General features: G+C 36.2%; 7 protein-coding genes across 8 annotated transcripts; all 7 read right to left on the reverse strand.

The window, feature by feature from the left end:
* Positions 1–3132: 3132 nt before the first annotated feature.
* Positions 3133–13289, reverse strand: LOC110859097 (trypsin-1). Its single transcript, XM_022107966.2, has 10 exons — positions 13059–13289; positions 9615–9896; positions 8950–9158; positions 6675–6752; positions 5915–6238; positions 5144–5240; positions 5053–5082; positions 3553–3624; positions 3456–3469; positions 3133–3367 (listed from the first exon to the last, which is right to left on the reverse strand). Exons 1-10 carry the CDS (start codon positions 13168–13170, stop codon positions 3311–3313), a joined length of 1275 nt encoding a protein of 424 aa, XP_021963658.1. The 5' UTR covers positions 13171–13289; the 3' UTR covers positions 3133–3310.
* A 537-nt stretch (positions 13290–13826) lies between these two features.
* Positions 13827–19299, reverse strand: LOC118438648 (prostasin-like). The gene is made up of 5 exons (XM_035859191.1): positions 18958–19299; positions 18799–18893; positions 18227–18362; positions 14910–15212; positions 13827–13985 (listed from the first exon to the last, which is right to left on the reverse strand). Exons 1-5 carry the CDS (start codon positions 19285–19287, stop codon positions 13827–13829), a joined length of 1023 nt encoding a protein of 340 aa, XP_035715084.1. The 5' UTR covers positions 19288–19299.
* A 108-nt stretch (positions 19300–19407) lies between these two features.
* Positions 19408–31593, reverse strand: LOC110859034 (sodium/hydrogen exchanger 10). Its single transcript, XM_035859263.1, has 19 exons — positions 31165–31593; positions 30233–30561; positions 29368–29500; positions 29256–29291; positions 29141–29187; positions 28788–29058; positions 28136–28373; positions 27972–28055; positions 27435–27525; positions 26950–27204; positions 24061–24470; positions 23153–23360; positions 22536–22736; positions 21421–21622; positions 21236–21346; positions 20848–21011; positions 20336–20773; positions 19637–19828; positions 19408–19541 (listed from the first exon to the last, which is right to left on the reverse strand). Exons 1-19 carry the CDS (start codon positions 31400–31402, stop codon positions 19425–19427), a joined length of 3765 nt encoding a protein of 1254 aa, XP_035715156.1. The 5' UTR covers positions 31403–31593; the 3' UTR covers positions 19408–19424.
* Positions 31594–31682: 89 nt separating this feature from the next.
* On the reverse strand, positions 31683–34859 carry LOC110859035 (DNA polymerase eta). Its single transcript, XM_035859201.1, has 5 exons — positions 34612–34859; positions 34214–34545; positions 33856–34008; positions 32970–33768; positions 31683–32396 (listed from the first exon to the last, which is right to left on the reverse strand). Exons 2-5 carry the CDS (start codon positions 34477–34479, stop codon positions 32118–32120), a joined length of 1497 nt encoding a protein of 498 aa, XP_035715094.1. The 5' UTR covers positions 34480–34545; positions 34612–34859; the 3' UTR covers positions 31683–32117.
* A 613-nt stretch (positions 34860–35472) lies between these two features.
* LOC110859147 lies at positions 35473–36365 on the reverse strand. Its single transcript, XM_022108016.2, has 2 exons — positions 36021–36365; positions 35473–35933 (listed from the first exon to the last, which is right to left on the reverse strand). Exons 1-2 carry the CDS (start codon positions 36295–36297, stop codon positions 35833–35835), a joined length of 378 nt encoding a protein of 125 aa, XP_021963708.1. The 5' UTR covers positions 36298–36365; the 3' UTR covers positions 35473–35832.
* A 2359-nt stretch (positions 36366–38724) lies between these two features.
* Positions 38725–42691, reverse strand: LOC118438706 (putative mediator of RNA polymerase II transcription subunit 26). Its single transcript, XM_035859302.1, has 2 exons — positions 42263–42691; positions 38725–41972 (listed from the first exon to the last, which is right to left on the reverse strand). The coding sequence occupies exons 1-2, from the start codon at positions 42676–42678 to the stop codon at positions 39737–39739; spliced, it is 2652 nt and encodes an 883-aa protein (XP_035715195.1). The 5' UTR covers positions 42679–42691; the 3' UTR covers positions 38725–39736.
* A 3438-nt stretch (positions 42692–46129) lies between these two features.
* On the reverse strand, positions 46130–48231 carry LOC118438662. Of its 2 annotated transcripts, XM_035859219.1 has the most exons (5): positions 48066–48231; positions 47489–47527; positions 47241–47295; positions 46978–47112; positions 46130–46597 (listed from the first exon to the last, which is right to left on the reverse strand). In XM_035859219.1, exons 1-5 carry the CDS (start codon positions 48066–48068, stop codon positions 46527–46529), a joined length of 303 nt encoding a protein of 100 aa, XP_035715112.1. In that variant the 5' UTR covers positions 48069–48231; the 3' UTR covers positions 46130–46526. The 2 variants fall into 2 exon arrangements, with proteins under 2 accessions (XP_035715112.1, XP_035715113.1); XM_035859220.1 differs by lacking the exon at positions 47489–47527 and having other exon boundaries at positions 48066–48229.
* Between the last annotated feature and the right edge of the window lie 8406 nt (positions 48232–56637).

Raw genomic sequence — 56637 nt, forward strand, 5'->3', positions numbered from 1 at the left:
TTCTTCTTCTTCTCATTGGCGTGTGATGGTCAAGGAGTGGTTTCACTAATAATATTCTTGTTGTACTTAATATTATGAGGGGGATAAGCAGCTCGTTTTGTGTGCAAAATCCACAACCAGTGGCCGCGGAAGCCGTGGGGACATTAAAATTATAGAATATATAAGGGAGGGAGGGGTTTATGTAAGATGGGGAGATGATGCGGATATCGAACAACCGTGGGGTCATTGTCCCTTTTCTGTCCTCACGCTTCCGCGGCCACTGAAAATCAAACCACAATCACTTCGAAATTATTCTTTTGCTCCCCCTAATTTTATTTTGATGAAAGTAATTCTTCAAATTTGTCAATCGCAAATTGATGAGATTTTGTTTGCGGGGGGATTTTTGCCCCCCAAAAAAAACGGGTCAAAAAGGGTCAAATCAAATCTTTATTATACAACTTTTTGAACAAGAAGATGATGAGAATCATAATGCTTCGTGCGACGAGCAAGTAATTATTGCTTGCATAAAACATGTATTGCGTGACGTAAACCTTCTAATTTCCTACATTTTTTAATCCGCTGTCGTATACTAAAAGGGTTAAAGTTTAGTTTGGGTAACCCTGTTTTTCAAAAAACCGCACCCAATCTATTAACCAAACATGAATTACCAGAGGGTGGATATACATTTACAAAAAAATTTCCCAAATATGCATGTAATATTTATGAAAAAAACGACGAAATATGTATTATTATGTATACACGAAAAAATAAAATAAAAATTTGTATGTCTGAATTTAATCTTTGTGGTCCAATTTTCTTTGAGCAAAAAAATTTCGGCTTATATATTTACAAAATATGTAAAAGATTTCCATATTTCTTAAATAATAGCGAAAATATTTATATGCAGGGTATTCCGACCTGGGTTTTAATGGGTTGGGTTTTATTGGGTTTTATTGGGTTTTAATGGGTTGTAAATGAATAAAACCCACTGGGTTTTACCATGTTAAGTGGGTTTTATTTGGGTTTTAATGGGTTTTATTGGGTTTTAATTGAATTTTACCTTAAAACTACATTCTAAAAGTTAAATACATCTCCCATACATTAGAAGACGTTATCTCAATTCATTCTAAAGCAGTTTATTTCATTACTATTCTAATATATGAAAATTCGGAACAAATCAACAATTGACTCCATCCTTTAGCATCACAGATTTCAAGTGTTATAAAACAAAAATAATTTCCGAATAGATACAAATTCCGAATTATTTTTGTGAAGTTATTACTTAAAACTAATAAAACCCAATAAAACCCATTTAAACCCAATAAAACCCATTAAAACCCTAATAAAACCCAACTAACATGGTAAAACCCATTAAAACCCATTAAAACCCAAATAAAACCCAACTAACATGGTAAAACCCATTAAAACCCATGGGTTTTATAATTTTTTATTAAAACCCTGGGTTTTTCCGAACCCTGTTTATGTGTAAATATGTCTGAAATTTTAGTAATATGTAAAACAAAATATGTGAAAATATTTTGAAATTTTTGTGATCCACAAAAAATTAAGGAACAAACACGAACAAAGTTTGACCGTCGGTCGTCACCAAAATCAAAAAGTTGAAAATAAATACATATCCACCCTCTGATTACACATCACTTAATTCTTCTAAATGACGCAAACCGCACACAAATTTTTGACAAGTTGACAAATTATTTTACTGTGTACACATACACATTTTTTGCGCATATGCTAAGCAGACTAGAAAAAATTACTTTATGATATGATATAATTATGGGATTGATTTGCATGACAAATTCTAGAGCAGCCTCAATTCTTGTAAAAAATTGGTTCATTGAACAAATTATATTATCTTTTTTTTTTTAAAGAAATTCTGTACTTTTTCCAAGTTATCCTCTAAAACAATAAAAATCTAAAAATTCAATGATTTTTTTACCTCTATGTAAAAATTCTAATAAGCAGAAATATGGAATAATATGTAACCTTTTTAGAAAATCGGTCGCATACATATGCACTCCTCCTTTTTCTCAGTTGTCTTTTAAACCAACAAAAATTGTACAATTTTGACGAATCTTTTTACCAGAAGATATATTTATATGATTAGATTGATCCGCATTCGAAGACATATGTTGAAACTGAATTTAATTCTGACAAGCTTTCGGTACCTTCATCAACCAGGTCATACATAAAATGGAGTCAAATCAAAATAAATGACGGATTGTACAAATGTGATTTCTTGAAAAATAATACAGTTAAATGCCGTTTTTGGTACATATGTACTTATAGTGACAAGCTTTCGGTACATAAATATCTACAGATACCTTCATCAGGTCATAAATTGGAGTCAAATCATAAATGACGAAGGTGATTTGTTTAAAAATAATACATGTAGTTTTTGGTACATAATTATAGCGATTGATAAGTTTAAAAAAAAATGAGACGAGTGTGGAACACCAAATAAGATTGACGTTCATTCAGATATACATATGATATTAAAATTATAAATTTATTATAAAAAATTATTAATCATAAAATCATAAAAAATTCAAATTTTAAATTTTATTTGTTCACAGAAATTTTGTGAAGTATTCTGAAAGCATTGATCTCCAACCAATAAAGCTATCGCAACATTTCGAAATTTCAAAATCGGTACTGAATCCCTACATTTTTTAGTAATTTAGTCCACTCACCTATTGACTTGACACGTACAAAAATTTGTAGTACAAATGACACTTGTAATCAAGGTGCTAAGTTAGCACTGCTAACTCGTAAATCTGCACTTTGAGCTAATTTTGCTATTAAAACCAGTGTTAGATTTGTCGAAATTGATCTTGAATTGAATCTAGAACTATGAAATTAGTCTAGATCTAAATCTAACTGATTTTTAATTGGGAAATGATGCACTTTCGCGAAGGTTTTGATTCAGTGGCTGCGGAAGCCGTGGGGACATGTGGGGACATTAAAACTGTAGGATAGGGGAGGCCGGGGTTTGTATAAAATGGGGAGATGATGCGGACATCGAACAACCGTGGGGACATTGCCCCTCTGTCCCCTCAAGCTTCCGCGGTCATTAGATTGATTACATTTACGGGTGTGATTTACGATGTAAATAAAATCAGAACACGTTGTCAATTAGATTTTTATCACTTGTTGTAGGGCGATTAAAAATCTGTTACTTTTTAATGTGGTTCATTTATGGCCGCATATTTAACCTCGAAAAAAATATTTGAATTTGGGACAAATTACACTACCACAAATTTAGTTTTTTAAAAACACAATAACTTATTTATTTCGAATTTTCAGTCAAATTTTACTTATTAATATTGGAAGCAATCCAAGGCAAAAATTCTGTCACTCGTGTGTAAACCTAAAAGCATAGTAAATTAGAATTACTTAAGATTCAATTAAAATTAAAAATAGCTTGTTTTAATTATTTAAATCGGTAATTAACTAACCCCGGGATGCGTTCCTAAATATGTCGAAATTTAAATAAATAACTTTGTTAATTTACATACAGTTTTTAAATGAGATTCATAAAATTGTTTGAATTACCGCAGCCCTTCCCGAAACTGACGATGCCTGTTTGTTCAAAAATTCCGGTATCCGTCTTATGCATTAAGGGACCTTAAAACCAAAAAAATATATAATTAAGGTACAATACCTCAGTCGTCCTTCATAATTTTTTAATGTCTTTAAATGCAAATTTCTACAATAGCGTCATTTTCATGAGTTTTGAGATAAATAGAAACTTTCATATTTTTATTTTTGGTTCTACTACAAAACTATCACTTTGAAACAAAATAGATAATAAGTAAATATTTTCAGAATAAATTTCCTCAAAATTTAATTTTTTCGAATCAATAGTTTTGGAGAAGTAAAACCTACAGTGTGCAGTGTTTATATAGCCCGAGTCAGGGACAGAGTGTCAGAGTCCCTGACTCGGGCAGAGTCCGCTTCTAAATTTTTGTCAAATGACCCGTACCAACTACAATTCGCAATTGCGAACTGCATTTTGATATTTTTGATGTTTAAACGTCAAAAATGTTCCCATGATCCAGCATGCAAAATTTCGGCTTACTTGGCCAATTTCAAAAATCAGTATGGGTCACCCTACTGGGTCCTCCTTGCAAAAAGAATCTTAAAATTTATTAAGCTACTCTAACCCTGCAGGATCATACCAATCGTCTTGTACGATTGTTTTGCAAACCAGTGGGGGTGACCCTACTGGGCCCTTTTGTTCGTTATGACATTACACTTTCACTTTAGTACTCAAATATATCCCGAATACCAGCTACCAACTTTTAAAATAGAAACTTTTAGAAAGCGGTGTGGGTCACCCTTTGGGGTTACTTTTGTTTCACTTTGCTCGGTTTTAACTTCATATACTTTCATAAGAAGCTATTAAGTATCATCGTACCGAATTTCATCTTTTGAAGACAATTTCTAAAATCGGGATGGACCACCCCCTAGGGTCCCTCTACTTAAAATTTTACCAATTTCACTTCATATTCTTCCATTGGGGGCTATTAGCACCTTTTCTACCAAATTTCAGCTTGATTTGAGTAATTTCAAAAATCGGTATGGGTCACCCCCTCGGGTCCCTTCAGACGCAAATTTTTCTAATTTCAATTCATATTCTTCAATTAGACACCATTAGCAACCTCAATGCCAAATTTCAGCTTCCTACAACAATTTTGAAATTTTGGTGCATAATACCCTACCCACCTAGATGACCCCCACCGGTAAACCGCTTGACCGATTTTGCTTATCTTCGAACTTAACTCCTCATTTACCCCATACTATATGTGTACCAAATTTCAAGTCGGTGGGATGACTTTAACCAGAGTTATCGTAAGACGGACGGACGGACGGACGGACATGATGGTTCCATAAGCCCTGACTCGGGCTAAAAATGCATTGTGCAACTTTTTCTACTTTAATGCAAAATTAATTTCTGGCAAATTAGTAATTTTAGAAATTGCTAATTCATTTGCCATTTTTTGCAATTTCCTCTATTTACATATTTCTGCATAAAATGACCAACGCTCTCACCTCCCGAGTCTCCTACGCAGGAATCCAATCCTAAATAATTTCAGTCAGTTAAAGACACGTGTAACAATTTACATATAATTTGCATGCGTACCCTTGTCTCCAGCGCAAATCATGGTTGATAATATCCCACCAGGCGCAATTCCCTTGTAAACTGAGGCACAATTCGAATTCGGCCAAACTCGGACATTCTAACGAAATAAAACAAGTATTAATTTCGACTTACACACAAATTTTACAGTATTTTTCAAAATTGTCTTCAAAATATCGTAAATTTTATCAAAAATTATTTTAAAATGTGTAAAGTCTTAAATTTTATCCATATTTCGACTAGTTTACATGCACGACAAAAATTCAGTTAAAAAAATTAAACCATAAAAATATTTCAGAGCAGCATTGAGTTAAAAAATAATTTGGCAAAAAAAATCATACATTTTGCTCGGAAATATTTCGTACGAATTTTCACAAACAAATATCTAATAACAATTTTATGAACCTTTAAAATTTTGTTATAAAAATTGGATAATAAAAATAATTAACAGCGTCAAACTTTAAAAAAAACATTCAAAAAATACATTCGTTTTGCTAGTAAATATTTCATACAATTTTTCATAAAAACTATAAAGCAAATTATAAAACTCACAACTTTTTGTAAAATTTGCGACTTTGGTAAAAAAAACCTCATATTTGTACATACATTTTGCTCGCAAATATTTCATACAATTTTTCATATATACCTGTGCAAATTACATAACACAACTTGCAAAATTGGTGACTTAGGTCCCAACAAATTCATATTTCCACATTCTGCTCGCAAATATTTCATACATATTCATACACATTTCATGCAAATTCTAAAACTCACCACTTTTTGCAAAATAGGCGACGTCGGCCCTCCATACGAGACCCTCCCCCATCCAGCCACGACCAACTTTTTATTCACGAGATTACTCCTCGTCTCTGGAGGCAGGCAGATGGGTTGGATTCGATTACTGAAGGAGACAGGTCTGTCCAGGCGGAGAAGCGCAATGTCATTCACGAAGGACTGAATGTTAAAGAACTTGTGCTTTATTAATCGCTTCACGCCACGAACTTCATGACTTCCGTCCGTATTCGAACGGATATTGTAGTCTCCGATGAATAAACGGATTTTTGACACGTCCGTCGCCACATAGTTGTGAATGCAGTGCTAAAAAATGTATGGAAATTAATTAGCAGGAAAAAAATGTATATATGTAAATCAGAGGTCGACGTCGACCAATTTTTGGCAACGACGGTGCTAATTTTGGTGATTTTTTTGGCGACGTCGGCATCGGCGTACCGACGTTGAAGGGAAATTTATGATTTTAATTTATTAATTAATCAATTATTTAAATTAAAGTAACTAATTTAAACTTAATTTTTTGCAATTTATCTGCCCGTAAAATTCTACTGCGAGCGTCGACTCTGAAAATTAGTGCAGAAGTCGACGCCGTAGAACGTTTCAGGCGCCGTCGATAAATCCGATTTCATAGTCTTTCAAGATTGCGACGCTTCCGAAAAATCATCCAAAATTGACGCCCTCGTCGCCACAAAATTTGTCGCCATCGACCTCTGAATTCTACATTCGTCAATATTTTCCATACTGCCGCTGTCAAAACCATATTGCTGGAAATCAGGCTGCCTCCACACGTCTGTTTTCCAGATTTTCCGAACATGACGACCTACAAAGAAAAATGTCATTAATATCATCGATACCAATTTAATTCTAATGTCCTGTCCACGTGGTGCAGAATGTGATGTCGACATTGTAGCGACAGTTGCATTCCAAATGTCGACACGAGGACGATGTCACGTTCTGAACATGGGGTGGGCAAAATACTTTGAAAAAATGCAGTATTCGCAAAAAAATCACGTTTCTTCATCCCACTGACCGGATTTCTGGATAAATTAGCTAATAAAGAGGTAAAATTAAAGGGGGTGGGCAAAATACGTTGAAAAAATGTACAGTATTTTGAGCTCCGTTCTTTCCAGGGTTTAGATTTCCGGGGGTGTTACACCCACAAAAAGACGAAAATCTACGTGGAGAGGGCAACAGCCACACGAAAATACGGGTTTTGTCAAAAAAATTAACTTCTTATCACTGTCAAAATAATGTATTTTTTAGAAAATCATGAAAACAATGCATTTTCACAGCATCGGTTTCATTTAAGCGGACATATTTTGCAGAAAAAGTTTTACAAAAAATCGATTTTTAAGCCTCGCTAATCATACTGAAAAAAAGTTGAACATTTCTGAACCATTATTTTTACAGTTCGACACCGAAAAAAAAATTCGAGTGAATCTTACATAATTCTTTAAAATTGGGTAGATAGTAATGTCCTACAAGGAAAATGAGTGTTCAGGCGAAAATTATTCAAACTGACTTTTGCTTGTCGTGTTTTTGTGGGTGTAACACCCTCGGAAATTCAAACTCTGGGAAGAACCGAGCTCAAAATACTGTAAATATTTTGGCAACCTCTGCTTTTTAAAATGTCTTCTATCTTACAATTAGTATTCAATTTATTTAAATGATTTTCTTTCATACTTATCTATCACACTCTTTAATAATTACTATTTTCACCAGAATTTCTTTTTCGGTGTCAAACTCTTTAAAGTTTGGCAATTACATTCTTACAATTTTTCAAAAATTTGACGATCTTACAATTTTACTCATACAATTTTTTAAAATTTGTACGCATGTTAGTTTCTTAATCATTTAGACATTTTCGACCTTTGTCAGCACAATTAAGTAACAAACAAGGTTTATAGCCCCGGAAATCCAAACCCTGGGTAAAATATTTGGTCAAAATGTACCGTATTTTGAGCTCCGTTCTTCCCAGAGGGTGGATTTCTGGGGGTGTTACACCCACAAAAAGACGAAAATCTACGCGAAGAAGACAACAGTAAGACGAAAATACTGTTGTTTTTTTTAAGAAATTAACTTTTTCATGGTCAAAAATTTGACTCAAAATACTTCATTTTTCAAAAACCTCAAGAAAATTGATAAATTTAGAAGATAAAGATTTTGAGAGCGATAAAAAGTATGTTTTTTAAATGTTAAATTTAAAAAACTTGGTTTTGGTTATTATTAAATTTATTTCAATAAATTCATTTGACTCTAAAAAACAACAAACAGACAGAAAACCTAACACCTAATATCACGTTTTAAACAATAAAATTTACCCGGATTAGTTTCCGGTGACTAAATCTTACAATTTTAGAAAACTTGACAATTTTCAAAAGTACACGTTTCGTGAGGAAATTAACTCTTTATTCCTTTCAGAATAAGTACTTTCTTTATAAAAGTTTTAAAAACGATGTATTTTGACACCGATAAAAAGTTGATTTCTTCAGAAAACCTGTATTTTCGTACGACTATTGCCTTGTCCAGGTAGATTTTCGTCGTTTTGTGGGTGTAACACCCCCGGAAATCAAAACCCTAGGAAAAACTCAGCTCAAAATTCTCTACTTTTCCCACTTTGGGTTCAAAATCCAGTATTTTGAGCTCCATTCGTCCCAATGTTTGGATTTCTGGGGCTGTTACACCCACAAAAAAGACGAAAATCTACGTGGAGAAGACAACAGTCAGACGAAAATGTTGTCTGAAGAAATTAACTTTTTATCGCTGTCAAAATGCTTTATTTACAAAAAATTGTGGAAACAATGCATTTTCACAGCGATAGAAAGTTGATTTCTTTTTAAAAAAACAGTATTTTTGACTGATTGTTGCCTTCTCCACGTAGATTTTCGTCTTTTTGTGTGTGTAACACGCCCGGAAATCCAAACCCCCTAGGAAGAATTGGGCTCAAAATACTGTAAATATTTTCACAAAGCATTTTGCCCACCCCTGCATGTTCCCTCGCTAATATTTGTATTTACCATCCATGGAAATTCCCCCGGAATTGTGTTCGTTCCATTAACAATTTTTGTACTAGCGGTTTGACTCCTTCCGCAGGAGGAGGGTGATGACGCCCTAAAAAAGTCACTGCCGTCCTCCACCGGTACGGACATTCCAGGCGTTGTCGGTGGCTTGTGAACCGTGTGGTGCGGGATAGTTGGACAGCAAATGTTTCGATAGTTTGATGTCCCTGGAAAACAAAATATAACGTTATTTGTATTTCTGCTAATCATTTACATATTACCAAAGGGCGGATATGTATTTATTTATTTACATTTGATGACAACCGACGGTCAAACTTTGTCGGGGTATTCCTTAACTTTTACATAAACTTCAAAATATTTTTAAACATTATCACATTTTTCTAGGTTTTCAGACATATTTAAAAATATTTCCGAGAAATATGTAAATCTTTTGCACATTTTTACATATATTTTGTAAATATCTCATTGATTTTATACGAAATTTCCCTCAAAGAAATCATTGGACCACCGAAATCTAGAGTGTAATATTCAGAAATAGGTACAAATTTTGCGAAAATCCTTATTTTTCCATGCATATTAAATACGTATTTTAGCAATTTTTCATAAATACATATCTGTCCTCTGATAATTAGTTGACTAATTAAATTCTAATCAGTTTATACCCGCATGGACCACCGCGGAACAATTCTTGTGCTCCATTCCACGTCGAATCTCCTCATTGAGAGTGTTCCTTTCCGGATCTGAGACGATATGTCGGAGGGGAAAGCATTCCTCGAAGGGGACACATTTCCCCTCCTTCCCGTCCCCCGTGGAACATGTCATTATCGGCGGAGGCAACCCCATTTTTTCCTCCATAAGAATACCCACTCGTACTGGCCAAGATGATTCGTACCCTCCAAATTGGCGTCCTCCTCCTCTCGGCTTCACGGCCACGTTTATCTCAGCTGCAAATAAAGAAAAAGTCGAGAAATCCTGTAATTTTGGGCTTTACTTTGTTGTACAGAAACAATAAAAATATTGGATTTTCCCCAGAAATATTGGGAACTTATTTAGTTATTTTCACTGCTTTTTGGTGTCATCTTGATTCCCACTTTTCTGTCCCCGAATTGAATTTGAGTTTGCGACTTGAAATGGCTTAGTTTTTGTTGCAAACTACCTTGTGAATTTTTCTAAATATTGGGAACTTATAGACTTATATTCCCTGGTTTTCTCTCGCTATGATTCTTAAATTAAAATATTACACAAAGAAATATCATGAGAGTTCTTACGTCACATTCGCACCTGTAGTAAAAGTGTAAATAGCGTAAATTTACGAAATTCGCGAAAATTCAATGCTTACATACAAAGATTCTTAAATAAATAAAATAAGTTTTCTTTCGTAAAAATATTTCGAAGGAATTAAATGTCAGGGTATTTCTAGATCAATTGAGGCATTTCACGCCAACCTTCGTAAACGTCGTAAATAGCGTTAATTTACGATACATGCAAAATTTCCAAGTTCACAAAGCTTCGTAAACGTCTGTTTCTTTAATATTTCGTAGAAATTAAAAATCGTGATATTTCTAAAATAATAATGTCCTCAATTTTCTAACAATAGTCATTTCCGCTTTGGTTTCATGTAACAAAATAAGTACGTAGGAGGATTTTAGAGAAAGACTTATCAAAATTATGTAAATTTTATGTGCATTAAACTTCAAAATTTCAAAATTTGCTAAAGAAAACCACACATCAATCTGACCAAGTTTAGTCAAATATATTTATTTTACATAATTTTGTTCCGACGTTGAAATTTGCAACCTTTTTTAAACTATATGCATACGCGAAATTACGACATTTACGAAATTCTAAACTTACAAAGCCTCGCAAATATAGGCAAGATTTAAGCGTAATTTTTTTGTAAAATATTTCGTAGAAATTAAAAATTACGATATTTCGAAATTAATAATGTACCCAATATTTTAGGTAATAATTAGCTACTTCCGCTTTAGTTTCACGTAATCATCTCGTAGGATTTTAGACTAAAAACTGTGGATCAAAATTATGAAAATTTTAAACTGCATTAAATTTACTACCAAAATTTCAAAATTTTAAAAATTCAAAATTTATTCCCAAAGAAAAAACCATAATCTGATAAAGTTTAATAAAATATATTTATTTTACCTAAATTTGTTCTGACTTTGAAACGTTGCATCTTGTTAAAAACTTTACATTAACAAATTTACGAGAATTCCATCCGTCGTAAATCTAGGCAGGATTTTTGGCGTCGTTTTCTTTCGTAAAAAAAAGTTTCGTAGGAATTTAAAGTCAGGAAATTTCGAAATTAACGCATAGTCTAATAATATTTATTTCCGCTTTAGTTTCATTTAACAAAATAAATGTTTAAGTTTTTGCATTCGAGTAAAGCGCTATCCAAGTTATGTAAATTTTGAGTTGCATTCAATTTACTACCAAAATTTCTAAATTTACTGAAAAAAGGAAAAAACATATCTGACTAAGTTTAATTAAATATACAGGGTGGTTAAAATGTCACGCCACAATGGAAATTTTTTCAATGGAAAAAGTCCCTAAATCTCCATTAGTTACAAGATTTGGGATTGAGATTTTTATAAATTATTATCAAAACTGATGACAAAATTCTTAAAATGTTGCAGTTTAGAGACAAAATTTCGGTAACTAATGGAAATTTATGGATTTTTCCCATCGAAAAATTTTCCATTGTAGCGTGACATTTTAACCACCCTGTATTTATTTCACATATTTTTGTTCCGACTTTGAAATGTTACAGCTTTTTTAACAATTTAATTTTGCATAAATAAATTTACGAAAATTCCATCCTTACAAAGCTTGGTAAATCTAGGCAGGATTTATGCGTCTTTTTCTTTCATAAAAATATTTCGTAGGAATTAAAAATCTTGATATTTCGAAATTAATGTATATTCTAAAATATTTATTTCCGGTTTAGTTTCATTTAACAAAATAAATGTTTAATATTTTGGATTGAAGTAAATCCCTATCCAAGTTATATAAATTTAGAGGTGCATTCAATTTACTACCAAAATTTCAAAAAATTTACCTAAGAAGGAAAAATTATATCTGACCAAGTTTAATCAGATATATTTATTTTACCTAAATTTTGTTACGACTTTGAAATGTTACATATTTAAAAAAATTTTACATAAGCAAATTTACGAAAATTCCATCATTCTTAAATCTTTCCAGGATTGATGTGTAAGTTTCCTAAATTTACGATATTTGCAAAATTTCCAAGCTCACAAAGCTTCGTAAACGTACAACGACTTTTTCTTTCGTAAAATATTTCGTAGGAATTAAAAATCTTGATATTTCGAAATTAATGCGCATTCTAAGAATATTTATTTCCGGTTTAGTTTCATTTAAATAACAAAATAAATGTTTAAGATTTTGAATTGGAGTAAAGCCCTATCCAAATTATACAAATTTTGAGTTGCATTCAATTTACTACCATAATTTCAAAATTTATCGAAAAAAAGAAGACCACATCTGACCAAATTTAATCAAATATATTTATTTCCCATAATTTTGTCCCGGCTTTCAAATGTTACATTTTTTTAAATTTTACATAAGCAAATTTACGAAAATTCCAGGCTTCGTAAATCTATGCGTCGTTTTTTTTCGCAAAAAATTTCTTACAAATTAAAACTCAGGAAATTTCAAGCATCATAATTTCCAATGTTATTGGGTAAACATAATTGGAGAATTTTAAAAAACCTTTACGAGCGTATTATTTACCAAGTTTACGTCTTTTACGTTAACCTTTTGTAAATTATTTTGGTAAATTTTTGAAAATCTTTGTAAATTTTGTAAATCTTCGTAAATTTTCTAAATTGACGAATATTTTTTAAATTTCGAGCATTATAATTTCCAATGCTATTGGATAAACACACTTGGAGAATTTAAAAATAAAACCTTTACGAGCGTATTATTTACGAAGTTTACGTTGTAGTTTTTAAGTTTACGTTTTTAAGTTTACGTTAACCTTTGTAAATTATTTTTATAAATTTTGTAAATTGACGAATTTTCTTTCTTTTACAAATCCACAGCCACGAAAATCGCCCAAACCCACTTACCATCAATTATCACCGCGTCGTCGTCACCCTGACTAAATTTTTGTCCATGAATCCCCACCACCAAAACTCCGACCAGGAGAAAGCTTAGAAAAACACTTTCCCTCAAGAACATTATGTTAATAAATTATTACTCCAAATTTTTTTAACGGTTAAATTTATACTGCATGCAAAACGAGGTATGTAAAATACTTATTCTGTGTCCAACAGGACACTCAGCCGACTGACAACCGGTCTCAATTCTTCGTAAGGAGACGAAGCCAAATCATTATCGCAGTCAAATATACTTAAGTATACGACTTGCCAAAATCTTAAAATTCTTGTAATTATCTAGGTCACGACGTTAAGCCAACAACGCAAAAGTAAAATGTGGGGACGAAGCAAGTATTGATCTCTCATGATACACAAAAATCTAGTTTTTAGCTTCAGCAGGGTTTAATTTATTAAAATATATTAAAGTCGTCTTCTTACTGATGCGTTTCTGTGTGCATAAACTTACATTTGATTTGTCATTAAATTGTGCAAATTCTCAAATTCAATTTCAAATAATAAATACGAAACGGGCAAAAAATGTCAATCTTTGTTATTGCAGAGATAAACTTATAGAATGATTTTTAAATAAATTGCAAATTTGTATAATTTACAAATCTTGCATACTTTGTGATCCCAAAAAATAAATAAATATATGCAAAATTATCAATTATTTGCACAACTTACAAACTTTTCATAATTCGAAATGCAATAATAAATATGTGCAACAATTGTCAATCTTCATCCCCCAATAATTCCATAAATCCAGTCCAAATAGTTCTCCACGAGGGTGTAAATTCCAGGCAGTGTGTGACAACTATTTCCCCACGAAATCACACCGATCTGCTCCCATCTCCCAGAGTAGAGATTATGTATCAATAGTCCGCCCCCCGAATCCCCCTGAAAAATTAGGGAACATTAAGGTTACATATATAGGATGACGATATTTTTAATGTAACTCCACCCCAATTCAAGCAAAATTCGTAGAATGACATCAATTTATTTCATGAATTTTCAGACAAATTCAACTTTTCTTCCTTTCATGTAAAGTTTTGCAAAACTATCGATGTGAAAAAATTAACGAATTTATTACGTTACTATGATTTTGTGTCACAAAATTATGTTAGTTTTCAACGTCGTAATGCAGTTGTTTTTTTAAATGGTTATTTTAAATAATTGTAAAAATGTTTGATTTGTTGTGCAGAAAGACAAGAATCTGGTCTTTTTGAAAGAAGGATCTGATCCTTTTTTTCAAAAATTATGATTTAAAAACCATGTTTTTAAATATTCATAAAAATTAGATTTCAATTATTTTTACTGACGGTTACACATACGATGAAGATTTGATGTAAAGTTATTTTTTATGTATGCACAAAACTAGTGATTCTTAAAAAAACTTCTAATTCATTTCCCTTTTTCCACAATAAATTTCCTAAAAAAACGGACTCGCCATTTTTTTCGCATCGATAGTTTTGTCCTACCAAAAATTAACTTTACATTAAAGCAGTAATCTAAAAACTCGTGAAATTAGTGTCATTTCATAAATTTGCAGTTAAACAGATTGAGCATATTTTTTACGAAAATTATGCAAATACGTATGTATTCAGTTGCCTTTTTCCACAATAAATTTCCTAAAAAAACGGACTCGCCATTTTTTTCGCATCGATAGTTTTGTCCTACCAAATATTAACTTTACATTAAAGCAGTAATCTAAAAACTCGTGAAATTAGTGTCATTTCATAAATTTGCAGTTAAACAGATTGAGCAAATTTTTATGCAAAATATGTTGATGCAAATACATATGTGTATGTATTTCACCCTCACCACGCAGGCGTCTTTTCCATTCCCCCCGGCACACAACATCCCCTCGCCGACGGTGAAAGGGGCATAAAGTTTTTCGCAATATTCGTGATCCACAAGGGGCACATGGGCTGCCAGAGGGACGGAAGATTTCCACGTTTTATTCGGCGATGTCCTCCCCCACCCCACAATCGTCCCGAAGATGTCGTGCTCTTCGTGGTAAAGGTCGTGCAAATCGTTTACGCTCACACTGGGCAGACAAATCGGCTGAATATACGGAGAAAACTGGACGGGCCGCTGTAATTTTATGATGACCAAGTCATGCTCCTGCAATTAAAAAATGAAATAAAATTCAAATTTCTAAAATGGTATGAATTTCATAATTTTCAGATAAATGCAACTTTTCATATTATTATGGAAAGACAGTTAATTTTTGGTAGTATAAAATCTTGACCTTTTAACCAATTACTAAAAAAATTGGTTAAAAGTAATAGTAGTTAATTTATTTAATTAATAATTAATAAAAATAAAAATTATAATTATAATTATTAAAAATTAATTTATTTTTTAATTTATTTTTTAGTAGTTAATTTTTTATTGTCAAAAAAATAATTTGACATTAAAGTATGATAAATAAATTTTAAAAAACAAACTTAGGTGAAGGACGCGCTTAAAATATTAAAACAAGTTGCGTTAAAAAATGTCATAATATCGTTTAATATTTATTAATTTTTACTTCGCCGTGTGCCCAACTATTAAATTTTTAAAGCAATGATAATTAACAATAAATGTAACTAAACCAAAGACTTGATGAAATATTAAGTGCAGCGCTACAGGGGAGTTATTGAAATACGCCGGAACATGAGAAAATTTCCTCTATAAGAGGTGTCGCGATTTATTGAAAGATAACCATTCAAATCTCTTTGATAACTTTGAATCAAATTTAAAGTTTATTAAATACAAAAATTACGTATTTCGTACAATTGTTCCAAATGCTTGAAGGTATATTATTCTACTGTGTTAGTTGGGCCCACGGTGAAGAAAAAATTAATAAATATTAAACGATATTATGACATTTTTTGACGCAACTTGTTTTAATATTTTAAGCGCGTCCTTCACCTAAGTTTGTTTTTTAAAATTTATTTATTTAATTATTTTTAGTGATTTGTGAACTTCAATGCATATAATCATAATTAACAAATCTTAAACGTTGTTAATTGGGTGGATGCGTATCATACCAATTTAATCCCCCAGTTTCAGAATTTTAAGGATTATTCTGTGCAACATTCCTTGACACTTAGCGATCTAATAATAGCGTAATTCGATTGTCTAGCAACATTGGTTATGTTGAGTATTGAATAGCGATGGTAAATAAACTATTAGCATACGTTAGCAACCAGTAATCCAACACGTATATACATACGTAAATAAGTTGCTTAATGGAAATATTTCAAAAAGCTCTAATTCATTGAGTTTTTATCCGATTAAGTCGAACAAAGGCTGAAAATGTGCGTATTATCCAGCAGAATAGTAAAAATGGCAATCCCCCGGTCGGAAACGCTACCTTGATGTCAAGAAATGGATTTGAAATTTTAGGCATCGGACTTTGTACCAGAAGGAAGTAGAATTTTTGAAAAAATCGAAAAAACGTATCTGTAAAACAGAATTCTCTAACTATTTTGTTTCAACATGTTTTTCATGCAACGAACGGTTCGTGCTAAATCTCAGTGGGACCTTTTCCAAGTTGCAGCTGAATGCATACTTAGGCTTCGCCGTAACCATGGTGATCTTTTAACATGATTACTTTATGGTTACTTTTCCTTCACCTAAGAAAAAGTGAAAAATTTGGTGAACTTTGCTGCCGCAGAATAATTTTTAAAATTGTTGAAATGCATTTCATAATTTTTAAAGGTAACTTGGGGCAGCTTCGAAATTGAAAATTTTGTTAACTCTTAATAAGATGACGACTTGATCTGCATAAATATTTAATCTCACTCTATTCAAATTCAATGAAAATTTCTAAAATGGCAGAAATTTATAGAATTTTCATATAAATGCAGCTTTTCATACTTTTATGTAATTTACATCATGCAAAGTTAAGTTTTGCTGCTAAATACAGAAATATCGATTGGAATTTAAAAAAATAGCGAGTTATAAATTTTTCAGAAATTTATCGCGAAAAAATGGCAAATAAAGTGCCAATGTTTTTCAAATCGAAAGTTTTGCAGCGTCAAAAATTAAATTTTTCATAAAGTGAAAGAACTTGACGAAATTTGCTGCCGAATCATAAATTTCCTAAATTATTTCAATATTTTTCACAAGTTTTATAGGTCGAAACTCAAAATGATGATTAGATGTGCATAGTTTTTAATGCAGATACACTCAAAATAAGGTAGTAATGAATCATTACCATGCGGAATGACTATGTGGCTCTACCACGTCGGTTACGATTTGTCGTAGAAATGGTAATAATAAGTTCAGGGAAATTCAAATTCATTAAAAAATATTAAGGAAGTTAATACCATTATATATTAAATTTGAATTTCCCTGAACTTACTATTACCATTTCTACGACAAATCGTAACCGACGTGGTAGAGCCACATAGTCATTCCGCATGGTAATGATTCATTACTACCTTATTTTGAGTGTATGAATACTAATTTTCTTACGATAATGTAAAGTTAATTCTTCGTATTACAAAACTACTCTTAAAAAATGAGCGAATTAATGTTTCGAGGAAATTTATTCTGAAAAAATATCAAATAAACCGTTACAACGCATGTAACCAAGGGGTGAAAGGAGTGTCATACGTCAATGTGAATATCAAATTGTTCGAAAATTTGTTAAGATTGACACTTCTGACGTGTTTTCGACTTTTGTGTCTTATTTGTGTCAAATTTAACAGTTGATAACCCTTATGTGACCTTTATATGACCTCTGAGGTCAAAATGGAGGTCACCATTGAATTTGACATTGAAAAATAGTTAAAAATGACGTGTCACATGTCAAAACTGACAAGTGACACTTTTTCGTCACTTTTCGTCGCCGTGACGATGTCATCGTTACAGGTGACGATGTCATCGTCACAGGTGACGTCCAAACACAAAATGACCTGAATTTTCGAATTCCTCATTGAAAAATAGTTAAAAATGATGTGTCACATGTCAAAACTGACAAGTGACACTTTTTCGTCACTTTTCGTCACTGTGACGACGTCATCGTCACAGGTGACGATGTCACAGTGTCCATCTTCGAACTCGTCCTGTCCATTGACGTTAGGAGATCGTCATCAGCCTTAAGCAAAACTTGTAAACTTCATACATATTTCGTTAAAAATTACATTAGTTTCCAGATTCCATTCTGGATACCGGAAAATCTTTGCGACACGACGCTCCTCGTGGATCCCATCCATGACGGTGTTAATGTTAAAGTCTCCCAAAATTATGCGCAGTCGGGATGTTGCCATTTGGTCGAAACTGTGAAAGTAATTAGCATTTTTGTTTAGATGGATGAAGAAAAAAGTTATGGGATTCATAACCGATTATTGATTTTCATGTAAGATTCGATTATCAAAATCGTCATAATCAGCACATTTTTACTCATTTCTTGGAATTTGGTTTAAAATTCAGGACGTCAGATCGTTACCAATTTTTTTAAATGAAGCATACCCTCCAGATTTTGGAAGCTTAATTAAGGAGGACATCTTAAGCCTTCAGAAAAATTGGAAACTCATCGAAACAGACTTAAAGAACTCAATGCCATTCCATTACTACAAATGCGTCGTCCAGAATTTTGAAATAAATTTCCGGAGACAAGAAATCAATAAAAACGTCCTGATTTTCGTGATAAGTCGTCGAGTCCAACGTTAAAAAAAACAGTAATTATCCAAGAATTTCACAACTTTTTCCTCACTCAAACACGCAATGTTGCGCGGATAAGACGTGATTCTCATCGAGCAGCGTCCCACTGCAGAGCTGTTGGCGTTTGTCTCGCAAGAAAATTATAACCTGAAGAAATTATTAATTAAGAATTATCCTATCCACGTGCATACATAAATATTTACATATTTACCATCCACGGAAATTGGCCTCGATAAGTTTCTCGTCCCCCAACAATCCTAGAGTTATCATTGCACTGTGCCCCACATTTCACGACTTGCACTCCACATTCGGAAATATGGTACGGATTAAAATTTCGTCGGGTTAAAGAATGACTATAATTTCGCGAACTTGTCCTATTAATAGTTGGATAAGAACAATGCACGAAAATATCCCTACTCAGATAACCAAACACTACCAACAAAAAAAGTGGAAAAAATCCTGGTTTCATTTCACTAACAATAATAAATAACGCACAGGAACATATGTAAACTAATTCTAATTCTAAATCTGCCATCAACATGTGCTGACACACACAAACTGATCACTAACGCAAGAAATTCATTATGCAAAATATTTAATGAAAGTGGATTCTTAGTGAACTTTCAGGTTCTTGAAAAACACATTTTTTTATTATTATTCATTCGATCAATTCAATATCTACCAATTCACATTTTTGCCCCCGAGAGAAATACGATCTTCATTTCCCGTCGTGGATAAATCTACGTCTTCATCCGCTATGATTAAAATTCGGTTCACTGTTGCGGGATTGTCCAACTGAAAGAAATTAGTTAGAAATTAATTTGTTATTAATTAATTGCTAATTAGAAATTAATTATGGCGACATATTATTTATAGTTTTTAATCATTACCTGAATCAGCTTTGTGCAGGAGCGGGGGACGATGAAGGGAGCGATGTAGGTATCATTGGTGTCCTGGTTGGTGGCGTAGCCCTCAATGACGACGACTTCGGAGACATAATCCGGGATTTCGAACACGTTGTGGGAATCATTTATCGGAATGGTGGAACGTTGCAGGACGATTTGGATCTTGTCCAGATTGTTCTGAAAAAAACGGGGAAATATTAGAAGTAAGTAAATTAACTTATAATTCCTTAATTTAGTATCTAATTAAGGGTAGAAAATTAAACTATTTGCCAAACTGTTATACAACCAGTTGTTAAATTTTACTGGTCAAAATTATTTCAGGAATTATTTCCAGCCATTTTTCATCAGATGAGTTTCCACCAAAAATTAAATGTCTCAAAATTTGCATATATATTTTGGCCTACAATCTTTTTCGGATTCCTAAAAATTACCCAAATTTTGAGCTATCATACATACATCAAAACTGCCTCTCGGCCCATATCTTCATCTTTCTCGACTAAAAATTATACAAATTTTGCCCTTATCAAAACCGCCTCAAATTTACCTTATCATTCATAACAATTCTTATCTCAACTTAAATCCATCTTTCTCAACTAAAAATTACTCAAATTTCATCCCCATCAAAACCCCGTCAAATTTCCCTGATCATTCATGCCAATTTCCTTATCTGAACTTCTCATCTACCTGATACCGCGGCAACTGTTCCAGTAACCCTGTCGCTCTCCGCATTCCGACCGACCTCCACAACTGCCCCTCCAACGAATCGTAGGGATCCTCATATCTCTCAATCGCCTGGATAATGACCTCTTTCGGAATGTGGTAAACCAGCAGACTCGTCTCCGCGATGATATCCGACGCCCAAGGATCGTCTCGCAGGACGCCGTACTCTCCAAACACGAAGCCCGACGAGAAATAGTCCGTTTCCGGCTGCGAAAAGGTTAAGTCCATGTACAACTCGGAGTTTGGGATTTTTCCGTACTGATTCCTCGCCTCAATCAGGGCAGGCGTCGGCATATACACAACTTTTATCATTCCCGCCACAACGACGTAAATTCCGGAAGTGGGGTCGCCAAAGTGGCAGATGTGCTGCCCGAATCCGTAACTCTTCAGTTCAGCAGCGTTCTAAATTTTTGAAAATTATTGTTTTCTTGTTTTTGGAAAAATTGAAAAATCGTATAAAAAATAAGTTTTAGGACCAGAATCGTGTCGTAAAGTTCTTCATTGTGTTCGACCCAGAGGAGGTTAGCGAGCAGGACTTGGGACGCGGTGGTCTCGATGCTGGCCGGCGAGTGCCATAGTCTTTTTATTTTGAGCTCCATTATTCGGGTGAGGACGTCAATTTCAGTGTCGTCAAGAAGCCCTAGGATCATAAATTGACTGGTGACAATAAGTACTGCTCGTAGAAAGTACGAAATGAAGTTCGATGAAGTGAAATGACTTGAGTATGAAAGAAAATGACTGAATGTGAACAAAAATAAATTTTCACTCAGAAATCGTGATGACCGAATTTTGAATGAAAAAAGTTTTTTTGAACAGGTATGTTTTCAAATGGTTACGCGAAACATGTCCCCTATATTTTTGTACCTTCGTCCTTCGCATCATTCAGCGTGTCGCACATGACATTGATCACAGCTCGGCAAGCGTGTCTTGTTTTCAGGGCGATCGCAATTCCGGGATATTTCTGCTGCAGAACGGCTACATAAATAGTTTTAAAAAAAAGACAACAATTAACTAAATAATTCCAATTAATTAATTTTTTAAAAACGGACCCATGACTTTCAACCCTTCCGCCCTTTCTCTCTCCATATGATCCCGAATTTCTTTACAAACTCGTTTATTTTCAATCATCTGCGACACAAATTTCAGCACTTCTTCGGAAGAATGGACAAATCCTCGCGCAATGTCGAACCCCATGAAGAGCTGCTCATTGATCTTTCGGGACACGGATGTCTGAAACTGGGGGAGGATGGGCTGCAAGAAAATAAGTATGCAATTAATTAAATACCACTAATCTCTTTAACTAACCAATGGATTTCTCCCAGCGTATGCTCCCGATTTTGAGCAAACTAGTGTCAATCGATCTCAAATTTAATCAGTATGAAATTTGCGAAAGACACCATCTCCCAATGGGCACGTTTGATTTGATTCAGAGTTGCATCCGAAGAGGAGAAAACATGACACAAATTTGGAAAGTGTAAAATTGGAAGATTTCAAAGTCAAATAAGTAAAATATAATGAATATATTTAACTAGATTCAATTAGATGTGTTATGAAAACACTGTTTTCTGGCTCCAAAAATTTAGCGAATTTAGAAATTTAGCAAAACATTTAGTAAGAGTTCAAAAATTTCTCTACTTTAAGGTGAGTTTTCTCCTCTTGGGATGCAAATATCTCGGCCAAACGTGCCCATTGGAAGATCGTGTATTTCGCAAATTTCGTCCTAATCAAATTTGTCCTCGACTGGAACTATAATGGAACCTTTTTTCAAGCCACACCAGAATTTTTTAGCGAGTTATGTCGAAAAATCAAACCATAAATTAGGGGTCACATGACACTTATTTTTCCGTTGAATTGGAAAAATATTGGGGTCAAGGTTAACACGTCCACCCTTATTCTCCTCCAGTGGAGGAAACAGCGAGGCAAAATTTACTAACAAATTGAACTTTGTCCCTAATATTTTGTGTCAAAAGGTTACTCAACGGGATAGATAATTGCCCAGGGTGCATAAACTTCAAAAAAGTTTATGCACCCTGATAATTGCCATATGATTCCTAATTTTCGGCTTGATTTTTTGGCGCAACTCGCTAAAAAATCCCGGTGTAGCTTGTCAAAATCTGAGAGCATACGCTGGGAGACCTTCAACGAAACGACGTATTTTAAGTACCCTTAACAAACGCAACCCTCTCGACACTCTGAGCAGCCGGAGAACCTTAACAATTTGCAAATACTCGCTGGCACCTCCCTTCACAATCTTGCATTCACCGACCAGATTGAATATGCAATCTCCATAGGCTAACAGTAACACGATAATGTCCAAATACGTCCACGGATCACAAAAATAGTCCTGCAATCGGCGTCCAAGGATCTAAAAATATACAATTCATCAAAATTAACGTATGCAGGACTGGATGACTAATCACTATAATCGTCAAAATCTACACATTTTTAATCATTTCTCCGCTCTGGGAACTTATTTGAAAATTCTGGACGATAAATTTGCCGTCTGTGAGTTGATTAATGGAATAATGCTGAGTTTTTGAAGCCAGTTTCGATGAGGTCCAACTTTTCTGAAGGCTTATTAAACTTGAGATCTCGTCCGCCAAAAAGTGTCAAAATCTGGAGTGTACATTTTCAAAAAATTGACAACTCCCTACTCTACAAATTCATCGTTCAGAATTTTAAAATAAATTTCCACAGGGGAGAAATGATTAAAAATGTTCACATTTTGACGATAAGTCTGACCCATCGAAATAAAATAAAATTCCACCCTAAATTACATACATTGATGATGATCTCGACCGTGAAGAGGGCCGTGAATGCGATATTCAGCCCCACAAAAATCCCGTGATGCTCGCCACACGCCTCATCGGTGCTTGCCGCGGCTTCAACAAGCTCCCAAATTACGGGAATCAGATTCAGAAACACGCACGCGAGAAACACTTGTTCGAACCAATCTTGACAGACGATAATCCAGAACGGTCGTCGCCATCTAAATAAATAAATACAGCATTAAATCAAATTTTCAACTAGTGCTATTTTCAGGGGGCGGTTATGTATTTAAATATTTTCAATTTGATGACGACCGACTGTCAAACTTTGTGGGTGTGTTTCATAACTCGCATGGATCACAAAAATTGCAAAATATGTTTTCATATTTCGAGGTTTTCCATGAATGTATATGGGAAGTTTATAGATTTACGAGGTTTTCAGACATATTTATAAATATTTCCGGTATTATTTAAAAACATGCAAATCTTTTGCATATTTTTCCAAAAAATATGAATATACTGTTAATACTTGAAGGATGTAGGACAATGAGTTTTTTTTTGCTCAGAGAAATTAGACCACAAAAAATCCAGAATATTAAATCCAGAAATACCTCTAGAATTTTGCGAAAATTATTATTTTTATGGAACCTATTTGGTAAATATTTTTGCATTTTTTTCACAAGTATGAAACACATATTTAACGATTTCCCGTAAACATGCACATACCCTCTGGTCATTTTAAAAATCCAGAGTATTAATTACAAAATAACAATTTTGCGAAAATCCTTATCTTTAAGTTTTTTTCGTGCATACAAATTCGTAACTATTTTGGCATTTTTTCGCAAATATTAAATACATATTACACCCATTTTCCGTATTAAATACATATCCACCCTCTTTTAAATACTTTTAAATACTTACTTCGCCGTAGGTTTCGGCGGCCTCGAACTTTCATTCTTCTCCAGTTTAGAAATCTGACGATTCAGCCAGGGATAAAACCCGCCCCGATTTTTCGTATACTTGTCGAAATCCGAGCAACAAACGAGCTGCATGACGTCGTCCTCTTTCCGTTCCGCGTTTCCCATCAAAATCTGCAGCGCGGCGTCGGACGTGAGCCCAATACCGTTTCGATGCGTGTACGAAACTTTCATGGCGCGAATCACTTTTAGCCTGGCTTCCTCCGTCAAATTGTAATACTCCTCGCTCGTCGGCTCGTTCGGAACGACGGTGTGACACGTGCCGCAAACGGTGGCGTTTTCTCGGGCTGGTTCCGGCGAATGGATTTTTACAGCGATCCCTTCCAAGTCCTCGGTCGTGAGGGTGGGCTCTTTCTAAAGGATGAACAAGCCAAACATGCTAATTTTGCAGCATTAAATTACTAAAGGGATGGGCGAAATACTTTGTCAAAATATTTGCAGTATTTCGAGCTCACAATGGAGGTCTTCCAACGTATGCTCACAGATTTGGACCAAATTAGCGTCAATCGATCACAAATATAATTAGTATGAAATTTGAAAATAGAACTATCTGCCAATCCACAGGTTTGGTGGAGATATTTGCATCCAAAGGGGGAAAAATTGGCAGCAAATTTGAAAAATGAAAAATTTGCCAGCCTTGGGGGTGCGTTTTCTCCTCTTTTTATGCAAATATCTCCGCCAAACTTGAGCATTGGGAGATAGTTCCATTTGCAAATTTCATACTAATCATATTTGTGATCGATTGACGTTAGATTGGTCCAAATCTGTGAGCGTACGTTGGGAGACCTCCATTGTTAGTGGCGAAAATACAGTATTTTGAGTTCCTTTCTTCTAAATGGTTGGGGGAAAAAATTTCCAGGATTTGTACAACAAATTCTAAACACATTTTGCACAGAGACCTACACAAGTTTTCCAAGTTTTCAAAAATTGCAAGTAAAAATTAAAATTAAGTAAGAATTTGACACCAAAAAAATTATTTCCGGTGAATTTAAACCTTTTAAAATGGGATAGATTAGGTGAACACTGTCAAATGAAATAAATTGAAGTAATTTGCATGATGGAAAATCAAGATTTTTTGCAACTTCAAAAACAGAGGTGATCAGAATACTTTGTCAAAATAGAGTATTTTGAGCCCCGAGGGTTTGTATTTCTGGGGCTGTTACACCCACAGAAAGACTGGAATATACATGGGAAATATAACAATGGTACGAAAATACGGCATTTATAAAACCACCCCCACCCCCACCCCCATCAAATCCACCCCCACCCCCACCCCTAGCTACCTAGGTTCTATCTAGCCTAGCTAGCTAGATTTGCTAACTCAGCCTTCCAGGCTTTCCGTGTACCTAGTTGATCTAACCTAACCTGCTCGCTTCGCTCGCTAATTACGAACGATACCCCTATATGTAATAGAATCTCACTTTGCCCCAAGGTATCTCACGTTGCCCCATAAAAATTGTGGGGGTGGATGGGGGTGGGGGTGGATGGGGGTGGGGGTGGGGGTGGATGGGGTGGGGGTGGGGGTGGATTTGATGGGGGTGGGGGTGGTTTTATAAATGCCGCGAAAATAGAGGTTTTCTGAAGAAATTAGCTTTTTATCGCTGGAAAAATTCTGTATTTTTAGAAAATCGGGAAAACAATGCAACGACATTTTGACAACGTCGCTTTATTTAGGTGGACAGATTTTGCAAATGAAGTGATCAATTTGTATCAAAAATGTGTTTTTAAAACAGCACTTGAATTTCCAGGAATCTATCACATTTTAAACAATTATAATGCACCAGAATTTTATTTCTCGGTGTCAAACTTTACAATTTATGAGAACTTGTTCCTTCCTTCCTTCATTGTCACCACGATTAGCGAGATTTCAAAACCGAAAAGAATTATTATTTTTTGTACAGAAACCGATATTCTGATTAGATTTTGCTTCAGTTTCTTTCGACCTGTCAGAAAAATACCACTTTTCTGCGAAATAACTCCGCCTGGATTTCCGGCGCTGCTACACCCACAAAAATACGAGAATCTACGTAGAAAAATAACAGTCGTACGAAAATACTTTTCCCCTGTCAAAAATACATAATTTTTTTTAAAATCGCGAAAACTATGCACTTAAAAATTCATTTCTTCAGGAAACCCTGTATTTTCCTACCACTGTTATATTTTCCACGTGGATTCTCGTCTTTTTTGTGGGTGTAACAGCCCCGGAAATCCAGTTATTTCACAGAAAAAAGTTGTCTTTTTCATTTTCTTACCAGGTCAATTTTCATATTGGTTATTTCAAAAAGACTAAAAAAATCTAATCTGCATAAATTTTTCTGAACAAAAAGTATTGTAATTCTTTCCGGTTTTGAAACCACGCTAATCGTGTTGACAATGGAGGAAGGAACAAGGTTTAAAAAAATAGCAAAGTTTGACACCGACAAATAAAATTCTGATGAATTAAAATTGTTTAAAATATGATAGATTCTCTCGTCGCCAGCCGTGCATCGAATAACAAACGAAATTATCGAAATAAATAAAATGAATAGTTGAAAACAGATTTTTACGAATTTAAAGGCAGAATATTTTCCACTTAGATTTTCCTCTTTTTTTTTTGGGTGTGACACCCTCGGAAATCTAAACCTTGGGACGAACGGAGCTCAAAATACTATACATTTAACAAAATATTTTCAAAATTTGAAGTATTTTGAGTATTCTCCATGCAGATTTTCGTCTTTTTGTGGGTTTAACACCCCCGGAAATCTAAATCCTGACAGAACCGAGCTCAAAATACCGGATTTTTGACAAAATATTCTCAAAATTTGAAGTATTTTCCCCATTACTCGCTACGTACCGTCGCTTTGTAGGGATTTTTCACCGTACAAAATCCATTCACCATCGTCCAATCGGCATCGAACATGTTTGGAGAAAGTTGAAACATTCGAATGGCCTGGTTTTTCAGCTTGACAATTCTTTTGATGGCATTGTTCATGTCTTCTTTCCTGCCCACGCTGACCTCCGTGAGTCGCAGGGCTGTCAGCAGGGGTCGCGTCGTCGTACCGTTAACGACCAGGGTCAAGAACACGATTCCAGCAGTTTGAAATAGCATCTATATAAGAGGTAAAGAGAATCGGTGTTATTATCAGGGTAAACTGGATAAGTTTTTGCACGTATTTTTTGCACAACTAATTTTATGCAAATAGCATCTAAGTACATATGTATGTAAAATGTATATAAAATGTGAAGAGAATCTACATTACTCAACTGCATGGATTGATTAATTGTTTGTTCTGCACACATATTTTTTGCACATATTTTTTGCACATATTTTTTACACACCTTTGAACCCATCAGCTTATTTTCGCAGAAATGTTCATTTCGATAAACATCCAACGCCAAACAGACTCCAACAGCGCCCCGTAGTCCACCCCTGTAACGAATTTGCATGAAATTAGTATTCATTTCCACCCAAAACTCAGCGGTATTACAATATTTCGTTTCTAGCGGATTTGCTTCCTTTTTTGTACTGGGAACCAAGCCAGGGAAGAAATGCGAGGTGCAAGAAACTGCACGAAAGTGCCAGAAATATGCGTTATCAAGCCACGCACCTCATGAATTACGTCGTCTGGGCGTAGTTTCTTGCACCTCGCATTTCTCACAGGTCAAAATGAAACCTGCATGAAACTACTTTCTTTCAAGTGGTTTCTTGTGCCCGAAACAGTGGAAAGAGGGACAATGTTCCCACAGTTATTCGATGTTCCCATCATCTCTCCATGTTATATAAACCCCTCCCTCTCCCATCCTACAATATTAATGTCCCCACAGCTGCCGCGGCCACTGGCCCGAAACACTGTTTAATCATTTCTTTCCCCTTACCACATCATCACGATCGTATTTTGCCACGTCATTCCATACCCGATCCAAGCAAGTATTGGATAAAAAACGAGGAGCATCACAAATCTAAAAATATTGCCAAAAAACTTTAAAATATCTCCAAAATAATTAGCATAAATAAATATTCAACTCTAAAATCTAGTCACCTCGACACATGAATCGCGATGTAGAGAAGGATCAAATTCCAAAAGTCGTTCTGATCAATGTCGTTCACGGCTGTTTCCGCAATCACGATTCCGACGAGCATGAACAGCACGGTGTTCGCCAAATATCCCATGATGGACCAAAAGTGATGGACAGCTTCTTCTGAGTCGGGGCTTATCACGGTTCGCTCCGCCCGCATCGTCAGGCCCAGCAAGACCACCGCCATGACGCCGGAAACGCCTAGAAATACAAGTTTTTCAACGTGGTCCATAACTTTTCAACAAAATCGTCAAAATCAGCACATTTTAATTATTTCTCCGGTCTGAGAACTTATTTTAAAATTCTGGACGACAAATTTGTAGTCAGTGAGCTGATTAATGGAATGGCGCTGAGTTTTTTAAGCGAGTTTCGACCAGTTACAATTTTTCTGAAGGTTTCTTAACCCTGAGATCTCCTCCTTCAAAAAGTGTCAAAATCTGGAGTGTATATTTTTTTAATTGACAAGTCCCTGCTCTACAAATTTGTCGCCCAGAATTTTATAATAAATTCTCCGAGCCGGGAAATGAATAAAAATGGGCTAATTTTGGCGATGAGTCCTACGTTACTTTGAAAATTATACCGATTTTTCATCAACTTTTTTTAAAAGCTACGTACCGAGCACATCCTCGCTAAGCCAATAAGTAATGTAAGCCGTCACAATGGTCACTGATATCTCGACGGGAGCATCATTAAAGACATAGCTCAAGAAAAAGATGGTAATTTTCCCCATCGCCCAGCCAAATGCGGGGCCACCGATCGCAATCTGTACAAATTTCAGGACTGAATGCCCAAAAACTGCCGGCAATGTTCCTGGCGTTTTTCCCAGAGCTGCTTCCTCCAAAATTTCCTCGAAAATCTCGTACAACAGAATTGCAACGCCGTCATTCTTAAAACAAAAATAAAATATGTTAGATTTCTGCACAACATGCAATTTTGCACATGCAAAAATTTAAATTCGCAATTTTTACCAGTAATGATTCTCCTTCAATCATCACACTCAAGACTTCCGACACGCCTAAAATAAAATAGAAAATAATTATTATTTATGAACAATTTTCCCAAAAAGTGACCCAATTTGCAAACCTAGTTCACGCAGAATAGCAACAACAGCGACAGGATCTGGCATACAATAAAATAAACTTCAGAAAAACACTTTTCATTCCATAATTACAAATTTGTTTAATTATCTAATTACCAGTCGCGCTAATAATGCTACCAAATAAATTGGCCTGCATAAAATCCCATTTATAAGTTGTGAAGTAGTGGCGACATACGAACGATGTGATGAAAGTGCACAAAACCATGCCGGGAAAGGCGACGATGATGATCTAAATAAAAAAAAAATTGGAATTACTGCATAATTAACATGCAAATTAGTTACAAGGTAGGTCTCCCAGCGTACGCTCTCCGATTTTGAACAAATTAGTGTTAATCGATCAGAAATTTAATTAGTATGAAATTTGCGAAAGACGCGATCTCCCAATGGGCACGTTTAGCACAGATATTTGCATCTGAAAAGGAGAAAAGTAAAGTAAAGTCGACGAATTTTACGCAATATTCGTTTTCTCCTCTTCGGATGCAGATATCTGCGCCAAACGTGCCCATTGGGAGATCGCGATTGGCACTATTGCGGTGGATCGAAGTCAACCGGACAGAATTTCTACGCGCCAAAATCACGTGCCCATTTGATTAACATTGGAGGCGGGCCGAAATTCAAATCAAATCCATCCGGTTGACTTCGATGCACCGCAATAATTTGCTCAAAATGCGCTCGGAGACCTCCATTAATTGCTACATGATCACGTGGGTTCGATTTGTAGTAAACGCATTTGCCGCAAAAGCAGGGGGCGAAAACCGGTAAAAGACGTTATGTCGACACTCTGCCAAAATATTTAAAAAATTAAAAGTTCACGAGAATTTTCGAGCATTTGTAAGAAATTTTGGGACATGTTTGTTTCCGAGAATTTTCGAGGATTTCTCGGTTTTTTGTGGGAATTTTCCGGGATTTTCTCCCCCTGTAAGCGCAAATCGAACTCAATCTTGATCACCAAAGCACGTACCTGGATCGAACTCCGTTGAAACGTGTGGACCGGGATGGAAAACGCACTCTCGAAAATTAGCAGGGGCAGAAACGTGTACAAAATCAGGCTCGCACTGACCCTCGCAATCGCCGTGTATTCGTTCATTTCAGGACAATATTTCTTCGAAAATGACCCCACCACCAGTCCGGACAACATGAGGACCACCGTGTAGGGGACTTGGAGATCGAAATGCTGAATCACGGCGCGAATGATGGCGCCATACGTGATTATCGCGATCAAAGTGAATAACATCTTTCCATCGATGTCGATATCAAATTCTCCCGCGGCGGTGACCGAGCACTCGGAAACTGTAAAAAAATACAATTACAGTTTTATTTCTTGGGGGTTTTGCTACATTTTTTTAGCACTGCAAAGGAAGAAACGCAAAAAATAAGCGCCATGTAGCCAGGCCAGGCACCGTATGAAGTATAGCAGCGGGGAGTAGTTTCCTGCGCCTTGCATTTCTTACAGGTCAAAATAGTTACAGGAAACCATTTTTTTGCCGTTATTTCTTGAAAATGGTTACTTGTACGCAGCTTTTTTGTTTTTTCGTGGGTTTGCTAAGCACATTTTTTGCACTGAAAGCAAGCCACGCAAGAAATTCGGGGTGCAAAAAACTGCAAGAAAGTGCAAAAAAGTGGAAGATGCAAGAAACTGCAAGAAATGCAATGCGCAAGAAATTCGAGGCGCAAGAAATGCGAGGTGGAAGAAACTGGGAGAAAGGGCCAGAAATATGCGCTATCCAGCCACGCGCCGTATGAAGTATTTACAGCGGCGGAGCGTCGTTTCTAGCGCCTTGCATTTCTCCCAGGTCAAATCATTTATCTGCAAGAAACCACTTTCTCCCCGTTATTTCTTGCGCCCGAAACACTATTATGATTTAATTTCAATTTTCAACTGTCCTCACTCACCCATGACGTCATCATGCAACGCTTTTCCAACTTGCCGTTCGAGTAAGCCGAGTTCACAAAATTCCTGAAATTCCAGCCGATCCAGTTCATCGTCATTGAAGAGTTTGATCGTCTGCTTGATCTTCATGGGCGTCTTCTTGTCGTGCTCATCCTCCGAGGCCGAGCCCACCGCGAGGACGCCAAGGATGACGACGAGGAGGGGAAACCATGACCGTCGTGGTAATAGTTGCAGCGCCATGATGATTTTTAATTCGCGACAACTTTTTTTATGAACCAGTTAGCATTTTGGGAATTTAACACACTGGAAATCTACTTTGATCCATAATTAATTATATATCGATAAATAATGCAAACGACGTGATAAGTTTCCATAAAAACAATTTCAAAAATATCTAAAGTTTTCTGTCTAAATTTAAATTTATGTATTTCACAAAATTAGTTATCATGAACCTAATTTTATTGTTAACAAATTACTGTGAATTTGTCAATTTTTAATTTAAATTCTTTTGTTTAATAAGTTAATTATTGTTTGAAAACCACAAAAAATAAAATAAAAATGTATTATATATAAATTCATTTTCAGTCTTTCATAAAAGCGATAGCGGCGTGTTTGTGACTACGCCAAATTTCGGAAATAGTTTGTACTATTTACTTAAAAAATGAGTAATTAACTACTGAATAAAAAGTTCATTTAAAAAAATCAGTCAAAAATGAGTACTAAATAAACGAACGAAAGTATTACCATTTCAAAAATCAGTCGTGTAAATTAAGAAACTTTGCACTTCATATTTTATAAATTCATACTGGTTGTTAATTAATCAATAATTTTGGTAAGTGCTTAAAATTTAGGTAAATTCATACTAAAACGAAACGCTTAACAGAAAACAAGAGTGCAAAATATAAAATTCCTCCAAAATCTAGCATGACTAGATTGCACATAAATTTACCATAATTTACACCAGTTTACGAAATGCCCTCACAGAATAGCTTATCTTTACGATGATCCCTTCCCCCTGACCTTTGACCGAGGCAAAAAATTCGGTTAGAATCTTGTCTACTAATTCTTTCTCGTTCTTCTTGGTCCACTCGGAAACTTTCTCCGTATCGATTGTGTACGCGAACCTCTGAGAAAGTGGAGCTTTTCCTCGATCTTCTTCCTTTCTGGGGAGGAAAATATAGCTGAGACCGACTTTCACGTGGTCCGGAATCCTTTTATGTCGCTCCTCTTCTTCCTTAAGCCAAGACTTGATGACTCATCGCCAAAATCGTCAATATTTAATCATTTCTTGCCTCTGGGAATTTATTTTAAAATTCTGGACGACAAATTGGCCGTGATTGAGTTGATTAATTGAATGGCGATGAGTTTTTTAAGCCAGTTTTGACGAGTTCCAATTTTTCTGAAGGCTTCTTAAACTTGAGATCTCCTCCGCCAAAAAGTGTCAAAATCTAGAGTGTATATTTTTAAAAAATTGGCAACTCCATGCTCTACAAATTCGTCGCCCAGAATTTTATCATTTCTCTCCTCTGGGAATGTATTCTCAAATTCTGATCAACAAATTCGTAGGGCACGTCGTTCCCAAGTTAAAAAAATGTACACTCCAGATTTTGACACTTTTTGAAGGAGGAGATCTCAAGTTTAAGAAACCTCCGGAAAAATTGGAACTCGTCGAAACTCGCTAAAAAACTCAGCGCCATTCCATTAATCAACTCAATCACGGCCAATTGGTCGTCCAGAATTTTAAAATAAATTCCCAGAGCGGAGAAATGATTAAAAATCTGCAGATTTTGGTGATGAGTCATCCTACGTTAAGCCTCTCAATCAATTCTTCCGTCAGTGTGGAAAGCACTTCTCGAATCATTTTTGTCCTGTAGAATCGTAACCCCTTCAAATTTGCGCGTCCCACGGTGGCCGACAATTTCATCAATTTTTCCACCACGGCGTCATCCGATCGTCCCCGAGCCAACTTTCGTAGCATGATAACCTCCCCCAAAGGAAAATCAGTCCCCTCCATTATTTTTGAAAGTGGGAGCGTCGCAAGGTCCCGAATCGTCAGCATGACTTCTCCAACCGCATCGCTCAGTTTTTTGCCACGATCGCCCCCCAACGATGGCAACTTCTCGATCGGAATGTTTCCAGAAATTTTGATAAATCCTTCCCCAGGCAGAATGGTAATTCCTCCCGGTTTGTGAAGAGGACAGGCTAATTTTGTTAGCAGCTTGTTACACGAGATTCCTCCGGATGCTTCAAAGTTCGTTTCGGTGAAGATGAATTCTTTTATTTCGTGGAGAATGGTGCAGCCCAAGATAAGTCGGAGCAGGGTCAAAGGCTTATCAATAATATTGGATAAGAAGATCTCTTTCTGAAGAATTTTAAGGATACTTGACCAATCATCTAAAGTTTCGTTTCTCAGTTCCACAAATGTCTTCTTCATACGAAGGACACGTTCAGTTAGGAATTTTTCAATGTTTTCGACTGTGACCGTGTCGACGAGGCGATCAATTTCGAGGGTAAGGTCGAAATAATATTCGTCATTTGAGGCGTATTCGACGATGAAGTGTTTTCCTGTTTCCTTCCGGTATTTTAATATGGTGTCCAATACGGTCCTAAAAAACAGGAAATATTTACTAATTAATTAATTACTGATCTATTTAAGTCGTAATTCATAATTATATATTTAATTAATTAAGCACCACGAAGAATGTCGCAAATTCCAATTTTCAGGCTTGCTAAAACGCACATCTTTTCTAATCACGCGTATTTCCGGACACTTTTTTAACCCAGTTCCAATCACGTCGTCTCTTGAAATCCCCTTCAGTTTTGCGAGATGGTTGACTGAAATAATTCTGAAAATAAGTTTCCGACATTAGTTTTCATATTTTCTTCCAGAGTGCCCGCGGAAGCGTGGGGACAAAACAATGTCCTCACCACCAATATTCGATGTCCCCATCATCTGTCCATCTTATATAAACCCCTCCCTGCAATGTCCCAATGCTTCCTCGGCCACCATTCATGACGATAAGTGACTTATCATGTAAATAGTTTACTAACCTATCTGTCACCGGATCGGCGAGAAGGCAGGGCGTCGTCAAATATATTTCTCTCCAATTTTCCGCACCCAGCTTACTTTTCAAGTAGATTTGAACCTCAAACGCGTCCATGTCGAGCATCCCGATGACCGAATTGGGTGCCAAGGTCTCCGTCACGTAGCCCGTGAAATGTTCTTGGTCGTCAAGTTCGGGAAGAGGGATTCGTTTCCAACTGTTTTTAGAGGTCAAGGTCAAGGTCACGTTCACGTTTTCTTTGTTGTTTGACATTGCGATGATAAGTTATCATTGATGATAGATAACCTTCCTCAGAAGTTAGAAGTTCTTCGGAATACACTTTAAATTTGCAACAAAACAAGTTCTTATCTTATGATATCTTAGGTAAATAATAAAGTCAACAACCTTTCTTCGTAAACCACTACACCTCCGTGTAATTAAGTGTTAAGTTCTTATCAAATTAATTAAAAAGTTGAATAAACAAATCAAGAACTTATCGGAATTTATCCTCCTCACATCTCAAACACTATAGCTCTGATCGGAAATGGATGATCTTTGAGCTTTTAAAAAGACGAATTTATTTTTCGATTAGAAAAGTTTAAGTTCGCTTCGATTAGAAATGTTAATTTAGAATTAATTTAACGGGATTTAAGCAATTTGTTTGTTTACTAAAATTCAAACTTGTTTCTTTCTACGTCACATGTTTCGCATATTGAATTAATTATTTTCCATTTACTTCAGCTCTTTGGAGTCGATACTTCACAGAAATGGAAAAATCTCACTTTCTCAAAATCTCACTTTCTCAAAATCTCAGTTTCTCAAAATCTCACAATTTCTCAAAATCTCAAAATTCTCAAAATCTCAAAATTCTCAAAATCTCAAAATTCTCAAAATCTCAAAATTCTCAAAATCTCAATTTCTCAAAATTTGAATTTTTCAAAATCTCAATTTCTCAAAATCTAACTTTCTCAAAATCTCAATTTAACAAAATCTCAATTTAACAAAATCTCAATTTCTCAACTTCTCAATTTCTCAAAATCTCAATTTAACAAAATCTCAATTTCTCAACTTCTCAATTTCTCAAAATCTCAACTTCTCAAAATCTCAATTTCTCAAAAGCTCAATTTCTCAAAAGCTCAATTTCTCATAATTCCTCAAAATATGTATCAACTTCTTCCTCATAAAATCAACCAATACTTTCTCTCAAACTCATTTTATCTTATTACAACTTTCTTTTTTATTCACGTCATTTTTATTTTATTTGCATATTAATTTTATTCCTTCCATCATAAAATCACTTTTCTTAATAGTTATCTACAATTTTTAGTAAAGACAAAAACATTACATTTTTTTATTTCAGTATTTTTTTTCAATCTGCCAGAAATGACGACCATCACGATGAGGAAAGGACTTATCAATCATCATTTATTGATATGTACGTATCGGAATATGTGTAGGAACTTGATTTACCGTTGCATTTTTTTTATTTTCTAGGCTCAATTTAATTATCTAATTAATTAATTAACTAACTAATTAACTAACTAACTACAGTTACTGATTTACAAGTGTTTTCCATTAAAAATATCCAATCTCTTCTATCCCTCTTATCCTCCCTTGATAACTCGCTTATCTCCTCCTCCTCCCACTACTCCGCATCCCTTGTCCCCCCGCCATCCTCTGATTCCTCGTTTCTGACCCCTTCGTCACAAAGTCGACGACGTCCACGACTGCAAATTTTTTCAAAATGGTCGTCATCATGTCAGCAGAATCAGAATTATCAGAATTTGAAGAAAATCTTCCCCTCCTCCACTTACGCATCCCCTTCGTGGCACGTTTCTCCTGCGGGGGGAGGAGGACCTCTTCTCCAGGAAAGTCTTGCTCCAGCACGAACCGGGGATGAATGTAGGGGATGAATGCGGACGAATCCGTGTAGATGGACCGTCTCGGATGACCCCCGAGGTGTCCCCCGAGGTCACGTGGGGCAAAGTCCTCTCCGGACGCGTAGGAAGAAGGTGGAAGCACGGAGGAGTGGACGATTCCCCCAAAAAGGAGGGTTATCAGGGCGATTAAGGTGACAATTTGAGAGCCCATCTTATCGGAAACTTGATGATAAGAGATGGGACGACTGAGTTTGTTTCTTGGGAGAAAGTTGTTCTCTTTAGGGAGAAAGTCTTGGTTTTTATACGGATTTTGTCGTCACCACCACCTTTTTTTGTACACCTCTTGGGTGTAATCGAATGACGATTTTGTATGAAAATCTACTCCCTCTTGGCGCAGAGGTGGGCAAAATATTGGATTTACAGTATTTTGAGCGGTGTTCTTCACAGGGTTTGGATTTCCGGGGGTGTTACGCCCACAAAAATAGGAAAATCTACGTGGAGAAGGTAGCAATCAGATGAAAATGCAGGTTTTTGTGAAGAAATTAACTTTTGTCGCGGTCAAAATAATTTGTTTACACAACTTTTTTAATAAAATAAAGTAGTACTTATTTTGAAGGCAGCATAAAGAATTAATTCCCTCATGAAACATGTAGTTTCGAAAAATTTAAGGTTTTCTAAAATTGTAAGATTTTGTCACCAGAAATAAGTTAAATTAATAAGGGTAAATTTTAATGGTTTAAAGTGTAGTGTTAGATGTAGCAATAATCCTCTTCTGGTTTTCTTTAGTGTCAAACGAATTTATTGAAATAAGTAATAGATGGCAGATATTTTTCGACTTAAAAAAACCGATTTTTTATCGCTGTCAAAATGGCCAAAATGGGTCACGTCACAGTATTTTCTTAAAATATCCAATTTTGACTTTCGAATTGAGAAGCTAGCATGTTTACAAGTTTTCAAAAATTGTAAGACTTTGACACCAAAAAAAAATTATGATGAAAATGGTAATTTGTTAAAAGTGTGTTAGGTTCGTATGCAGTATCAAACCAGTCATTTAAATAAATACAACACTTTAAAGATAACCAAAAAACGTTGTAAAAAATCTAAAAGAACGTATTTTTACTGTGATAAAAGTCAGTTTCTTCAAAAAAAATGTGTATTTTCGACTGACTGTTGCCTTCTCTGCGTAGATTTTCGTCTTTTTGTGGATATAATGTAACAGCCCCGGAAATGGAAAGATCGGAGCTCAAAATACTGTACATTTTTCCAAAATATTTTGCCCACCCCTGCACCCTATAAGTTCACCTGATTTATATCGCTGATCTCCGTGTGGGATTGAAATAATAAATATTATGCAAAGAGAAAGCGGAGAAAGTGGGAGAGATGCAGATGGGATGACTGACGACAAATTGAAACCCTTTTCAATCCTGGTCGAGCGAAACGGATTGGATTTTTTGTAACTTTTTTCGAATCGCAGGTGAGGTGAGGTGCAGCTTATCCATTTCAAATCAGGGTGAAACTAAGGATAAGAAGAAGCAGTGGCCGCGGAAGCTGTGGGGACATCTGGGGACATTAACATTGTAGGATGGGGGGAGGGAGGGGTTTGTATAAAATGAGGAAAAATGATGCGGACATCGAATAACGGTGGGGACATTATCCCCCTGTCCCCACACTTCCGCGGCCACTGTTTAAAAAATCCAGTCTCATGTATGTGGACAAAAAGAAGCCGCTGACGCCGTGGTGACATGTGGGGACATTAACATTGCAGGATGGGGGAGGGAGGGGGTTATATAACACGGCCAGATGAAGGGGACGCCGAATAACCGTGGTCCCTCGTCCCCCCAGCTTCCGCGGCCACTGATAAGAAGAAGTGGAAGAAAAATTGAGTGTAATCAATTCTTTGCGTGGGTTTGTTTCTTTTTTGGGTTCGTAAAAATGAGTCACGTACGCACATCAATCGTAGAGTAGAATTCAATTCCTTGGAGAATCTAGGAGGAGTCAAATTGGAGAAAGCTAGTTTAAAACGGATTTGAGCATTGGGTGACGTTTCAAGTTTCCAATTTTTGTTTGGGAGGGTGGAATAGTAATGTTTGGGTTTTTAAGGCTGATGGAATCGTCATGTTTGTCCGTCTGTCGGAACGGATTTTAGTGCTAAAAATATGCGGGATTCGACATTAGGCAATTTTAAGGGTGAGCTAGGGCTTATAAAACCGTTATGTCTGTCTGTTCGTCCGTCTTTCTGTACGTCGGAACGGGTTTCAGTGTTAACAAATGCATGTTCGACATAATGTAGGTTGATGGCTTATAAAATGGTCATGTTTGTTCGTCCGTCTGTCTGTCTGAACTACTGAACCGATTTCAGTACCACAATAATATTCGACACGGTCTCAGATTTACATAATTAAAATAAATTTCTAGAAATTTTGTCCCATACTAAATAGTTTGTAAAATTGGTCAAAATATTAAACTTTGCACAAATAAAAATTTATGCACAATAACGACGCCACTTAATAAAATATTTGTAACGAGGTATCGAAATAAATAGAAGATTGAAAGATTCAGTAGCAATTTATGAGTATATTAGTAAATAGGCAAAATATGAGTCGGGCCAAATGAAGTCTCTTCACTGTACTATTTTTTTTTATTATGCAACATTTAAATTAAATTAAATTTCATGCTGCTGCAAGACTCGAAAATTATGGTAAAATTTTCGTTAATTAGATTCGCAAAAATATTCAATATTTATAAAATACAGGCTAAAAACACATCTCGAACTGTGCATTTAAATAAATAAAAATAAATCCACCCATTTTTTTCGCATGCCGTGAGTGACAAATAATTTCGGGAATTATTATAAAATTTCCGTTAAAAATTCACAAAAATATTCAAAATTTATGAAATACCGACTAAAAATATATCTCGAATTACGCATTTAAATACATAAATAAAAATAAATCCATCCATTTTTTTCGCATTCGTGTGACACAAATAATTTCGGGAATTATTATAAAATTTCCGTTAAAAATTCACAAAAATATTCAATATTTATGAAATACAGACTAAAATATATCTCGAACTATTTATACACATAAATAAAAATAAATTCCCCCATTTTTTTCCCATGCAAATAAAATCTCATAAAATCTCAATAAAATCTCCCATGCAAATAAAATAAAATTTCAAACTAAAATTTCCACAAAATAATTTACAAAATAACAATTTCCCTCTGTATTTAATCGGGGCGTTAATTAATTAAGTAATTAATCATTCATAATAATTATACATTTGTCTTTACCCGTGTACACATTTACATACACGCATGAATTGAATTTACATTATATTCGAGTAATTACTTGCACCATATTTAGTACAAATTCCGTAAAATAAAAATATAATACATATTTTCTCTTCTGCTCAAATTTTTTTTTAAAACGAATATTTTTGACTGACTGACACTGATCGAGCCACAAGAATTTTTTTGTTTACAAATTTCACAAACTTTTTGGAGCCCTGTCGAATCTCAGAATTCAAAAAATTTTCGCAGTCATACATATTTTTTTACATAATAGATATTTAGATTCTGTAACTTAATATTTTTACACGTGCGACGAAATTTTGACACGTGCGACGAAAAAATAGCGGAGAAAAAACTGTCAAGGAAGAAGAAGCTCCAATCCAACATCGTCCCCATCCTCTGAAAGATCTTGACTTTGACCTTGACTTTGACCTTCCCCCACGTCCGGTGACCTCGGTTGCCCCGTTGGCGTGGGCGGATCCGACGAAGACGCAGAAGAAGTAGACGTAGAATCACTCCAAAGAGTAAACGATTTTGGCGACTTGTGCTGTCTTGCGGGACGCGGGTCCAAAATGCTTCCGGTGCTGGACACACTTCGCAACGACGTTTTGTGATGTCTTTGGGGGCTGGATTGCTGATGAAAATGCGGAGTTTTCACACCGTGCCGTGGTGGACTTAGGAGCATCACGTTGTTCCCCTGAGTTATAAATGGGACTTGTTGACCTTGGCATTGACCTTGTTGTTGTTGTTGACCTTGACCTTGTGGCACCGTATTCAAATAACAAACTCTCGCATTTCGGACGGCATGTTGATGCTGCTGTTGACGCGAGTTGTGGTCTTGGACATCCTGCCAGTAATGGATTCGACTCGGGATCATCATTCCACCAAGCGTCTGACCACCAGGAGGAATCCCGCCGGCGGGATTGTAAATATTGGTCATTGGACCGTGTTGTGGACGTTGAAGGAAGACACATTTCTTCTGTTGGGGCGGAGGAATCTGAATTTGCTGAGGCTGGGGCTGCTGTTGCGCTGGGCAAAACCAACCCAGCGGTCGAGGCGGTGGAGGTTGATTGTTGTTCATGTTCTGAGGTCCACCACTTCCGGTCTGTGGCGAAAACATCATGGGCATAAATTGTTGTTGCTGCTGTTGTTGTGGTGGTGGTGCGGGGGACAACCCCAATTTTTGTTGTGATTGTTGTGCTATCTGCAACAAACTGTAGTTTTGACCGTGATATTGGTTGTGCTGTTGTTGATACCGAACGTACGGATTATTCTGAGGGCTCGACATATTTGGCAAGGCGTTAAGATTCTGATACCCGCCCCCGGAAGAAGAAGACGAGGAAGAACAATTGTCCCCGACAAAGGAGGAGTTTGGTGACCACTGCGAGTAGTGGCCGTGAGAGTAGTGGACACCCATAACTTGACTGAACATGAGGTCTGCCTTTCTCGCCATGTCCTGCTGCGTCATTGGGATATGATTGTACGGTTGTTTCTCTACTTCCGGTTGCGGCGTGGGCAAATTCTGCTGGTGTCGTTGTGCTTGTGGGGCCGGCATTACCCCAAAATTAAAACTGTGTTGTTGCTGCTGCTGCTGCTGCGGTGGTCTTGGCGGAAACCCGGGCGGCGGTGGGATCGATAAGGGCTGACTTTTTGATAAGAGATAGGCATAACTGGACATGGGTTGGTGGTGGTGGTGCTGGTGAGGTTGGCGGAACTGGTACGGATGATGGGCCAGACTGGAACGTTTCGTCGGGACGCCGAGGTGATGATGGCTGCTTCGTCCGGTGGAAGAGGAGGCCGTTTTCGAGCGAATTTTAGCTGATGAGGTGGTCACTATTTTTACCTCACGGGAGGATCGGGACGACGAGCGGGCCCTTGTTTTCGGAGGGATTTCGACATTATCTTGACGAGATTCTGAGGAGGAGAGTGACATGTCGCCGAGGATGGTGGACAATACTTGACGAGAAGAATGCGACCACGTGGTCGTGATTGGCGTACTTTTTATTGCTTCTTCTCCATCCCGACAGTCTAAAAAATCGTTGGCGTAGTCTTCCATCGTGTTGGGGACGTCTTCCGACACGTTGTCGTCGTCTTCAGTAATGTTATCGACGTCTTCCGTCGCCACGTTGTCGTTATTGTTCAAATCAGGCCCCATTTTTTCCACCGTCTTCTTACCCCCCTCTTCTTTAGCCTTACTTTTGATCACAAATCTCGGCCACGTCAGAGAATGCGAGCGTCCCCCAGAAGTACCCCCACTACCCCCACTACTTTTTCTCGTCCGCATCGGCGTCGTGGGCATGGATGAGGAGGAGGAAGAAGAAACTACGTATTTCGCAAAGTTCACTTTCCTCTTTAGTTTAGCAAATGACACGATTTTATGCATCGTGGAGCAGGGGAGATGCGTACCTCGGTTTTTTGATCGGTCGTTTCGGATCAGTTCCCGAATTCCTATCGTGTTCGTGGGGAAGGCTGTTTTCCGCTTCCGTTTACTCTTTCCGGTCCAAAGTTTGTCGAGTTCGTTGTACTTTTTGCGGAGTTCTTCACACATTTTGATGGTTTCTCGTAAAATTTTGCCGTCCGGGTCCAGATTTTGTCTAGAGAAAAGAGTAATATTTTAGTGGCGTGGGGTATTTTTTTTTACATAATTTAAGGTCACATTTAGACAATGCAAGTAACCACTTGTGGAAGAAATAACGGCAAGAAAGTGATTCTTGCGGTTATTTTGACCTGTAAAAAATGCAAGGCGCAAGAAACTACGCCCGGCCGCTATAATTCATAGGGCGCATATTTCTTGCACCTCGCATTTCTAGTGTTGCTTCTTTTCCATGCAAGAAATGTATCAAACCCGCAACAACCTTATCTGAATTTACGTTTAGCTACATACCTCGGGTACCGAATCCAAGGTCGAGTATAAATATTGTTAGGATTAGGATGTACGATCCATGGAACTGGTGGATCCCCCCTTTTCACGACCAGAGCGGTACAAGTATTCTTCTTCTTTGCCTCCTTTTTGGGTGGGACTTCAGTTTTCGCCCCATCGTCATCCCCACTTTTTCCGACTTTCTTCTCTTTTTGCACTTTTACCTTACCTTGAAACATTTCCTCCATTTCGTCACTGCTAATTTCCTCCAATCCGGTGTGATCCTCGGTCAAATTTTCTTCCTGATTTTGATTTTCTTCTTCTTCGTCGTCACGGGACGATTGCGATGACGACTTTTCCTCTTCTTCGTCCATCGTAAATGACGACTTTTCCTCCTCTTCGTCCATCTGAAGTGACGACTTTTCCTCCTCTTCGTCCATCGTAAGTGACGACTTTTCCTCTTCTTCGTCCATCGTAAGTGACGACTTTTCCTCCTCTTCGTCCATCGTAAGTGACGACTTTTCCTCTTCTTCGTCCATCGTAAGTGACGACTTTTCCTCCTCTTCGTCCATCGTAAGTGACGACTTTTCCTCTTCTTCGTCTTCCTTAAGTGACGACTTTTCCTCCTCCTCCAGGTCCTTAAGTGTTTCTTCCTGATTTTGATTTTCCTCTTCTTCGTCGTCACCCTCCTCACGGGACGATTGCGATGACGACTTTTCCTCCTCTTCCTCGTCATTTAGTGACGATGACAACTTATCCTCCTCTTCCTCGTCATTTAGTGACGATGACAACTTATCCTCCATCTCGTCGCCCCCCTCTTTTCCCCCACTTTTCTTCTGCCGTTGAATACACTTTTCCTCCAGGGTCAAAGTCGACGGTGAGAAATCGTACAGCCTTGCGACAGTTCCTTCATTCGGAACGGGACAACTCTCACCCTCGCATCCTTCGCGATGACCGTCGTGAAAATCTTCTTCTTCCCCTCCATATTTTAGGACAACAGCTGATCGTGAAAGTTGGGAGGAAAGGAGTTGATTTTGTTGATAAATTCTTTCCTCCTCGTAATTTCTTCCACGTGAACTTTTTTCCAGCAGGGCCAAACTTAACGATGGATAACCGTACGGGACAATTCTATTGTCAGGAACGGGACAATTCCCACAGCCGCAAGTTTTGTGGTGATAACCTCGAAAATTGTTTTGTTCGTCGTCTTCCTGGTCCTCTTCAACTTTTGCAAGAAGTGCGGCTTGGTGGGGACAAACAATTCGTTCTTCTTCCTCCTCCTCCTCCTCCTCGTCATTCCGTCGATAAGGTACGAGTGCGGTTTCAGTATTTTCCTGCTCCTCGTTCCGTTGATAAGGTAGGTTTTCAATTTCTTCTACATTCCGTGGATAAGGTACGTCTTGGATCGCTTCCTCCTCCGGATTCCGTTGATAAGGTACATTTTCAACCTCTTCTTCCTCCTCCTCCTCCTCTTCATTCCGTTGATAAGGTGCATTTTCAATCTCTTCCTCCCCCTCCTCATTCCGTCGATAAGGTTCCTCCTCTTTGGCGACGATTCTTCCACTACTTCCCGACCCCATTGGTACAATTTTACTCTTAAGAATCTCTTTGTTGCCGGACGAATCGCTCATTTTCTTCCTCCCGTACCCGTAATTTGTCGTCGTCGTCGTCGTCCCCCCGAAAAGAAACAGTACGAAAAGCTCAGCTAGAATTACGCCTTCGTAACATGATGATGACTGAATTTCAAAGGGTGTGACTTTCTCAAAATAATATCTACCACTTGACCACCACGGACACGGAAAATTTGGAATGAAAGTTTCCCGATGGAAAACTTGTGGCAATAATAATGATGAAGATGAAGAAGATGATCTCGTTCTCCACCAACAAGTCAAACTTTCTCGTATTTTTATCAACCTCCTCCCGTCATCAGCTGGACGTGGACGTGACATGATAACTCCATGGTTACATAAGGGTCTAGCCATCCCGGCGCCGAAGGGACCTTTGACCTTGTCCCCGTAAAATATGGGGGGATGATGGGGTCCTCCTCGACCCCAAACTGTAATTCAAAAAAATTAGAAACGCACAAGAGTTAATTTTCTATTATTTTAAATGGGTGGCGGAAGCAGGGGAACCTTGTCCCCCAGAAATCCCCCCAGAAATTCGTTAATTATCCCCCCCCACACACACACAATGCTAATTGTCCCCCACATGCCCCCCCCCCAACTTCCGTCGCCACTACTGATTATTTATATTTATTTACGGACCATGATGATAATTATGACGACGATGTCTCCGCTTATGGTTGTTGTAGCTTAACATATCGTCCAATAAATAAATCGTCACCTCAAATAAAATACCAAACTGAATGGAATGCCTGCCCAGAAAAGTAATGAATGTGTGTCAACTACCGAGAAATGATAGGCACCTTAAAAATTTAAACAGGGTCACACATTTCATTTTTTATTCTTCACTCCATTGTTTACAGGACAAATGAAGAAATGACAAACAAACAAAAATCACAACAATAAAGCAACAATTAAATAAACAGTTCTGTTTTCCGTGTGAAATGAGTATGAAAATTGTTCCCAACTTTACAAGAACACAGGAAATGAGACATAGATAATTTAAAACTATTTTTGCCAGACAGAGAAAATCAATCGAGTATTTTTCATGGAATGAGATATATACACAATTCGCACATTCACATGAAATTAACTAATCACAATTAAAATGGAAACGTATGAAAATTGTTCCATGTAATAACTTTACAAAAACACAAGAAATAGTTTATACGTTTGTTTACCAGATAAAAAAAGAAAATACAGTATTTTTCATGGAATGAGATACACAATTTGCACATTTATTTACATGCAATTAACTAATCACAATTAAAATGAAGACGAACGAAAAACGTATGAAAATTGTTTGACATAAATAAAACCCACTTTACATTAGAAGAAAACCGGAAATGAGAAACTACTCAAAAGAATTTGACAGAAAATCGAGTATTTTTCATGGAATGAGATAATACATTTGCATGCAATTAAATTAACTAATTGTACAATTAACAATGCAAATGTACAATTAATTGTGATCTACTCCCACCACCACCATTTAAATATCTATTTACATACGTATTTACTAACAATTTGCTACCTGTGCTTAATTAATCAATCAATTAATTATTTTTACACTAATTAATTAATTAATTCACTACTACTACTACAAATTTACCATTATTAACAACGTCAATCCTAACCCTGCTACTTTGCACTCTTTTTTTAGTGCTCTCTGTCAAAAGTCCGATAGATTAACAAAGTTGGTTTTTTCACCCAAAATTGTATAATCGCAAGTTCAATTGATCAAGATGCTGATAATTACGTAACATATAACGCCATTTTAATACACACGTGGTCACGCACGTGGCATTTGACGACACAGTCTTCTTATTCATTTCTTCTTCTTCTTACGCTATTAAAACATCGTCATCATCATCAGTCAGGTTTTTCTTCTATTTTGTAAGGATCAACTATTTTTTTAAAGTCAAGTAATTAATACTTAATTATAATTAGTTAATTTATTAATTATTATTATGCAAGTGAATTAATTGGTATCACTCACAATTTTTTTAAAATTTCTAAAATATTTTTGGCCTGATTGTTACTTGCCTTCTGTCCTCTCCATTGATTGCCTCTCGTCGTTGCTAAAAATATTTTTGCGAAATATTTTTGCTAAATACTTTTGCTAAAAATATTTTTGCTAAATATTTCCATAAAATAGATACTTTTTACTAGTATTTTTCTAGCATATTCTTTAACATGATGAAAATGCATACAAAATTCCCGAAAATATACAAATAATTGCATATTCATCAAAACAAAGAAAGCGAAAAAATAAAATAAAATCTTGAAACGGAAACATATTTTATTTTAATCAAGAAATAAATAAAACAACAAATAAGTAAGTAATAAACACCATCGATCGATTTCTCCAAGTCAAAAATGTGTATATAAATTCAGTCCAGTTTCTAAATTCTACTCATATAATTAAATTACACACTAATTAAATTTCTAACTATACAATTAACTAACTAATTAACTAACTTCTACACGGGTGGTGGTGGGTCTAACTACAAATATAAACGCACTATTTTTATCCCCCCCATTTTTTAAAATATTCTAGAAAAACACCAAGTCACGAAGACATCTTCATTTCCATTTTTATTTTCCACCGAGTCGAAAAAGTCACACCGTTGTTCCTGATTGAATTTATTTCTGGATAACTTTTCACCTCAATCCATCGTCCCAAAATCCTGCGTAGTCCACATATTCTTCAAGCTATCTCGTCGGGCAGGGTTGTAACCTGAAAAAAATGCGAAAAATTAGCATTTCCATGAGAGAAACCAGTGGCCGCGGAAGCTGTGGGGACATTAACATTGTAGGATGGGGGGAGGGCGGGGTTTATATAAGATGGGGAGATGATGCGGACATCGAACAACCGTGGGGACATTGTCCCTAACCTTCCGCGGCCACTGTTCATAAGAGAAACTAAATACGTAGAAAGAAGAAATTGCGTAATAACAAAACTGAAGGACAGACTAAAGGAGAAAGGTTTTGACTCCGAAAAGGGAGAAAGTATGAGGCCAAAAAGTAACGCGTAGAAAGAAAGCCACTTTCTCTCTCCCGAATTCGGGTACTTTCACCCGAAAAGTCGGGTAGGTCTGGTTTGATATCAATCCTTACCTCCCGGGTACTGGGTGCCTCCCGGAGAGTGGGAGAGGAAAGAGGACAACGGCGAAGTACTGTATTGTGGCATGCTCTCGTCAAAACTCATACGCTTCGCGTCATTCGCTCCCCCAAAAATTTTCGTCATTTGCACTGAAAATGCAGAACAAAATTCTTAATTGCATTTCTCAAGAGACTAATTATAATTAAACTGAATATGTTAAACAGGTATAAAAATTGCATAATTGGATTTATTCTCGAGAGACTAATTAATTACTTACTCGGAGTCGACCCGATGTTAGACACCATTGCCGGCTTCTGTTGCGTATTCTCGGCCTGAAATTTTGCATACGTTGCAAATTATTTACATATGGCGAAAAAAACGAATTTATTACTTTTTTGTTTTATAATATTTCCCTTCTACATACATAGATAAATGTGGTGCTAATTAAAAATGTTAAAAATCCCTGCCTTATTTTTTGCATAGTTAGTTCGCATGATATGCAATTGTTGTATGAGAAATTTTTACCTGCCGTGCAAATTGTAACGCTTTTGCCAGTTCCTCCTCCTAAGTTTTTTTAATACGTGACGGGACAATTTTTCCAAATTTTTTAATGTAATCATTTTAAAGACAAAAAAGTGCTAACATACAAAACTAGTCAGATTAATTCCAGGCACACACAATATTTAGTCGGTGTTATTAAGTACGAACAGTGTTTGTACACACAGATCTGTTAAGTATAAGAAGACCTCATGGAGAGAGAGATGAGGTATCTATTTTTAGTCACGGACAAAAATATTTACATACAAAACGCGTTACATTATTATGCGTACCACTCTCTAAGCTATAGTACATAAAGGATGAGATGAGATGCGTACACACAAAAAAGATGCCACACCGATCGCTACATACACCGACGATTTCTGTAAATATACCTTAGATGCTTACAAATTAATTATTTTATTTAGTAAGATTTCCTAAAAACCTGAGAAGATTCTGGCAAAGCTAATTTACTAAATCAATAATTTGTGACATGAAAATTAGTCGTAGCAGGATTTTCTAAAAAAACCGGAAGTGAAATTAAAAAAGTAACACATGAACTTACCATTTTCTCTATTAAGTCGCTTTTCTTCTTTTTTCAGAGTAATTCAGAAATTTATTCCCCACCTTTCGGCTTGTAATCTTGTAAGCTTTATGATTTCTTTGGTTTGTGAAGATGTGCTCAGTTCGCTTGTCGGTAGCAAAATGCGCTGCAGTTTGTTTTGCAAGTCTGGTTTTATACCCGAGAAGAAGCAGAGCAGGCAGAAAGTGAGAAAAACAAGGTAGAAATAGCTCCGGAGAAGAGGAACATTCAGCCAAAACGACGCTGCAAACGCCACCCAAAACACGTATCTCCGAGTCTGCGTTGTTTTCTTGTTAAGAACAGCGAACACCCATTGTTTTCCTCGCAAAATCATCCGCTATTCTTCTTAATAAGTCTGGAATTTTGACGGTAATGAGATTACTTTACGTGATCTTCTTCGCGAAATAATTATCCATCAATCTTAGCCTCCATTGTGCAAATTTTTGCAGAAATCCAATCGCCCCATTTTTGCAAACTCTCTTCCCTCCCTCCCGGTCAGAAATATGATACGATATAAAAATGTAGTACTTAATCTTTAAATAATTATCCATAAATTTAGCAAATTATGTAAATCATGCCATTTTTGCAAACTCCCCTCCCAAATATGATGTAAAGTTATCATGTCAGAGCAAGTAAACAACCTCAACTGCCTAAAACCGGCTTTAATCCGCTTACTTAATACATATACCGTGCTCTGTATATAAATACAACAATATTTATGTTTTTTATACCCTATCAGCATCACGCCATCCATCAATGCATATGTATCATGCTAAATTTGCACTTGCTAATATTTTGCATGAGGAAGAAGAATATCTTTCACACTTTGGGTGTTGCTTCCAAATGTAAATAAACAAGCGTCAATAATGTAAAAGCATCAATACAGATCATTAGCCAGGCAAAAATCTGTGTATGTGCAGCCTTATTTTTTTTAGTTATCACAGCCCAACTAAAACTTCCTGCTTTTGGCAATTTGCAATTTGCACGTATGCATTTGCATTTTTCCACTCGCTTAATGAGTTTGAGTCGCTCGCAGGTCATAACATTGCCGTGTGCAACGCAGTTTCGTACATATGCACATACATTTTTAGTCGACCTATCACTGACCCCACAGCAGCTAAATTTAGTCCAAACTAATCATTACTTTTAGACAAATGTTACATTACGTGACAAGTTTCTCGAACTTTTTTCCAAGTACAATACACTCACAACTATTTACAGATAATTGAATAAGAACAATAATTTAATAATAATTTCTAATTGAATAATTCCTGTAATTCCGAAACATCATTTTGGAACGATTCATTAGCAATAATCCTATTTCATCCATGGAAAGACAGAATTCTGTTTGGACATAGAAAGATTCTCTGGATTTGCACACTCTTAGAAAAACTGGGATTAAATCATTACTACCCGGAATTCATAGATGTATATGACTCTACCGGCACTGGTAATAACAGGCATTACCGTTCAGTAATGTTGTGGTAATGAAAAATTTACCAAAACTACTACCAATCCGGGGGAAAGTTATTACCAAATCATTACCAGAACGAAGTATACATTTCCCTCTACCAGCACTGGTAATAACGGGCAGTATACATCAGTGTTCACTCTCTGCCCGGACTGCTGTACCTCTGATCGGACCAGCAGGTTGAGAAGTCCGAGCAGAGAGTGAAGGCTGGTATACATCATTTAGTAATAATAATAAAATAACCCTTCAAAACTAAACTATTACCAATCTGGTAAAAATTACTGGTAATCTGGTAAAAAGTAATTACCAAATCAGTACCAGTATCTAACTCCTACAACATTTTTAACAGTGCACAATTTCCTCCACAATCAAAACAAACTTTCTCTCTCTCCCTCTGGAATGGATCGAGGACATACATAAACTCGATTTTGCAACCCGGGTAGTATCCTGCCCGTATTCGGGTACTGTTTTCGTCTCAATCTGGAAATTCGGCAGCTTTTATAGCATGTTATGTTACGGGAGGAAGGAGAGAGAAACTACGCAGTTTCTTGGCCAGACATCACCTCATCGGGTTCAGTTCTTTGCCATCCATCCATTTCCATAAATTACGAAATACACTGTGTTCCACGACCGAAGAAACTTTAAACTGCGGGTCTCCCTGGCCTCTAATCATAATCGTATTTTGCAGTAATAAAATTAAATTGCAAACTGTTATGTGGTGCAAAATGCTGCTACATACAGTACAAATGGCAAACGGAAGCAGGTGCAATGAGCGTGTTGCAAATAAATCGCCAGTCCGGGAGTATATTAGATATGTGCAATATTCGAGACGATTTAATAAGGCAGAAATTTTGCACTGAAACTAATTTTCATGCAAACATTCACAATAAATAAGTGCAGAAATTTTGCACTGCAACTAATTTACATGCAAACATTCACAATAAAAGAGTGCAGAAATTTTGCACTGCAAATTCATGACGAGTGCAGAAATTGCAATGCATATTCGGGACGTTTTAATGATAAATGTGTGCAGAAATTTTGGCTTGCAAGTTGCAAATTCAAGACAATAAATGGGTGCAGGAATTTTGTGCTGCAAATTCAACATACTAAAATAAATTAATGCAGAAATTTTGCACTGCAAATTCATGACAATAAATGGACTCAGAAATTTTGCACTGCAAATTCAACATGAGGGCAGAAATTTTGCACTGTAAATTCAACATTCCAAATAAATGACTGCAGGAATTTTGCACTGCACATTCATGACAATAAACGAGTGCAGAAAGTTTGCACTACAAATCCAACACAACAAATGACTGCAGAAATTTTGCAACTGCAACTTATTTATTTACCAACACTACAAACCACAAAGGTCACTTTGACTTTAGCCAATAACACGATATTTATAACCCCAGTTAGAGGAAGTGCAATAAGATAATTAAAATAGTTGCGCAATTATATAAATGAGACATATTTACATACATATGCAAATGTATGTATAAAACATGCCATGCATGGAGCCTCATTCATATCAGCAATATTTTCCTTGCTGGATGTAAACAAGTCTGGTCGGCCACAAAGGAATTAAAAGCGGACTGGAAACTGCGTAATATTTCCGATGAAGGTGAAAAGGACGGTTTTTTGCGAATTCTCTCGCTCTATACTCGTCCTTATTTCGCAAAAGTGAACCAACTTGCAAGGCAGAAAACTGACATTGGCTTCCCATCCATGCATCCAAACTGGACTTTGCAGATACATAAATGGCTCATAAGATTCGCGATTTCATTTCATTTTGCCTGCTCGCCTGCCCAAGTTTTTTGTTTGTTATCGTTTCCTTTTTCACTCGTATGTACGTACATATGGCGAATTTTCTGCAATGCTTAAGTTATTGCTGGGTCTAGCTGCGTGTATGAAATCTGCCCGTAATGACGATGATAATGATGAGGTTATTATTATGGATTGGGTGTTAAACTTGTTTACGTCGAATAAATGGCTTGTTATTCTGCAAGCTTTTTATTTTTGGAACACATAGTCACACATATTCGATTGAGGTAGTTTCAGTTCCAGAGTTTATTTACACTGGGATTTTTATGCAAGATTTGACATTGAATTTTGCATGTATGTTGGTAGGGTTTTGCAAACCCATGCAAAATTATTGGCACAATTATTATTCACTAAATTTTGCATATATGTAGATACACTGCTAAAAAAGTGATGACTCAAATCTATGTATACTCCATACCGGTATTGATTTGGTATTAACTTTCTACCGGACTGGTAATAGTTTGTTTTTGAGTGGTAAATTTGTCATTACTTAAAGAACGTAATTCTCGTTACTTCCGCGCCGGTAGAGTCATGAAAATATTTTCTCCGGCCAGTAGTGATTTAATACCAGATTTCTGAGAGTGCATACATAGATTTGCAAATCCATGCAAAATTATTGGCACAATTTTATCTCCAGAGATAGACCCACCACACGACCCAAATTCAGCCTCTTTTATCGATTTCTTGTCTTATCTATATTATAATTTCGAAAAGTCCGTCCCGTGAAATTTTCCGTGACATTCCTGCGTTCTGATTGGCTACCGGCTTGCTGGCTCCACCAATCACAGCACGGCTATAATTATTGTTACAATTTGAGTTACAACATCTGGTACAACATTTGGTACAACATTTGGTACAACAATTGGTACAACATTTGGTGCAACAATTGATACAACATTTGGTACAACAATTGGTACAACATTTGGTACAACATTTGGTACAACATATGCCAAAAATCCCAAATCCTGGAATTTATGAGAGTGACTTGTCTTGTAACGAGATTTTACAAGCTATTCAAAAATCCCCAAATAATAAAGCCCCGGGTTTAGACGGCTTAACGTTTGAATTTTACAAGAAATTCTCAGGTCAATTCAGTAAAATTTTAAGCAATTTAGCTACATTTTCGTGTGCCGAGGGGTTTCTGCCAAAATCGTGCAAGAGTTCCGTCGCCACCTTAATTTATAAGGCTGGTGACCCCAAAAACCTAAAAAATTACCGCACTATTTCTTTGATCAATACTGATTATAAAATCATTTCAAGCTGTGTAAAGTCTCGTTTAAATATTGCCCTCCCCTCCATCATAGGTCCGTGGCAGACGTGTGGTGTTAGAGGCAGGTCAATATTTGACAATTTGACATTCATCCGCGATGCATTTCAGAGTGGTGAACTTGAAGGCTTTCTTTTTAGTCTCGATCAAGAGGCTGCATATGATCGTGTAAATCTGGAATATCTTTACCGAGTCTTAAAAAGTTTCGGATATCCTGATAATTTTATTAAATATGTGAAATTACTGCACACCGACTTCACCTTGGTGGTGTCGGTGGGCAGTGATCTCACGGCCCCCATATCAGTCGGAGTCGGTCTCAAGCAGGGTGACCCCAGTGCAAGTCCATTATATTGCATTGCAATCGAACCATTATTATTTAACTTGCATAAAAAGCTACGACTCTCGGGCCCCAGCGCCTGGCGCAGACATCCGAACAAGTATATTTCGGCGTACGCGGATGACACAAATGTCCTTCTCGGTCATCAGAGCCAAATCGGTATAGTTGAGTCGGAGTATGAAAAGTATTCACAATTTTCTTCCTCCAAATTAAATGATCAAAAGTCTGTAATTTTGATTTTGGGTGCCCAGGCGCCCCCCACAAACAGATTCCCTGTAGTTTCAGATGGGCTGAAAATTTTGGGAATTTTTTTTGGGAATAATAATTATATGGCACAAAATTTTACTATTTTAATGGATAAATTTGACTCGAAGTTAGAATTTTACACAAAAAAGTGCGCCCCGGTTAGTCACTTTTCACGTAGTAAAATTGTGAATACATTTCTCAGTCCAATATTTTGGTACATTTTTAAAGTACTGGACCCACCGATGGGAATTTTGGATGCAATTTCCAAGAAAATCGAAAATTATGTATGGTGGGGGTCGAAACGATGGGTGTCGAGACCCTACGTATACCTACCGCTTTTGAATGGGGGTCTGGGCGTGCGTTACCCAACAGCTCAGATCGCTACCTTCCGTCTCACTTTGGTAAATAAAGTTTTATCCTCATGCGAGGACAATTATTTTCTCGCTGAGTCTTTTAACCAAGTCCAATTATTAATTAACTCCGAGATTGTTAAACTATCAACCTTTTATAAAGAATTGTATAATGTTACCCAACGGCTTGGCGTGGGACTTACCGCGTGCAGCAGGGATTATTTGCATAATATTATGATAAGTAGCCAATTTTTATTTAGGAATTTGAGTAATAATTATTTATCTCGTTGTACGATAGTAAAGGTCGGAGATCTCTACGGTCCGAAAAAATTAAAATGTATTGAGGCATTACCAGCAGCAGTAAAAAGGCATGCATTTTCGGAGAGGAAAAAGTATATTGATGCGGTTGCCATGGTAACCGACTCAACTGATGTTAGGTTAGATATCCCATCACTATTTAGTAAGTCAGAAAGGGTTGCGGTTTCGAAGGCAACCAACTACCTGCACTGCTTACGTGTACATAATATAATTAGATGGAAAGAGCTGGACGATGTCCTCTCCTCTCACCCACAGTGGCTCCGCTTAGTAACCACTGCAGTGTCAAACCCGGAAAAAGACAATGTCTTTAAATTCTGGCACAACGTGGGTTTGACCCCTTCCATGGCACACTCACTAAAAATTTACACTAATTTTTCATGTCCGTTTTGCAATATTTTAAAACCAAAAGTGGAACATTACTTAAAATGTCCACATACTTTAGATTTGCGAAAAATAGTAGCCAAATTTCTTGCAAAAGTAAACATTGACACGCGAGCCTTCGACGACGCCTTCCTGCATGGGGTTTCGCATGCGGGGGGCAATATTATAATCTTGTACGCTTATAATATTATTTATAAAGCTTTTGTCCACAATTTAAATAATTACTCAGGTAAATTTAATCTCATTTCCTCGTTCCGTCACCTTCTTTATGGTCGGATTTTGACCATTTTTATGCATGCAGTATAAATTCGAGCCTCTTTCCGAAATTTCACAAGAATTGGGACAAATTTGATATTTATAAAATTTCGAAAAATAAAATAAATTTAAATTTAGGATTTTAATGCGATTAACTTTCCTTTTCTGCATGACTAACTGAAATCTAGTCTTATATTAGTCTGTAAGATAAATCCACCTAGTTTTTATGATGTGATAAGATTTTACTATATTTGTGATACGTCGTTTGATAAGAAAACCTTGTACTCATATTGATTAATGATATTTTATGAATTATGAAATTGTCCAAAATGACCAAAATTGTAACATTTTAAGAGGCAAGAAGATAAAGGAGACAAGCACTGGCTTAGTTCCTACCCATGACGGCCAAATTTTGTAAAGCCTTGTCGAGAAGACGTCGCCTCAATATTTAAAAAAAAAATAAATGATATGTAATTGATGATTTAACTTAATTAATTGGAATAAATTCGTGCGTTATGTTAAAAAAAAAAAAAAAAAAACATTTGGTACAACATTTGGACAACATTTGGTACAACATTTGGTACAACATTTGGTACAACATTTGGTACAACATTTGGTACAACACTTGGTACAATATTTGGTACAACATTTGGTACAACATTTGGACAACATTTGGTACAACAATTGGTACAACATTTGGTACAACATTTGGTACAACAATTGGTACAACATTTGGTGCAACAATTGATACAACATTTGGTACAACAATTGGTACAACATTTGGTACAACATTTGGTACAACAATTGTTACAACAATTGGTACAACATTTGGTACAACATTTGGTACAACAATTGGTACAACAATAGTTACAATGTAAAAAAACTCCAGTGTCAAACCCGGAAAAAGACAATGTCTTTAAGTTCTGGCACAATGTGGGTCTGACCCCTTCCATGGCACATTCACTTAAAATTTACACTAATTTTTCATGCCCGTTTTGCAATTTTTTAAAACCGAAAGTGGAACATTACTTAAAATGTCCACATACTTTAGATTTAAGAAAAATAGTAGCCAAATTGCTTACAAAAGTAAACATTGACTCGCGAGCCTTCGACGACGCCTTCCTTCATGGGGTTTCGCATGCGGGGGGAAATGTAATTATCTTTTATGCATATAATATTATTTATAAAGCATTTGTCCACCGATTAAATAATTACTCTGGCAATTTTGATCTCATTTCCTCTTTCCGTCACCTTCTTTATGGACGGATTTTGACTGATTTTTATGCATGCAGTATAAATTCGAGCCTTTTTCCTAAATTTCAAAAAAATTGGGACAAATTTGCTATTTATAAAATTTCCAAGAATAAAATAAACATTAATTTAGGGTTTTGATGCAATTAACTTTCCTTTTTCTGCATGATTAACCAATACCTAGTCGTAAATTAGTATGTAAGATAAACCCACCTAGTTTTATAATGTGATAAGATTTTACTATATATTTGATACGTCGTTTGTTAAGAAAACCTTGTAATTATATTAATTAATGATATTCTATGAATTCTGAAATTGTCCAAAATTACTAAAATTGTAACATTTTAAGAGGCAAGAAGATACGGGAGACAAGCACTGGCTTAGTTCCTACCCATGACGGCCAAATTTTGTAAAGCCTTGTCGAGAAGACGTCGCCTCAATATTTTTATAATAAATGATATGTATTTGATGATTTAATTTGAATATTTGGAATAAATTCGTGCGTTATGTTAAAAAAAAAAATGTAAACAAATTTCCCTAGCAACATAAAAAATTTTCTTTAGCAACATAAAACAATTTCCTTAGCAACATGAAAAAATTCCCTAGCAACATAAAAAATATTCCTTACCAACATAAAAAAATTCCTTAGCAACATGAAAAAAATTCCTTAGCAACATGAAAAAAATTCCTTACCAACATAAAAAAATTCCTTGGCAACATAAAAAAATTTCCTTAGCAACATGAAAAAAATTCCTTAGCAACATAAAAAATATTCCTTACCAACATAAAAAAATTCCTTAGCAACATAAAAAATATTCCTTACCAACATCAAAAAAAAATCCTTATCAACATAA

This window comes from Folsomia candida, unplaced genomic scaffold (assembly GCF_002217175.1).
Source record: "Folsomia candida strain VU population unplaced genomic scaffold, ASM221717v1 Fcan01_Sc024, whole genome shotgun sequence".
Classification (NCBI taxonomy): Eukaryota; Metazoa; Arthropoda; class Collembola; order Entomobryomorpha; family Isotomidae; genus Folsomia; species Folsomia candida.

What these genes read in the sequence shown, in the direction of transcription:
- LOC118438706 (XM_035859302.1), bottom strand. Translation starts at nt 42,678, where the DNA reads ATGGACGAAGAGGAGGAAAAGTCGTCACTTCAGATGGACGAAGAGGAG. An exon ending in CCTTGGATTCGGTACCCGAG is followed by an intron (nt 41,973 to 42,262) that starts GTATGTAGCTAA and finishes TCTTTTCTCTAG; the next exon opens with ACAAAATCTGGACCCGGACG.
- LOC110859035 (XM_035859201.1), bottom strand. Translation starts at nt 34,479, where the DNA reads ATGTCAAACAACAAAGAAAACGTGAACGTGACCTTGACCTTGACCTCT. An exon ending in AATTTGCGACATTCTTCGTG is followed by an intron (nt 33,769 to 33,855) that starts GTGCTTAATTAA and finishes CCTGTTTTTTAG; the next exon opens with GACCGTATTGGACACCATAT. An exon ending in AATTGATTGAGAGGCTTAAC is followed by an intron (nt 32,397 to 32,969) that starts GTAGGATGACTC and finishes TCTTGGCTTAAG; the next exon opens with GAAGAAGAGGAGCGACATAA.
- LOC118438648 (XM_035859191.1), bottom strand. Translation starts at nt 19,287, where the DNA reads ATGTTGATGGCAGATTTAGAATTAGAATTAGTTTACATATGTTCCTGT. An exon ending in GCGCAACATTGCGTGTTTGA is followed by an intron (nt 18,363 to 18,798) that starts GTGAGGAAAAAG and finishes TTACTTTCACAG; the next exon opens with TTTCGACCAAATGGCAACAT. An exon ending in ATGGAAAAGACGCCTGCGTG is followed by an intron (nt 13,986 to 14,909) that starts GTGAGGGTGAAA and finishes CTAATTTTTCAG; the next exon opens with GGGGATTCGGGGGGCGGACT.
- LOC110859097 (XM_022107966.2), bottom strand. Translation starts at nt 13,170, where the DNA reads ATGTTCTTGAGGGAAAGTGTTTTTCTAAGCTTTCTCCTGGTCGGAGTT. An exon ending in ATATGGTTTTGACAGCGGCA is followed by an intron (nt 6,239 to 6,674) that starts GTATGGAAAATA and finishes TACATTTTTTAG; the next exon opens with CACTGCATTCACAACTATGT. An exon ending in CTGCGTAGGAGACTCGGGAG is followed by an intron (nt 3,625 to 5,052) that starts GTGAGAGCGTTG and finishes TTTGGTTTTAAG; the next exon opens with GTCCCTTAATGCATAAGACG.
- LOC110859034 (XM_035859263.1), bottom strand. Translation starts at nt 31,402, where the DNA reads ATGGCGCTGCAACTATTACCACGACGGTCATGGTTTCCCCTCCTCGTC. An exon ending in TGCTATTCTGCGTGAACTAG is followed by an intron (nt 29,188 to 29,255) that starts GTTTGCAAATTG and finishes ATTTTATTTTAG; the next exon opens with GCGTGTCGGAAGTCTTGAGT. An exon ending in AACTTTACGACACGATTCTG is followed by an intron (nt 20,774 to 20,847) that starts GTCCTAAAACTT and finishes TCAAAAATTTAG; the next exon opens with AACGCTGCTGAACTGAAGAG.
- LOC118438662 (XM_035859219.1), bottom strand. An exon ending in CGTTACAATTTGCACGGCAG is followed by an intron (nt 47,296 to 47,488) that starts GTAAAAATTTCT and finishes GCAAAATTTCAG; the next exon opens with GCCGAGAATACGCAACAGAA. An exon ending in TAACATCGGGTCGACTCCGA is followed by an intron (nt 47,113 to 47,240) that starts GTAAGTAATTAA and finishes CTGCATTTTCAG; the next exon opens with TGCAAATGACGAAAATTTTT.
- LOC110859147 (XM_022108016.2), bottom strand. Translation starts at nt 36,297, where the DNA reads ATGGGCTCTCAAATTGTCACCTTAATCGCCCTGATAACCCTCCTTTTT. An exon ending in ACGTGCCACGAAGGGGATGC is followed by an intron (nt 35,934 to 36,020) that starts GTAAGTGGAGGA and finishes AAAAATTTGCAG; the next exon opens with TCGTGGACGTCGTCGACTTT.